Source organism: Rhododendron vialii, chromosome 6a (genome assembly GCF_030253575.1).
Source record: "Rhododendron vialii isolate Sample 1 chromosome 6a, ASM3025357v1".
NCBI lineage: Eukaryota > Viridiplantae > Streptophyta > Magnoliopsida > Ericales > Ericaceae > Rhododendron > Rhododendron vialii.
In genome coordinates this window covers 29,126,481-29,198,569 of record NC_080562.1, presented here as the reverse complement: position 1 = coordinate 29,198,569, position 72,089 = coordinate 29,126,481, and the positions used below count along the sequence as shown (strand labels likewise).

The 72,089-nt window shown below is 37.7% G+C and overlaps 2 protein-coding genes, 3 long non-coding RNA genes and 1 pseudogene across 6 annotated transcripts; 1 reads left to right on the top strand and 5 right to left on the bottom strand.

Annotated features, from left to right (window-relative positions):
• Positions 1 to 9,395: 9,395 nt before the first annotated feature.
• LOC131330119 (receptor kinase-like protein Xa21) lies at positions 9,396 to 12,826 on the bottom strand. The gene is made up of 2 exons (XM_058363606.1): positions 10,132 to 12,826; positions 9,396 to 10,014 (listed from the first exon to the last, which is right to left on the bottom strand). Exon 1 carries the CDS (start codon positions 12,799 to 12,801, stop codon positions 11,038 to 11,040), a length of 1,764 nt encoding a protein of 587 aa, XP_058219589.1. The 5' UTR covers positions 12,802 to 12,826; the 3' UTR covers positions 9,396 to 10,014; positions 10,132 to 11,037.
• On the bottom strand, positions 10,304 to 10,822 carry LOC131328597 (probable LRR receptor-like serine/threonine-protein kinase At3g47570). The gene has a single exon (XM_058361523.1). It carries the CDS (start codon positions 10,820 to 10,822, stop codon positions 10,304 to 10,306), a length of 519 nt encoding a protein of 172 aa, XP_058217506.1.
• Positions 12,827 to 15,333: 2,507 nt separating the features above from the next.
• On the bottom strand, positions 15,334 to 17,666 carry LOC131330127 (uncharacterized). Its single transcript, XR_009200974.1, has 2 exons — positions 17,186 to 17,666; positions 15,334 to 15,449 (listed from the first exon to the last, which is right to left on the bottom strand). It is a non-coding gene; the product is annotated as an uncharacterized LOC131330127 (long non-coding RNA).
• Positions 17,667 to 24,453: 6,787 nt separating this feature from the next.
• Positions 24,454 to 27,978, top strand: LOC131330125 (uncharacterized). The gene is made up of 2 exons (XR_009200973.1): positions 24,454 to 24,891; positions 27,686 to 27,978. It is a non-coding gene; the product is annotated as an uncharacterized LOC131330125 (long non-coding RNA).
• Positions 27,979 to 29,859: 1,881 nt separating this feature from the next.
• LOC131330128 (uncharacterized) lies at positions 29,860 to 36,391 on the bottom strand. Of its 2 annotated transcripts, none has more exons than XR_009200976.1 (4): positions 36,002 to 36,391; positions 32,055 to 34,177; positions 31,263 to 31,494; positions 29,860 to 30,891 (listed from the first exon to the last, which is right to left on the bottom strand). It is a non-coding gene; the product is annotated as an uncharacterized LOC131330128 (long non-coding RNA). The 2 variants fall into 2 exon arrangements; XR_009200975.1 differs by lacking the exon at positions 36,002 to 36,391 and having other exon boundaries at positions 32,055 to 32,204; positions 33,196 to 34,333.
• A 5,957-nt stretch (positions 36,392 to 42,348) lies between these two features.
• LOC131330124 (probable LRR receptor-like serine/threonine-protein kinase At3g47570) lies at positions 42,349 to 60,774 on the bottom strand (annotated as a pseudogene).
• Between the last annotated feature and the right edge of the window lie 11,315 nt (positions 60,775 to 72,089).

Sequence of the window (72,089 nt, the reverse complement as noted above, 5' to 3'; positions counted from 1 at the left end):
TTTGCGAAAGATATTTTGTTTGCGATTCTGTTTTATTAATCAATTTTCGCCAATTAGGGCAGGGGAACAGTTAATCGGGGTTAAAACTGTAACATTTTGCAGAATGTGATAGATAATAGCATGGATGGAGGAAATGACAAGAAATAAATGAGATAAAACCTAATACTGATATCGGATGCCAAAACAGTGCCTTGGCTTGAGTTTATCATGAACAACAGCCAACTTGCATGCATGGAGGTTCATACATGCAAGTTCGACCGTCGCGCGACACTCCCAATCCAACGCGCGAGTGTTGCCATCATACCAACATGTTAGATTTTATCTCCTTCTGGGCTCTGGAATGGACCAGTGCGCACCCAGGACAAACCAAGCAGTTTATGTGTGCTGAAAGTAGATGATTATTACAAACAGGACTTAACAGAAATAAGATGCAATCCCTAAACAGTGGGATGTTAAAGCGAAGGCCTGGATCTTAACTGTTGATGTAAGGGCAACCACTGGAAACAGGATGACCATCGCGCGATGGAGTTAGTGCATCGCGCTCGTGTCCTGACTGGACTTTCAGGAATTGCTTTGCATGCCTGAGCTCTGAAACATATTCAGAAACAACCCAGGGGCATTCCAAAGCAAGTAAAGGAATAAAGAAAAACAAGCTAACCTACAGATTTTAACATGCATAATAGTGAAACATCCTAAATATTCTTCATAGGAAAGCATAAGATTGCAAATGAACAAGGACAAAGATCCCATCTCCACGAGAACCATATCGTGCTGACTAGAACAGTCGCGCGATGCAGTGGGTACCTCGCGCGTGGGAGTGCTTGTCCACGGTAACTTGTAACTTTACTAGCTTTAGGACCAGAATTGGTATTGATTACTAGCCTTGGCCCTGCCAGCCCCCCTCAGGGGTCTAAACAGTAAACAGAAAGGTATTATACCTTTGCTTGAGTGTCTTGAAAATGGCTTGAATGAGGTGGTGTGGCTTGGACAGTGATTGTGTGAGGATGGGTGAAGTATGAAGTGCTTGGGCTTGTATTTCCTTCTTCTTCTTTGATAATTTTGGTAACCTCTTGAAAAATGGATCATGGGGGGGTACTTATAGAAAGAAGTGTTGGTTGGTGGCTAAGCAAGGCAATGCAACTAGCCAACAAGGTTAGTTGTAATTACTTGGTGGAGAAGTGGGGTGCCAAAGGTGATGGGAGAGTGGGGGGAGAGGTGGTGCAAGGGCAACCCTGCAGAACGCTGTTCAGTCGACGAAATGGGGTTACACAGGCCCATAGACCCCTGATCATCACGCAACCCAGCTGGAAAAAGGTGAAAATGACAGGTGTTGACCATCGCGCGAGGGACGGGTACCATCGCGCGAGTGTTCAACAAGCCCCGCGAAGGTCAACAGTCAAAACTTTGACTTTGACCACCACCTGGCAAGTAAAGCATCGCGCGAGGGATCTAGTGGGTCGTGCGATTGTCAAAACTGAGGTCAGGGTTTGATTTTAAGGGTCTTTAGGGTTAAAGATGGGTTTCACACACACCAAGCTCAAGCCATTTCATTCTCTCAAAACTGTTTTCGACCTGAATCATCATCGGGGAAACAAGCAACCGAAAAACGAAGTAAAACGATCAGGAAATCAGATTGGGGTGTCTATACACCGAATAGCATGGGGTATCGCCGCCTAGCATGAACCGTCTTACTAGTACGATCCGTCTCTATGTCATGGATCGCCTAATAGCATGACGCGTCTTACGGAATATAACCCATCTTACTCAGCTATCACAAAACAATAAAGAACTGTTGTATGAACGTGCATGAAAATCTAGAAAATCATACACAAGATTTGATAGAGAAAATTAATGCCGCAAATAAATCCTCAAGTCATACAACCACGATTTGAATAATAAGAACACTAAATGAAAACATAAAAATCGCTACTCAAAGTTCGAGTTTCATCTATACCCTAGAAACGAGTTTAGCCGGACATCGGAGAGGAGAACATCGGACTGATTTTCTATTGACTGCCGTACTGTTCTCTTTTTCTTCCGACTGCGTGTGAGTCTGCGCAGCTCTCCTTTTTCTCTGTACTGCGTAATTATCCCTCGCCCTCTGTTCTTGTTACCTGTATAAAAGCTGTAGCCGACCCTTTTTTAATTCCCTCCTCAGTGGGCTCCAAGCCTCTAGCAAAAATCTTTTCTCCAAATATGGTGGGCCATGCCCATAGCTGAGAATGGCTTAGGACTTCTTTTGCTTGGTCCAATTATAAATCAAAATAGGAAGTCTTTGGGCCCACCAAACATGAATTTGTACAAATAATTCATGGATTCTTCTGCATCCAATTCACTTTCAAGATTTATGTGCACAGGAGAGTGCACAGTAGGAGTATTCATAAGGTCCATTAAAATATTAAAGCCTTCGAGTACCTAAAACACAAAAATCAAGCATTAAATATTGACTAATAATATAAATGGACTTAGCAAGGATAAATTAAGGGGCGCTTATATGAACATTTACGCGCCTATCATATATTCTGGGCACAACATTCATTCCATTTCCTGGTTCACTCTCCCGGAGAGAAGCGCTGGGATTTCAGATAGCTTTGGTTATAGCTGCAAATAAAGGTTTTTCTAGAATTTTTGTTGAAGGTGCATTGAATCAAGCAGGGAAATCTTTCTCAGATTATAGCTCTATCCTTTCGAATTGTCTAGAACTTCTACCTCTATTTTTCTCTTGTCTTTTTAAATATTTTAATCGTTTTTTCAATAGGTTAGCCCATTCATTGGCTAAACAATCCCATTCGTTGGAAATCTTTAATAGGAGGAGAATGCAAGGGATCGAAGGAGAGAAACTGATCAGTAACTTGTTAACCAAAAGGCAACTTATAAATGAGGGGATTAATATTATTGCATCCCCAAATCCAACGTACTGCATATCTTATGTTTCGTGAAATTTCATGTCCGATAGATATTCAATGGCATGAAATTTGGGGTTGCCCATAGCCATGTTGCCATTAGTGTACAAATCCAAGTGGGAGGAATAGGGACCGATACCAATTGGATGGAGTAAGTCAAGTCTTCCTAAAGGACAATTAAACACGTACGGTTATACTAAGGGCAAAGCAATCAAATGGTCTGAGCTCTAACCTTTTATTTTCCCATACTGACCACTATAATGCTGGGCCCTAGAAATCAACTCCAACTCGCGAACTTGATCGAGCATCTCCGAAACGTGTTTCAAAATGTGTATTAGTACCATTAGTTAAGAATAGTGAATATTTATGTTTCTTTAGTGCTCCAATGGGAGTACTATCTTGTGTGTTAGTGTGTTAAGTTGGAAGTGTTTTAAAAAGTTTGCTAGTTTTAAGGAAGGTCTTAACTAACATGCAAGGGGAGAGAAAGGAGAGAATGAGAGAACGTGAGAGAGAGGCTGATAAATCGTGAGCAAAAGGCGGTGAGAGGAGGGGGAACACACTATTTAACTTATATAAAAAAAAAACACTACTTAATACATTCTTTAACAACATTGAACTTACATCGATCACAAGCTCACTAAATGAACAAATTCGTAACCCACATAATTAGGTCCCACTTTTTTTACTTTTTGACACTAGAACACATTAATTTTACCTAACATTCTTAACAAAATAATTGGAGATGCTCATTAAAAACTCCTGAAATGGAAACGGAATCTCGAGAAAGTTCAATACTAAATTGTGTAATATAATCAAATTACAAAGGCAAACTTTGATATGCTTTGGGGGAACTACCATTCTTGTGCCACATTGGCCTTGAATATTTTTTGAAGTTTCTAGAACTTCTCAGCAGCCCATAACGAGTCATCCATCCACATAGCAAGTCATTCATTGCTCATGCTTTGGAGACGCGTCATGAGGCATATATAACAAAGAGGAACCCTCTTCACATCCTTCATTTCAGGCTAGGAGACATCACTCTAAACCATAAATGAAGTAGATAACACATACAGAATTGTGCATGCCCGAGCCAAATGCCAGTTAGCTTGCGGCCCTTCTCTTGTACGTCCAGCTTAGGAGTAGGCCCAGAAATTACAAACTGTTGTTCGACGTGCTCGGTAAAAAAATGATTAATTTCACTACGATGGATCATGATCTAAGAGTTATCATTCACTTTTGCAGCAAAATTTCAGTTTCTTAAAATAGTCTAGTAACAGATTCATTGACATCAGAAAGAAGGAAGACATGAATAAAGATGTTTCAAGGATATATGTAAAGTAGTTTCTTCCAAGTATGCCCAACGAATTGTCCACGGATTGCATTAATTTGATTGCGAAGTACCTCTGGTGGTTGATCTTGAAGGCATAGGAAGCCCAATTAATTACCTAGGTGGTGTTGCCAGGTATATGTAAATGTTACATGCTCATATCTGTTAGTATTAGTGGAGTAGAGGCACACTTTGACAGTGTTAGAAAATGGACCTTGTGATGTTGAAGAGGACGCTGAAAGATTTATGAGTCACTAGGACTTGAAGAATTTGTATTTTGGAGCAGAATACAGTTTGAGGACATATCAAGGAGTAGTTCAATGCTCTATTTGGTCATGCTGCTCGCTTGAAAACAGAGGTCATACGAGAGGTTACTGCAATCAATTCTTTGATTTAGAGGTCATTATTTAGATTTGTTAGATCGTAGAAACACATTACTAGAAATTGCTTACATGCGATATCTCACGTGTGCATTTACTAGTTATATATATACACAACCTAACCATCTAATGAGGACGCCCTTTTCTTCCCAAAATGCGGACGCTGGCTGTAAACGGCTTAGATTTTGAAAGAGCAATTCGCGGGTTTAAAATGATATCGGTCGGGTAATATCCTTCCCGGGTCCCCACACACGGGTTAGAACCCCCCAAAATCTGATTCACGCCTCATTTTGAACGACGAACGAACAGAGAGAGAAGACGCCGAAGACAGACGACGAACGACGGCCCTTGTTCTTCTTCAGATCCGGTGAACGACGGCCCTTATCTCGCTCTCGCCGTCTTGCGAGCTCTCTCTCTCGCTTACTCTCTCTATCTCTTTAAAACTGGTCTTTCCTAGGGTTTTGTTTGGAACGACGAAGACCCACACCCACGACGAACAAGGACGACGAAGACTCTACTTTGTTAAGGTATCTCTTTCTCTTTCTCTCTTTCTCGGTCAATCTGTTCAACCCCCAATTTTTAGGGTTTTTTTGTTTTCAAAAATCTGGTTTTTTGTTTAGGGTTTTTGTTTATTTGAAAATTTGATTCTGCTCAAATCTCTCTCTCTCTCTCTCTCTCTCTCTCTCTCTCTCTCTCTCGGTTTATTTACTGCTAATTGTGTATTCAATTGGATAATCAACGGAGTTCGTTTCAGTTCATCTGTTTTGAGCCATAGAATTTTCCAAGCTGCATTCCTAAATGTGACAAAATCAAAAAACCCAAATGTTGCTCTTCTAAACTGATTAGGCTATGTTCGGGTAATATCCTTCCTGGGTTCCCAAACACGGGTTAGAACCCCCCAAAATCTGATTCACGCCTCATTTTGAACGACGAACAAACAGAGAGAGAAGAGAGAGAGAGAAGACGCCGAAGACAGACGACGAACGACGGTCCTTGTTCTTCTTCAGATCCGGTGAATGACGGCCCTTATCTCGCTATCGCCGTCTTGCGAGCTCTTTCTCTCTCGCTTACTCTCTCTATCTCTTTGGAACTGGACTTTCCTAGGATTTTGTTTGGAACGACGAAGACCCACACCCACGACGAACAAGGACGACGAAGACTCTACCTTCATGGAGGTATCTCTTTCTCTCTTTCTCTCTTTTTCGGTCAATCTGTTCAACCCCCAATTTTTAGGGTTTTTTTGTTTTCGAAAATCTGGTTTTTTGTTTAGGGTTTTTGTTTATTTGAAAATTTGATTCTGCTCAAATCTCTCTCTCTCTCTCTCTCTCTCTCTCTCTCTCTCTCTCGGTTTATTTACTGCTAATTGTGTATTCAATTAGATAATCAACGGAGTTCGTTTCAGTTCATCTGTTTTGAGCCATAGAATTTTCCAAGCTGCATTTCTAAATGTGACAAAATCAAAAAACCCAAATGTTGCTCTTCTAAACTGATTAGGCTATGTTCTAGGTTTTTGTTTTTGTTTTTGTATATATATGTGTTGTATTTTATTGTGTTGAATCAGTTTTGACCAAAGAATTTTCTGATTTATGTTATTTTTTGAAATTAGGGCTAACAGGGCAATCAGATTGAAAATCAATTTGTGGATTTTGTCATGGAGCGAGAGTTGCACAAAGAGGTTGCGATCGATGCTTGTTTTGATTCTTTCTTTAATTGGCATTGCTGGTTTTTTTATTTTTTTATTTTTTTATAGTACTAATTTCTCACTGATTGTGCTAGTATAAGTTCTTTTGCACAAAAACAATACATTGCTCTTCCCTGTCAAATTTATTAAGAAGCTTTTGAACTACCTGGGGCAAATTGGGTTACATATGGGGCACATTTTGTGTACGAAAAGGTATCTGTAGTAATTCTCATATTTTGTGTATGAAAAGGTATACATTTTCTGGAGTTTCACAAATCTGAGGTCGATCTAGCTAAAAGAATTATTTGTAGAAATGATTCTTATTGCACCCATGAACTTGTACAAATTGGATAAGTTTTGTTTTATGTGTTCAAAATGTATGCACTACTCTCACACGGAGCTATGAATTTGGAACATTGTTTTCTGTCACACTGTTGGAAAGCATTTGCATAGACCGGCCCGTTTAACCGTTCTATTGGAACTATGGTATCTATATATGAAGTACAAGAGAGAATTGTCATTGCAAGTCATCGCCTTCTGAAAGGACTTTTTATTTAACAAACATAAAGGACATTTATGGGAGATAAGATGCATATTTCACACACACACACAAAAAAAAAAAAAAAGTAAAAGAAAGGGAAAATAAATAGGACAGTATCCATAAGAAGCAGCCAAAGCAATTATACAACATCACTTGTAACGTAAAGATATTTTACGGCCAATCGCGCGCACCGCGATTACCTACGATTAGAAAAACAAAAATTATTAGAATTATTGAGGACAGTGCGATGCACTTAGATAATTATCTACTTTAACACATAGGTAAGAAGATGCAGAGCTAAAAACTTCAATTCCAAGAATCGAAAGATAGAGCAAAACAAATCACGTGCCCAAACTTAAACTTGTGAAATATAAGATTCCAGTATATTGAATAGGAATTTGGAAATTTTGGTTGGATAAAATAATGATTCTCTGGTATTTTCAAAATGTTTTGAAGGTAAATCGTAACATGAATATAGCTGATTTAGTTTTTCCTTAAGGTTGCTAATAAAATAGTGTTTTACTTTTAAATGGCTAATTGATTGCTGCAAGCCATAAATAGACTCCTTCCCTAAAGAATCTTAGAATGAACACACAATAGAACAAAAACGAAAGAAAAAATCAGTTACAGATCAAAATGAAATGCTCGTGCTGGACTGGGAGCATCGCTGAGTTTTGCAAACTGCAAAATGTTCTTTCTTTTTTGTTTTGTTTGTTTTGTTTTTGTGAATAGGTCAAACTTCAAAATTTTAATGTTTGGAGATGGGCTAACCAAGGTAAAGGAGGACTGCTCTAAGGCCTTATAAGTTATCTGCATCAGAGCACAGTGTTACCTAATTTTCTGGTTTCTATCCAATCGACGGGAAATCGACGGAAAAACTGTATTGTGATTTGCCGGAATGTGGATGTGAAAAATGAAGTTTGGTTCTGTTTACACCCGTTTTTGACACCCAGTCCTAGACTAGCGTTGAGCGGCCATTTAATTGAAGTTCAATTAAATCAGGCCAAGAAATATGTTTGTTGAAACCAAATTTAATGGGTCAAGGCAAGACTGAATGGGCCCAATTAATTTTAGTTTGATTCGGGTGCGAGCTTAAGAGTTGTTGGGCCTATTTGCAAGAAAGAATTAAATGGCCCATGACTTTCGTAGGTCTGTTATGTGATTTTGTGGGTTAAACATATTAAAAAGCCATTTAATTTAATTAAATGGCCCACTATCTGGAATTCCCATGTAATGTGGAAGGTGGGTGAATGCTTGCTGTCTTACAAAGAGCCATTTGACCAAGTCAAATGGTTAGCAGTTTTGATAGCCCACGGAAATAGGAAAAGGAGGAGAAATAGGCCCATTATCTCATTAACTACCCATGATTACAAATTAGCCTGTGGGTAAATATTGTTTACTCCTAAATAACCACCCATGATCCCACTAAATATGTTGGTGGGTAGTTACTTGAGACACTTGGCAATATTTGAGGCCTATTTCTGACACTTGTCAGCTCGTGATGAAGGCAGGAAACTTGGCTCAGATCTGGACCGGTGCAATATTTGCCTACAATTTTTTATAACTTTCAATAACTACACATTATCCCATGATCCCATGAATTGGAAGTTACAAAGGACACATGGCGTCAAGAGGAGAAGCCAACAAATCCGTTTGCATGTAGAATCGAAGACCCTTGGCCTATAAATACTAGAAGTCAAGAAGAAAAAAGGGTTCCCATACCAATCAAGTTCAACGCTTAAAACCAAAGCCTTCCTAGCAAAGCAATTATCTCATTTCTCTCTTATTTCTATCTCTCTTGTAGCCCAATTTTGTTATTACGACATAACAAAGTTATTCCTATCTCTCTTGTATCTCCAACTTTATTATTATGATATAATAAAGTTATTCTTACGTTGTTACTTTTTTTCCTACACAGTTAGGAAATTATTAAGTCCTCGCTCTTAGAGGCAAAACCACGGACCTTCACTGCAATCCAGCCCTTAGGTTGCAGCATTATCGCCCTCATGGATTCGAAGTCAGAAAAAGGGGCACTCAGTCCTTTACGTTGGACGCGACAAGTCCTGGCACGCTCGCTCAGTCCTTGAGCCATCTTGGAGCCGAAACAGGTTCCTTACCGTTTTTAGGACTTCTTTGGAAACAAACAATGAAGTGGATGGATTGTAGAAGAAGAATAATAAAATGGACTTTATTAATCTCCAAAGTAGAAGAACAATCGATTAAGATAATCGAGTGAACAATTACAAGTTATAACTACTCTTAGAAAAGAAAAGATAAAGGCCTGTTGGCGTTGTTTGTGTGTCCTTGCAATGATGCCTAAAAAGGCTATTTATAGAAAAACAAAGTTTCGTAGGAAATAACTTCCCAATTTCTTCATTCTACTTTGCTTCCACTTGTCCAAATAACTACCCACTAACAACAAAGTGTGTAAGAACATGCCAAGTGTTCTTTTCAACCTCCAAGTGTGTAGGGCAATGTCATGTGTCTTGTCAACCTCCAAGTAAATAGAGATACGCCACGTGTCTTGCACATGTTATTAAAATACAAATACCAATAGTAATAATAATAAAATAGAAAACACTCTCATAATTGCCACTTTTCGATCGATCATCGACAGGCGATGAAATATGGTACAAACACACAGGAAACTAAAGATTGCTGGTTTCGTACAGAGTTTAACCAAACTAAATATTGCTGGCTTAGTAAGAAATGTAGGCATTGAGACAATTGAAAACGTGAAGTAGGGTTCATACCTAGCTAGTCACGGTCACACTTTAACCCTGATCCATTTTCAATCTCCAAGAAGAGTCTTCTTGGATGCATGCAACCGAGTAAGAACGTCATGCATCGCCGGTCGATCTCTAGGAAGTTCTTCTGAGCAGGCAGTCCCAACATTAAGTATTGAAATCAAGATCTCCCGAACCTTGTGACTTCCAGCAAAACTTTGGCTACGACCATTGTTGATGCTTGAGCTTGCTGCCCTTGTTCTCTTTGTTGAAGCAGTGTTGGATCAAGAATGGTCTCCACTTGTTCAGGGAGAGTTATCTTAGCAAAGTTGTGGAGAGACATACCATCAATAAACATGATATCAGTAGGTCTCTTGGCTGTAAACATCTCCAATACAAGGATTCCATAACTATACACATCACCGGATGTTGACACTTCATTTCCCATGCCATACTCTACAATTTACGGGGTGAAAAAATGCAATTACGATTTCGAAGAATTCTGAATATGTGAATACCGTTTAGATTTTGGGAAGTAAAGGAAAGCCAAAAAGTGCTAAGAAGTACATTTACCTGGAGCAGCATAACCAATAGACCCCTTTATGCCAATGGAACTTGATTGATTCACAGACGAAGTACATGTAGTATCTCGAAAGAATCTTGCTAGCCCAAAATCAGCTACATGTGCAGTCATTTCTTCATTTAGAAGAACATTGTTGGGCTTCAAATCACAGTGAAGAATTGGTTATGAGATATGATGGTGGAGATAATCAAGTGCAGAAGCAACATCAATTGCAATGTTTAACCTCTGAAAAAGATTTAAACTTCTTGACTCATTACGCACCCCATGTCCATTCTCATTTGGATGCAACCACTCCTCGAGGCTTCCATTGACCATGAATTCATATACGAGAGCTTTGAAATCATTGCCTTGATAATCAACACTTGAACATGCTGTGAGCACCTTAACAAGATTTCGGTGTTTGATATTCTTCAAGGCTTTACACTCGGCTATGAAACTCTTGGAAGCTCCAGCGGCTTGAAGATTTAGTACCTTAATTGCAACAACTTTTTCTCCATGATCAATAGTTCCTCTATACACTGACCCAAAGCCACCGACGCCAATCAAATTGGCTGGAGAGAACCCATCAGTAGCTTTAAGTAGACTTCGGTACGACAATTCCAGAAACGAGTTCCCTAATAACCTGAAAGAAGATACATTTGTTTTCTTTCTAAACGAGCAGCGATAAAGGAAACACAACATTAGACATAGTCCTAGGAGCCCACAAGCTATCGAGATTATTAAAATCATGGTACGAGAAGATCTTTTCTTTGTAAACCCTTTGGAGTTGCAACTTTGTAGCTCCAATTCAACTATACCTCCACAGAGCTTATTATTTCGCTTGACAGAAATTGCAGTCACATTTCCATAGATGCCTCTTTGTGGTACCACTCCTTCAAAATCATTGAATGACAGATTCAATTTGTGCAAGAAGTGAAAGTCCTCGAAATAGTTGGGATTTGTCCTGAGAAATTGCTGTGAGAAATATCTATTTCCTCCATACCTCTCAAGTTACTTAAAGATGAAGGAAGCGCACCCGAGAATTTGTTACCCTCCATGTATAGCAATCTCAATTTTATGCAGCTACCAAGACTGCTTGGAATTTCACTAGATAACATGTTCTCAGAAACATATAGTTCCTCGAGATTTTTTAAAATTCCAATTTCCATTGGAAGAGAACCAGTCAAATTGTTTCGAGAAATGTGCAAATGGACTAGTGATGAGAGACTCATAACTTCTCTAGGTACGGTACCGATAAGATTGTTTTGATGAAGTCTTAGGTGCACCAACATTTGGCATTTGCCCACACTTGAAGGGATGCTTCCATGAAGATTGTTTTCATACAGTAGAAGTTTTGTTAATCGAGTTAAATTTCCGATGGACGACGGGATGTTCCCGTAGAATTTGTTACCGAAGAGACCCAAAAACTCTAAATTTTGAAGCTTACCAATATCAGAAGGAACTTGACCTGTCAAACGGTTGACAGATAGACAAAGAATTTGTAAATTGACCAGATTCGCTAGTCTAGTTGGGATGCTCCCAACTATTTTATTGTTATCTATGTGCAAAGTGACCATATTAGTTGAGAAATTGCTGATCGTGTTGGGTAATAACCCTCCGAAATTGTTTGTGGTCAGAAATAGATGGGTGAAATGCGTAGCATTGGTTAAAGAATTGGGAAAACTCAAGTCATCAGCTTCCCCATATCCGAAATGATTTTCAGCCAAGATTAACCGCCCAAGATTTTTCAACTTCTCCAAATAAGGCACTTTTCCGGTAAACTTGTTACCTGCGAAACCAATGTGGTATAGTTTGGTGGCATTTGATATGCAAATGGGAATTGATCCAGTGTATAAGTTCAAGCTAACTTCAATGAATCGAAGATTAGGAAGAGTATTTCCGAGTTCTGAGGGAAGCATACCTTGAAGTTGGTTAGACCCCACATTAAATTGTGTGAGAGAAGAGACATTAAAGATAGAGAAAGGAATGGTACCAACCAAAATATAATGTCCAAGTGCAAGAACTTCTAGCTTTTTCAATTTTCCCAGTGCATGAGGAATACTCCCACCAATACTATTAACTTGCACCGAGAAGCATCTCAGAGACGATAGATTACCTAACGATGAAGGAATTCCTCCAGTGAGATGGTTACTTGCAAATTCCAGCACCTGTAGCTTAGAGAGGGAATCAAGCTCCACGGGGATTTTCCCCAATAATATATTTCCACCAAGGGTAAGAGTAATGAGGTTAGAGCAAAAAGATATGTTGGCGGGAATTTCACCGGTAAATGAATTGTTAGTCATCTCTAGCAGTTGTAGCCTTTTCAAACGGCCAAGTTGTGGAGGGGTTTCATGGCTGAAGCTGTCGTTACTCAGCGATAGTTCCTTAAGAAAGCTCAGGTTTCCAATGTGAGGCGATATGGGTCCCTCCAATTTTTGATGATCCAAGTTCAACCCAATGACCCTCGTGCGGTGACGGCGGCCACATGTTACGCCAACCCATTGGCAGAAGTGGATGGATTCATTCCACGAGTCAAAAGTTCCAAAAGGATCGCCCGTGATTTGGGCCTTGAACAAGAGCAGGGCTAGTCGGTCAGTCTCGTTCCCGCCATGAACAGTCTCGGCAACTGAAGCCGAAAGCAAGAGTGTAAGGAATAATGACCATGAAAATAGCAGACCCATCTGGTGATGGAGAAGGTGTTAGAACAGTAGCACAAAAACTGTGGTTTCAATCGGTTAAATCTAACAGCATAAATCAAATTACTGTAGAAAGAAAAAGACAGAACACGCATATAAAACTAGATATTAAATTATTTACACCACCGGTGTAAACATTCATTTTCTCTAAATCAATTACGTTGCGCCATGTCGCCATGTTCTATTAATTGAGACTGTTGCTTTGACAACGTGGGCAATGTAATTGATTTGGAAGAAACAAATATTTACACCGCCGGTATATATAGTATATTCTCATGAAACTATTGGTTGAGTGATCTAAAATTGAGAGCATAGACTGATATCGACATATTGAGGAAAAGAGTGAAAGAAAAGCTGGCCTAAAACACAATCGAGAGGCGTGATACACTGTCTTAAGCATTTTTTTTCATGCCATTACAGGATGAAAAGGCGGAGGAGGAAAGCTGCTCCGCACTATCTCACTCTCATGCCGGAGGACCATTCCGGAGTTCCTCCGGTGTGGTTTGTTAGTCGTGTTTCACTGTGCAGGCTAGGCAAACCTAGTCGCTAACTAGGAGGCTCAGGCGAAGGGCTAGGGCAGAACCCATCCATCCAAACTAGAGGCTCAGGCGAGGTAACCAGATCTCGATCGAGAGCCCCATAGAATTAAAAAGGTAATATACGACTTCCAATTGGTAAAATTCCTTAAGAAATTATTCCTTTATAGGAGCCATTGGTAAAAGGGAGATGCTAGGGACATATCAATTTGTCATACCTCAACCACATCCCTCTCATATAAATGTGGGTCCCTAGCTCATGTCAATGGACCGGATCCGATCCGAAAAATTCGATCCGAATCCGATAACGTCGATTTAATAATCCGATAATCCAAATACGGATTGGATCGGATTAAATCCGTTATCAATCCGATCCGAACTTTATTTTTAAATTTTTAATAAAACTGCAAATTTTTTATTTTGAAATTTTTTTTTAAGAAGTTTTTTAATTTTTAAATTTTTAAAATTTGTATTTTTTTGAAGTAAAAAAGTTTTCGGATCAGATTCAGATTTTCGGATCGGATTCGGATTTGTCAGGTCCGGATCGGACCCGGCCAATTGACTGGCCTAGTTGGAACTAAGCTCTCAGCATCCATTATAACTGGAGAAAGGCATAATAATAAGTCTGGAATTAGTACCAGCAAAAAAATCTGGGATTAGTAAATTGGAGCAAGAATCCAACTGTAGTGCAAGTGGGGAGGCAAACTATGTGCATTCAAGGATAAATCAATTGAAAGGTAGCTGTAATTCCCTCCACGAATTAGTAAACACGGACCGACCATTTGATGCCGCAGTGGCCTGAGAATCACATTATTTTCATATTCATAATGTAATACAATAAATATTTTATACGTATATATTGCTACTTGTAAGATCCGAATAGAAAACGATATTGTGTATGTGCGTAGCCATGGTTTAATTTTATACACTCAACCTGAAAAATGATTGATAACAAATAAAACAAATTGGGATTTTCACCCCACACATGTAAAAAAATTAAGAATTTCCACTCAAATGACTTGTAGGTGTCAATCCCATAGAATTATTACGCGAGAATATTTGGAGTTGTGCAGGAGTCCGGGTCCCTACTTGCATCTCATTAGGACAGCCGGTGAATGAACAGATTAGTTTTTGGTGGACATAGGATAAGGGGAGATATGGAGAAGTTTTGGAGGAAATTACAGGGCCGAGGGCCCGAGAGGTAGGAAGACTGGAAGAGGACGAATACCAATAGTATGGCATAAGTCAAGTCTTCCTATGGGACAAAACACGGTGCAATTATTGAGGGCAAAGCTTTCGTTGATGAACTTTTTTCTTTTGTTTTTTAACCACGCTTACCACTATAATGTAGGGCCCTGGAATTCAACTCCAAGTCGTGGTGTTGCCTACTTAAGTGATAATGGTACCCTGAGCATCTCCAATAGGTGTTTTAAAATGTTTTTTTTTTGGTCATATAATATACATGTTAGAGGGTGTTAATATGTTAGTCAAATGGGGGGTTCAGAGTCTATCTATTGGCTTGAACCCCAAACTTGCGTCCCGTGGGACTCGAACTTAGGTCACCACTGGAAAGAGAAATGAGACAACCAACTTGACAAGCTTAATTAATACCATTAATTAGTTTGTTTGTTTTTATACCACACGATAGGACTTCAGTTCGTTAGTAAGTTAGATTACTACGAGGGGCTACTGTTGTTCCATATATCAACTCGAACTCACAATCTCACCCTCAGGATTCCAACCCAAGGGGAAAGATTATGAGCCAAGGCCAAAGGTCCACCATTAATTAGTTATGAGTAGTGAATATCTGAGTTTGTTTAGTGCTCCAATGGGAGTACGTACTATCTATTGTGTTAGTGTGTCACGACCCAACCCGGAATCTTGATCGGCAAGTGAAAAGAAAACACCAGAGGCCTAAAAACATCGTGTAATTTCTGTCGTTGCTTTACCAAAAAAAAATATGCAAATGAAGGTTGGCCCTAAAATCTCTAAATAATACAATTATTTCGTATACGGTCTAAAAATTCTCTTATACATCTTCAAATAAAAACAGTACAACTCTTTCAATTCTTTTTATCCGATCATCACGAACTTGCCCTGAAAGGGTTTCATAAACACAAAACGAATTCAGTGAGAATTACGATATACTAAGTTTCCACAATTTAGCATGCAAAGTCATTTTATGCATTTTCTTTCCACTTTACAAAAGAATGGGGATGAGAACAGACATATCTCTTTTCAACATCTTTCATGAACTGAACACCGGCAATGATTGGATAGCTAGCCCAAGATTTAGGTAATGATATCAAGACCCTGGAATACTCGGCAATACTCCTCATAATGGCCAAACTCAATGTTCAGATGTTATGATACCGATAACCTCGGTTTCCTTTATCTTTAAAGGAATTTCATCCCTTAACTTTAATTGCTTCTCTTTAAGCAATTCAATCACAACATCATATTCAATAGCTCAATTATCAACGATCAGAATTTCTTTTCAATTAAAAGTGACGCTTCCTTGCAAGCCGTCCAATTTTAATAAATTCATGCGAGGTTTGATGCTTTTAAACACACTAGTCGTTTTGCCACGTGCGTTGCACGTGGTTTGTTTGAAGCCCAAGTACCGTTGAATTTGTAGTTCTTTTTGGAGCGGGTATGTCATTGAGATCGAGCTCGTGAATATTATTGGTCATTCGGTATGAAAGGAACCACTGCTCGGTCTCGGGCTTTGATTAAAATAAATTGGGATAAGAGTTCTTTTCTTTTCTTTTTGGGCCAATCTTATTTTAACTTGGCCTGAATTTACTTCCATGGTTTGCACCCAAATCGAAGTGGTGCGTGGCTAATGTCTTCCTAACTAAACCAATGCATGGCTTTTCAAATATGGACCAGTGCAGTGCGTATTACAAACTGTGTATTACAACTAATTAGGCCAATGGAAAAACAGATTGAACAACAGCAGTAAACGGGATCGAAAAATACAAGGATCGAAAAATACAACTCACAAACTGTCGACTCCGAAAATATTAAGTAGATCAAGTCCAACGAATGGGTCACTGTGTCCTTAAAAGTAGATTTTGCCCTTGCCAAGGTGCTCACGATTTTGGACGTCCGCTTCCTAAGATGCAACGAACTTTATGCACGCAAACGCAACACTTGGAATGCATGCCCCACGGACGGAAACTATGCAGAGCTCTCTCGGACTATATATGCGGAAGTGTTTGTGTGCTCTCTGATTTTTGGAGGCATGAAATGGCCGTACACAATCTGTTTATATAGGCATGCAAATGACTGTCCGAAATTGTACCATCCAGTTCACAGAGGGTCACGATAGAAAAGTAGCAATGGTTCGAAACCAACTGATGCAATGTTCCAAACCTTGCACTGGTTCGGTTCATTACTGAAAAGCCACGCACTGGTCCATATTCGAAAAGCCATACATGCAGTGGTTTAGTTAGGAAGACATTAGCCACGCACCACTTCAATTTGGGTGCATCAGACTATTTATATAATTAGTTTTCCAAAATTATTATTTTGCTTGTTTGTTATGCAATTAGTTGTGTCTGTTGCAATTACTTTGTAACGGTTTTGTAAGTACTTTATTTATTTAAGAGGCACCCATTGGTGTTTTGTTTGTAACCGTTTTGTGTCGGTTGGGAAGAGGCGTATATAGGATGGGGCAAAGTATTAATTGCAAGTGATCGTGACATTTGTGAAAAACAAAAAGTAGAAAACACCTTCGTACATTTAAAAGAAGTAGTATAGATAATCACGTATGCAGCATTCTAAACCATATATAATTATGTAAACAGAGTATATTCGTAATTACTCACCTCTAATGCGTGAACCAAAAAGTATTGCGTGTAATCTTTATCGGCGGTAGTGGATGGTGTGGATTTTTGGCAGTGGGGTGGAGGGAATTCCTCCTGGCCAAATAAAAGAAAGAAGAAGAAGGAGAGAGAGAGAGAGAGGGATAGAGTTGTCTGGGAAAAGAAAGGAGAAAAATGAGGTATTTTATAGAAAAGAGAGAGAGACAGGTGTGTGGCTGGGGAGGGAGGCAGGTGAAGGAGAAATAAATGGAGTGGGAGCCTAGCCCATTTCCAGAAGCTCACCACAATGGACCGTTGGCAAGGAAAACCCCCACGCGGACGCGAAAACGAGTAATGTTTCGTCCGCGTAGTTCGGGTTTCTTTCTCAGAAAAATACTCAAAATTCATCATAGCCTTAAAATAATAATCTGAGATTAATTGTGAAGTCTGTTTTCCAAACAAAAATCTCTATTGAATTCCGAATTTTTAAAAGCTTAAAAACGGGTTGTCACATAGTGTGTCGTAGTTTGAAAGTGTTTTAGAAAGTTGCCTAGCTTTAAAGAAGGTAGTAACGAGCGATGCTAGGTACCTCCAAAGTATCCAAAATGAGTAATCAATGCTTCAGATTCACTTTGATCTGGACCATTGATTACTCATTTCAAGATATTTCCGGGGTATACTCTTTCGGGGTACATAGAGTTATTTTATACCCCGAAAATACATTGAAATGTGTAATTCAATTCACTTATGGTCCAAATTCAATTCAATTTAAAATTTGGACCATTGATTACTTATTTCGGGGTACATAGAATTATTGGGTCTTAAAAAACAAGGAAGGGGAGAGAACAAAAGAACATGAGAGAGAAGCTAGTAAATCATGAAGAGGAGGGAGAAGAAAGGATGAGACAAAAGAGAGGGGAACCGTAACACACTTTTTAGAGTGCAATTTTGTTCACCCTCCTTAAAAGGGGGTGAACATTACCCTCATTCCTATTAGTTGAAATAGTGTAGGTCTCACCCTTGCAATACACTTTTTGGTAAGCATGACATCACTTTGTGGTGAGATCCACATACTTTGTGGTGGGATTCACCCCACTTCAACCAATAGAAAGGAAGGTAAAGTTCACCATCTTAAGTGGAGGGTGAACAAAACTCAACTCATTGCTCATGCTTCTCAGACGTTGACGCCTCTTGAAGATAGCGATATGTAACTTGACAAACCAATGTTCCCAAGATGAATACTTGATATTGGCCTAAATGTCCCCATTAACGGTCCCTAATTTATCTTGTTACGCTTGTTTAGTGTATTACTTGGAGTTTATTACTTGTTTTTCTTGTTTCAGGACTTGTGTGGATAATAGTATACATTCCAACCGTTGGATTCAATAATTGCGAAGTCGATCTAAAAATGCAAGCTTACAGAACTCCATGACTTCGTAAATACGTAAGGACCATTTGTTGACCGTAGTGGTAGACACATGATTTGTGTCTAGTATGGACTTGAATTAGGTGTATTTTCATATTCATAATAATTATTTTATACATATACGTACACATTGCTACTTGGAAGGTCCGAATAAGAGACGATATTGTGTGTATATGCGTAGCCTTGGTTAAATTTTATGCACGCAACCTAAAAAAGGATTGATAAATAAATTTGTTAGGGATTTTTCTTCCATAGATGTAGAAACTTTAAGAATATTTTTTCGTTTTTTCGACGAACCACTCAAAGGACTTGTAGGAGTCAATCCCATAGAATTTATACAGGAGAATATTGGGAGTTATGCAGGGGTCGAGTCTCACTTGCATCCCCTTAGGACCGCCCCTGGATGACCAGATTAATTTTGGGTGGATATAGAATACGGAGAGATATAATTGAGTTTTGGAGGGAATGACACGGCCGAGAGGTAGGAAAACAGGAAGAGGACCAATAACAATAGGATGGCATAAGTCAAGTCTTCCTATGGGACAAAACAGGGTGCAATTATTGAGGGCAAAGCTTTTGTTGATAAGAAACCGAATGGTCTGAACTCTTCCCTTTCGTTTTTCCACTCTTACCGCTATAATGCAGGGCCCTGGAATTCAACCTAAATTTCATTTTAATCAAGTCTATAGTTTCTATTCTTTTCACGCAATCCTATTGTAAAAGTTTGTTTTGGTACATCAGTCACGGCATTTCCGAAAACACCCATTTGACTGCAAGAATTGAAGTTCAAGAGTTAGGATAGGGATGCATCATTTGGCTCAATTAAAAGGGAGATGCAGCCAATTTTTGCCCTTTTCCTTTCATTCTGTGTTCTCTCTCTCTTTCACAAAAGCCACCAGCACAAGGTGTAGGATCGAGATATCACCATCTCCTTCATTATGGTATCACCCCTTGTGCTAAATTCACTCTTTGTATAATAGAATATGAAGCCTTTTTCTAAATATATGGCCAAAGGTTTGAGCACATCTAGTGATGAAGTTAAAGTGGAACAACTTCTTGTCTACTGCCAGCATAAACTTGTTCAAATTACGTATAACGGTGATACTACCACATTTGTTTGAATAACTCAGGGTATCTGTGATAGCTTACATGCAACCTCGAATGGACTGGCTCTACAATATTTGATGACAATTACGAGAGAGGAAGCAAACCCCCAAGTCCCTACGCTTGACCACGAGGCAAACCCTTGAGGTTACATCATCCCTCACACTTGGCACTTGATATTACCTTCTAACCATTAGAAGTAACCACATCAACTAGTGAACTATACAGTATACTTATGAATCAAATGTAACAACAGATCCAACATCATCATTTCTTTGCATATTATTGTCACCTTAATCCTGTATTTTTTCAAGAAGATGTCCTCCTACTTACAATTAAGGGGAAATACATAAGTTCATTACTGAAGGTCAAGATCCAGCAGATGTTATTTAACTGTTCCCAGCAATAAATCATTTATATCAGATAGTCTAATCCAATCGCTGTGGTAACATTAAAGTCGTAACAAATATAATCACTGAATACGTATTTGTTTTCACCAGAGGAAGCATAGTCATCTGAAAAGGAAAAGCTTCAGGGAAGAGCAGCATAGATGTATGACCGGTAAATTCAAATAAATCCAATGATACACGAGTGACAGACTTGTCTTCTTCAGATATTTCAATGTCAATAGCTTTGTTTTTGTATACAAAGAACACATCCGCGTAGAAGAGAACTAAATATAAGCCATTACTTCACTTCGATATTGAGCAAAATCCTTCATGCCATAGGATTTAGCATGATCATGTAGAGATCCGTATTTTCGGAAAATGATTTGAAGGTTTTATAAATGCTAAAGTATTGAATAAATGAGAAATTGTGAGTTTATTTAATTTGGGGCTTAAATGAAAGGATTGTTACTTGAGGGAGTGGGTGTGTGATTAAAGAATATAGGAGTATAAAAGGGGGTGTGTGTGTGTGTTGTAGGAGATCAAAGTCTCCCACAACTCTTTCTCTCTCTCTCTGACTCTCTCTAGCCGACTCTCTCCCTCTCCTTCGGCTCTCTCTCTCTCTCCACTCCTCCACTTGCAAACCCACTTCCAAACTCAAAACCCACCAAGATCCTCCATCAAATTGACTTCCTCAAGTGTTTTAGGCCTCGGGTTGTGTTCGTTCAAGCTCGGAGGAGGTGTATTTCACTTGGTTTTAAAGTCCATGGAGCTAGGGCTTGCTCGACTCACGTGGGTCTCGATCTTGACTTCGAGATAGGGATTTCTTACTCTCTCTATGTATTTATGAGTTGATTATGTGCTTAGATCGTGCCTTGATTCATCGTTGTTGGAGTTTTACCTTTCGAAGTCTGAAAATTCGTTAAAAAACTCCGAGGTATTGATACCCCAAAACGGGGTATTGATACCCCAGCATTTTCTGGACAGCAGCCGTCCAAGTATCGATACCTCATTTTAGGGTATTGATACCCCCTTGTTTTCTAGACAATTTTGACACGTCTTGCTCTTCCCATGCTCGTTTGAACCTCGATCACTTTTAGCACTCTCTAAACACCTTTGAATCGCTTCTAAACTTGATTGTTCGTACCTCGAAAGATTTGTTGACCAATCAATCTCCTTGGGCTCTCGTCATAACTTAGAAAAGTGTAGAATTGAATGATTAGGATACTCGTGCATTATTTGTGCTCTTTGTCGATTGAAGTAGATTTTGTGGCATTTATTAATGATCGATATAGACTTGTTAAGCATTATAACATAATGTGACGAATGGTGAATTGAGAAATGTACTATGGAGTTGTTATTGAGTATCGTAGGCCATAAAGTATATCGTAGGGTGTATAGTTGGTCGATGGGGGTTTTCCTTGCGGCCCGGATGAGAATAGAGTAACCCGTATCCTCTTGCCTTGTCTCGTTGATCTTCCTAGATTCCCTTGACACCCGATCTATAAGATTCTCGTTTAGAACCCAGCGGATGGTGTGTTGTAGAGTCATTTTGGGTACGGTTCGTGACATGGGGCATTGTGATAAACTTCGAGAGATAACGTGAACCTAATGTATTTAATAATGTACAAAAGGACATGTTTGTGAGTTTATAATACATTGAATGATGTTGAATGAAAAACTGTGACCTTGGAATGTATTATGGGTGTATGGGGCACTAAGACTCGGAATGTGAAATGGATGTACGGGGTCACGAGTACCCGGAATGTATTATGGGTGTATGGGGCCCTAAGATCTAGAATGTGAAGTGGATGTATGGGGTCACGAGTACCCGGAATGTGTTGTGGGTATATAGGGCCTAAGACCCGAAAAATTCTTCTTAAATTCACTATTTGATGTGTTAATGGAGAATGAGCTACTTGGTTTTGGAAAAATAATTTTTATGAAAAATCTTCCGGTATTCAAGTGAATCAACAGAGCTTGACCCGTAGAGATCGAGAGTACTTTTTAAAAATTATTTTGAAAATCAAAAAGGAATGTTTTCATTAATGAAAAGAGGCTTGAGATAAAATGGTAAGAAACGAGGAGATACATGGTGACATTCTTTTTGAGGAGTCTTAAAAATGGTTTGAGAAACTGTCGTGGGTTACTTAGATTGATATATGCTTAATGCTGCTCTTAGTTGATGTACGAATGGTTAGGAATATCTAAGAGACGTATTGAGTTTCATAGTCATTATTCGTCGGTTCATTGTGGTGCCCCTTGTATACTAGATAATTCAGTGGAAATCATTCTTTTTTATAGTATGTTTCATCGCATTAACATATAGCTTGGGTATAGAATTTTCTCTGGGCTAGTGTAGCTCAACCTATCATTTTCAGGTACATTGCAGGTCATTGTCATGGAGTGCTTAGAGTGCATGCTGATGTCATTGTTTAAAGCTATTTTCGGAAGCACTTGTCTATCTTTGTAAACTAAACTGTATTGTATTGTATTTTCTATTGTAGAACTCAATAATATATTGGGCGAGTTTGTGAATTTGGGGATTGAACTATCTTTTGGGTTATAAATTGTAACTCCATTGATGATTTTAATTATCAAATGTTATTATTATTTATATTGAAAATTGAGGGCGTGACAATCAAGTGTAGACTGTGTAGTCGCAACTTCAGGCCAACTAAAACCTTCTAGATGAGACTAATAATTCAAGTTTTTTATAGACGTTATGTACCTCAATATTACTCACCGCTCGAATGTAGCCAACAAGCAAGATTTGCACCTCTTGATCACATATATGCTGATTGCTTACGTCAAGTTGATGTATGAGCTGCGAGAGAATGAGAATACCATGAGTATTTTCATACCCAGAGAGAGAGAGAGAGAGAGAGAGAGAGAACATTAAGCAGCATGTCCGTGACTCCATAAGAAGGGAGCATAGGTTGAGACGAGTTAATCGCATCCAAATGTTCTACATTGAATAGTAAACCTCAAAATGTCATCCTAATGGCACAAACTTTCTCTTCTTTCAGAAATGAATTATACCACATTTGGTCTCACAAAAAGATCAGAAGAAAGAAGGGAGAAAATAATCTTGTTAGATTCCTATGTTCTTAAAGTAGAGAGAAAGTTAAGGGGTGTCATTTGAGGTTATTGTGACAAGTGCAATCTGTTCTACGAACCTCACAAAAACTTCCCCTCCATAACCCTCTTATATGTGTTTAGCAGGAAAATGAAAGTTTTCCACCGAAAGAGGAGAAAAGATTTTGATCCTTTCCCTTTCCTTCTACTCCTAGCTTTCTAAAAGTAGGCGAAACCATGTTTTATTGGATCTTCCATGCCTTTAATCCATGTCAGTCTGTCAAGAAGGATGAGCCAATGAGGGGAAAGTATTTCAGATCCTAAAAGCTTTCAGAAAATTACGAGGCAACTCAATGGCGGAACCAGAAATCTAATCTCTCCTGGGCTAACACAAAATTTGTATACATGAACTAAGAAGAGTTTTATAATTAATGTCCATCAAACTTGTACATATATATAGATATGTAAATAAGAAAATAAGAAAATGCAAGTAAATTGCACAATATATAAGCATGACCTTCTCTCCTTTCCTTTCTTCTTCTTTCTAACAAGTTGGGTTTTAAACAAGTGAGTACTATACACAAGAAAACTAGCAAATTTAACAAGTCCAAAAGGAAACAACAAGTCACTACAACAAAAAACGCTTTTAATAGCATGCAAAAAACGCTATGGTAGGTAATAGATAGCGTTCCGGAGAACGCCTTATTAGCCCATGCAATTAAAAGTCTTAACTTTCTATAGCGTTCATTGTCCGCTGTTAAAAACTTTCTATAGCGTTCATTGCTCGCTGTTAAAAAACATTCTATAGCGTCCATTGCCTGCTGTTGTATTTTGTACCTTTGATAGCGTTTTTTGCCTGTTATCTTATTTCTTTTTACAGCATGTGATGAATGCTATTAAAGGTAAACAATACCATTTTCTGAACGTTATCTTAGCCAATTTTAGCTTCTTTTTTTTTAAAATACTACAAATGCCAATATACTAGCATTTTCATACAGAAAATCTATATACCATTCAACACCAAAGTACATCCAAACGCGATACAATTTCAATGTAAGATAAATAATTCAACCGAAGATTCATTACAATAGCTTGAAGAATAATTTTTCAGCACAAACTACATTTAAGAGTCAGACTAATTACACTCAGAAAAAAAACACTAATGTAATCTCTCTTTCCAGAAAATGTAATCCTAAACTAGGCAGCCATCTCATTCAAGTACCCCAATTCTTCGCCCACAGAGATGTTCTTTATTTGAAGCTTACTTTTTTGCCAAGTTTATACCATTTTGCTCCCAACAGCAATGTAGAGACCCATAATTATTTTCTCAAATTTTAAATGTTTAATATGTATTTGGATTATCAAAGTGTGTATAACAATGTGGATATGAGTTGGGTCAATGTGAGATGACTTGTAAGTTGTGGGAGTTGACGTGATACAATAGGAGTGAAAGGGTGAAAGTGTTATTTGTGCTATATAAGTCAAAAAAAAAAAAGGGGAGCAGGAGATTATTTTCTCTTTTCCTTTCCTTTCTTTTCTTCTTCTCCTGCGTCTCTCTCGGCTCTCACCTCTCTCACCTTCTCTCTTCGATTTCATCGACCACGAGTGAGACTTTTGAAAAATCCCAAGTACTAAAGTTGTTCTACGCGATGAGAGCTTCCTATCCATCGAAGAAAATTCACGATCGGAGCACTTCGAAGTTTCCTCCATGTTCGGGCTTGCTTCTAACCCTCGAGGTAGGGATTTCCTACCTTCTTTACATGTCTAAGTGTTAGTTTGATGTACAAGAATGAAGTTTGATCATCTATTTTGAGTCTTGAATAAATCTTGTATGCTGAAAATTTCGTGGGTTCTGGTAATCTGTCATTTTGGGGCTCTTCTGCTAGGAATCAATTTATGGTGTCTTCATAACTGTTAAAGTGTGTTTCAATACGAAGATTTCGGTACCAAGATCATGCAAAACCAATAATCACACAATTAGTTATGGATTTTTGAATACTGGCTGTTTGCTGGATGTGCGAATCTGTGCGTGGCTGTCTTCTTTTAACTTTCTGGGCATGATGAACATTTTGGGTGGCTTTGGGTCTTTTAGAGGAGCTGCATATTTAAGTTAAGAAGAGATTGGCGTTGGAATCAAGTAATTTGGTTAAGTATACGATTTTTGGTAAATTTCTAAAGCAGGGTTGGTTGACAGGTGCGAAAATGGTTGCGAATCGGTTTTACTTTTGATTGTTGGGTTAACCTCCTCTCGTTTCTGAACCTGGAATTTTTATTGACTGTAGGGCTTGTAGTGGTGCAACTTTTGGCATTGGTTTCAATATTTTTGGGTTTAAGATGAAAGAGTTATGATTTTTCAATCAATTTTACTTGTTCCCGCGTAGAATCTGACAGCACCAGCGGACTTTGATAAAATGGCCATAACTCCTAGCTCGGGACTCAAAATGACGCACCGTTTGTTTTGTTAGAAACTAGACACATAGAGCTTTCCAACGATACATGCCATGCATCATGGGTATGTCCGAGCGATAACAGATTTGCATCCAAAGTTGACCCAAATTTTGCCTTTGCACTGGTTTCATGGTTACGTTGAGCTATAATCATAAGACCGTAGTAAGGCTACCCGAACTCCGTTTCTTTTTGATGTATGACCTTCGGATCGAAGAAGAAGAAGCCTACTTTTCAATGGTTTAAATGTCGTTCTTAAATTTATGTTATTTGATCGGATATAGTCAGAACTTCAAGTGTGAATGATTAATTTCACCTATTGGATATGTGGGGATATGATGAGTTGATCTAGATGATTAATTATTGGGATATGAGAACTAGTGAGCATAAGGGTTAAAATACTTGTAAACGATTGGAATAGAAAATGGATTGGATGGATGATACGATCAATGATAAATTAAGTTGTAGAATGTTTGACGCGATGTGTAAATTATTCGATGTCTTTCCATGAGATTGAGTCTTTGGGCTTGCGGGATACTTGCAGTGAGTTAAACAGGATTTGGTGAATCACTTGGCATGAGTGCATGGTTGTTAAGCATTGATGGGTACTACAAAGATGAGGATCTTTATAAGTATTTGCAAATTAAACTCTTAATGGAGATGTCACAAAGGGGTACATTAGGTGTGATGCCGAAAATGGGACGTACAGGGGTCCTAAAAGCCCGGAATTGAATCAAAAAGATTTTAGTGGACGCACGGGGGTCCTAAAAGCCCGGAATTGAATCAAAAGGATTTTAGTGGACGCACGGGGGTCCTAAAAGCCCGGAATTGAATCAAAAGGATTTTAGTGGACGCACGGGGGTCCTAAAAGCCCGGAATTGAATCAAACGGATTTTAGTGGACACACGGGGGTCCTAAAAGCCCGGAATTGAATCAAAAGGATTTTAGTGGACGCACGGGGGTCCTTAAAGCCCGGAATTGAATCAAAAGGATTTTAGTGGACGCACGGGGGTCCTTAAAGCCCGGAATTGAATCAAAAGGATTTTAGTGGACGCACGGGGGTCCTAAAAGCCCGGAATTGAATGGAAGGACTTCAGTGGACGCACGGGGGTCCTAAAAGCCCGGAATTTAATGGAAGGACTTCAGTGGACGCACGGGGGTCCTAAAAGCCCGGAATTTAATGGAAGGATTTCAGTGGACGCACGGGGGTCCCTAATGCCCGGAAGTACACAAGAAAGCCACGGATCCTCTGAAAGGTGTGATGCCAGAACGAATATGGGACGCACAGGGTCCTTAATGCCCGGAAATAAAAATTGAAACGCATGACATGGTGAAACGGAGAATCTTGTTATTATTTATTATCATACTAAGATTGAAAATGTCAGTTTGAGTTGGTAACTTGGAACGTCTAATGTGTCAGTACATGTTTTCTTTTATTTTTCCCTTTAGACCGCCAAATCATTGTGGCTTGTTCTCCTGATGTGTGATAGGCAGTTCTGTGTGAACGTATAATTGGTACCTCGTGGTGTGATGCATTGTGAGAGTTTCATGTATGGTATTTGCTTGTCAGACTTATAAGGGAAATCTTAATGTGGAGGAGTTTTGCTAGATGTTGAGATTTGAAGTTTGATTTGGGATTGACGGGTGAGTTTCCTTGTTGTTGAGGTGCGGTATTGTTCGAATTGTCATTGCTTACCTTATGTTCTAGCTCTACATGCCTAGTGTGTATATTTTTGGTGAGAGGTTGGTTGGTTGTATGAGAAAAGGAAGTGAAAACATTTTGTTAAAGAACTCAGACTAATCTTTAGATCATTGAAATGGAAATGAAAAGCAGGGATTGGGTTGGGTAATGCCGTAGCGGTAAGCTGAGATTTTTAAGAATATTGGTGTGTGTGGGTGAGAGTGTTGGTGTTTGAGAAATGGAGTTAAATATTTTCCAGCGTGAGTATGACATTTTGAGCTTCACTTTTGACATAACAAGTATGCTTTTGGAAAATGTTTTCCCTTGTGATCTGTCTTCACTTCTGCATGTAATTTAGGTATGGATATCTCTACGAGCTAGTGTAGCTCATCCTATCCTTTCAGGTACTCGCCATGGCACTTAGCTTGGATTGCATGGAGTGCACATTGAGACGTCTCTTGAGAGCTTCATTGGAATCATTAAGGTGGTGTTTTATCATCTAGTCTAATTCAAGTTGTGTACTTTACTCACAATTGAAGGTCGTATCTTTTGGTTAGAACATATGTAAAGCTAGGTATAAACTCCTCTCTTTGATTATTGTGAAGGCCTTTTAATGGAATACGTTTGGGAGACTTTATGTAAAAAAAAAAAAAAAAAAAAAAATTTTAGAGAAGAAGAAGAAGAGACTTTGATTCTTTGTTTGGATTGGCATGACAGTTAAGGGTAAATATAGTTTGAGAGGAAGACTTTTGTTATGGAAAATATATTATTATTTTAGCTGAAAATCGAGGGCGTGACAGGCAAACACATACCTGTAAATATAGAATTATTCAAAGTAACCCAATAGATATAGTCAAAATTATTAACGAGAAAAACAACTTTAAAACAACATAATGTTTGCAGTTAGAAAAAGAAGAATATGATGGATAATTGTCAGCAAGAACCAAGAACAATCTCAGAAGCAGCCATACCATGACAAATTGGCGAACGACATATACCAATCTGTGCGTGATATATTGTGGAACATAACTATTAATGTGAGAAAACTATGTAAAAAGCTGGAATTTCAATCACATGCATTTAACTACCAGCCAAGCCACTTAGCTATTCAAACACATACATTATTGATCAATGGTGGCAGACAATGAGCATAGTGCTCTTGCAAAAGATAAATGACACCGGTATCACTAATCATCCCCATTAACCAAATGGGTTAGAATTTTGTGCGCGTGTCGACATACACACAATGGGCGAGAGCAGTTCACATTAACCTATTGGGCTATAGTCATCCACTATCATCAATGTTCAGATCCACATTACACCAGCACCCTCTAAGTTGCATTTGAACTACCAATTTATCAAAGGAATTTTCTTATCAATTAAGGTTTAGTAGAAAAATGGAAAGTGAATGAACTTATGACAAAACAAAGAAAAGGGATAATAGCTAGGCATAATAATAGTAGAGCATTCATAAGAATCTCCACTAAACCACTCATATCTCAAAGCTATCAAAAGTATAATTTGTTGTAGTGTTTAATGAACTAGCAAGAACCAGCAAAATATATGGTAGAGAAAGACACTGAAAGAACAAGGAAAAGAAATGTGATTGGGAATCAAAACTTGCAATCAATAGAAGCATCCCAATTGAGAAGACCAGATTCTCCCTACTGTATCAGATGATTTCATCATTCATAAGCACTCTCGTGATGACTTTATGAAATGGTCGTAACTAAGAAGCAAGTACACTAAACAAACCAAATCCTGGGTTTATTTAAAAAAGACAAATCATGAGGATAACTAAACTGAAACTCAAGCAGGAAATCGATCTTTGGCAAACTTAGTTTTTTTTTTTCTTGGCAAGTTTGATCCTACTTTCTATGCAAGAAAATCCTATTTCGATTTTGAAATGCAAAGAAATGCCAACTATCTTGTGCATTGGGGCGATATTCTGAGTTTATTTGGGTTACTAGCAGAATCTTCAATCTTATGCTTACTTATTAGAGCAACAAAGGAAAGGTGAAGCAGTGCGGTTGCCTAGACACTAGAACTTTTCTAGAATGTGAACCCCTAGATGGTATTAATCTAAATTGACTCTTTAATTTCTATCAACAAACAAAGTACATGTTAACAACACGTTTCATAAAGGTTAGACTATTTTAACAACCAACTGACCATGTGTTTTAGAATTTTCCTCTGTCAACAACACGTTACCCCAATGGTAAGGTTAGACTATTTTATTTTGTGTCATCCTTTTTTATGGTAACTTTTGTCATCCTATCTTAACAATTCGAGATTATGAAGGAGCTCAGAAGCTGCTTTCTAGTCTTTACTCCACTGTGGGATGAGATTAAGGCTTCTTTAATACGTGTTAGTACTTCTATTGATACATGTGGAGTTGTGGACACTAAAGCAAAATTTTTGTTTCTATTGGAAATTATATTCTTGAAAAACAGAAGAAAGGTTTCAAACTAAACATATACATAACTATAATGACTACTTATACCAGAATTAAGCACAATCATGATACAGTAAATATTACCTTTTTAGAGCATTTCTCAGGTGCAGGGCATTGACCAGGATGACATATCTCCGGGCATGGACATTTACAATAAGGTAATTTCCTGCATGCCAACACAAAAAAATAAATCAAAGAGTAACCTCATTATAATTTGACCATAAGAGTCTTCTATGCTTTCTATTCAGCTGGCTGTATCTACTTGATAAAATAAACTTTTCTGATTTATTAAGGATACCACAAGGCCGGAGATATGATATAATAAGCTTTCCTGCTTTGGTTGACGGTGGGGGATACCAAACGATCCGAAGAAAGAGAAAAAGGTGAGAAGACAAAAAAAAAAAAGAGCAGAAAAAGCATGGATACCGATGGCAAGGCCCTCCATAAGACAGACAGCAATCTGTTCTTTTTTGGGCAAGCTGTTGTAGTATAGGCACTCAAAAACATGAACCATGGAACCACAGTGACATGATCTTTTTATCAAAACTTTGCAAAGCGGACATTCACCAGGATGACATGATCTTTTTATCAAAACTTTGTTGCATTACTTAGTAAAGTACTTTCACCGCTTATGAACTATCAAAACTTCATTTTACATATCTTTCACCTAGCAATCATTATGCTAGAATAGAAAAGAGAAAGAAAGAAACATGTAGGTGTACACACACAAATATTATGCCAATAAGTTACTAGTCTAGAAAGCATAATGGATTTGGACAATATAGATTATAGACAGATATTTGTTAAGCGGAGTTCACTTGGTTGAACATATTAGTCATGGTACCCAGTACTTTTTCTCCATTGGTGAAAACTGAAAAAACATGCATATATCAAAACATATCAGAAGGCATCACATATCAAAACAGTTCAATTGTCTTAAACTATGTTCCAAGTTTTCCATAAAAGAATCAGTACCTGTGGTTCAACGATAGATTCTACACGTGACTGATGCTGACCACATCGAAATTTACCCGAACCTTCAGACTTTCGACCGAAGTACTGCTTTTGAAGTGCCTGAATATCACAATTAGGGTGAAGTCCAACAACCACAAAGCTCTCAAAAAGCCTTGATTGCTCTTTCAAAGGCCTATGATCCTGCAGAATTAAATAACATAATTTACCATAATGCACAAACAAAAATGGACACACCAATCATCCTTTCCAGGAAAGTGTGTATAAAGGGCATAGTCATACATAATTTCTGGATATCGGAATGCACCATATTCACATATATCTCAACACAAACAGGAAACGAAGGCGGCAGCTTTTATCTCAAACTGCAGGACTTATTCAGTCTAGTTGTGTTTTTGTGTTGGAGGAGGGGGACCGTGTCAGCTTTGCAAATTCAAATGAGATATGGGATGTAAGAAAGATAGGAACAAATTTGAGAGCAAAAATGGCATCTGACTGCTGAAGAGATGAGCAAATTGGACCCAAAGGGTCTTACATGAGACAAATAAGCATACCAGGGACTGCAACTGAAAGCGTGCCCATTGACGCTTTTGGCTAGCTAGTTAGTACTTCAGGGTTGTAAGTTCCATTTTGCACTTCAGGAGTTTGTGAGAAGCCTTTCAGCACTCTAGAAACATGGTGGCTGAAGTTTCTGCAGTGGACTGTTACCGTTATCATCTTTCGACGAGAATACCACAGATAGTCGTGGTGAACGAGCCGCAGTGGCAGCAGCTACAGCAGCAACAGCTCTTACAACATCTTCCATTGTTTGCATGAAGAATGAAGCACCCCAACTAGGGCTACTAGAATCTTCATTCTTCTCCATATTTAGAGTTTTGCCTGCAAGAACAAGCATGAATAAAAAGTATAAAAAGAACAGACCATTTGCAACAATACCGCAAGTAGCTTGTATCTGTTAATAAACAATCAAGACATGAAGAAAAACAATTGAGCTTTCATGGTTACACTTCATAGGGTGAGTGGCAGCTAAGATGAACAGTGAAATCCTCCACTTCATGTGCAAACTGCCACTAAATAATAAAATCGTCGAAACATTCACTCTTCTTGAGTTGATTGTATCTATCAAATTACACTGACCTCGCATCCTTTTTTTTATAAAGCTTCTCCTTCTTCCAATTATTTACCATACACAATTTTGAAATTAACTAAAAGAGGTTTATCGGCAATTCGCGCCTACTAATTTCTCTGTCATACGTTCTCAATAGTACTATAAGCCTGTAAGGGTCACAAGTCCAAGCATGGTATTAGAGTAAATGAATTGAAGGGTCACAAGTCCAAGCATGAACTTGTTTCCCCATAATCTGCGCCTTCATTTTGTCTGGCTCTTCATGTGAGAGCAATGGGCCACATGTAAGGAAGGGTACGGGAGCTTGACACACATTGTCTGTTCCGAATAGCTTAAGCTTATTACAGAAATTGGTTACCATAAGCCAAGCCTATGGAACAGAATGACAAAATAACAGAGCAAAATTAGGATCTTCTTTCATTTGAATTCATATAAATTAGCCAATCAGAACTTCATTAACAGGAAACTATGAAATCAACAATATACTAATATAGTTCATTGAGGCATATCTACAAACACAAGGAAGCACTTGTAACAAAAAAAAAAACCACATTAGCCGGACTATGATGGACACGGATAGCACTAATAACTCATCTTGTTATAGTTTATTAAATCCATGACTCGATTCCATTTCCTAATAATCCTAACCAATACACCTAAGACCCAATCGATTCCATTCCCTTTAGACGATAAGCAGCAGATATAAACTAAGAGAGAAATAGATATAAGTTGTTGCTCTCGTTCAAACAAAATCATCTCGAAATCTCGGCAGAAATGGTGAAGCTACTTCAAAATTATTAGCAACGCGATGTCAAAGTGCATATTACGATGTTCACCATCTAGCTCTGATGTGTTTTCTCTCCAAAACTTTTACTTTTTGTTTCAATAGAAGCCAATCAACTAAGTCATATGCAGAATACTTCTGATATTCACCAATACGAGGTCATTAGTCATAAATAGCAAGGGAATTTTTCAGAATTTCTCTTTGTTTTTGTTAAAAATTCCTTTTGCAAAAATCATTAGACCACCAAAAACCTAAACAAAAGCCCCAATACAGTATCAATTACAAATATAGAATTTCAAGAAAAATAGAGAATTGTTTGGAATGAGTCAACACAAAAGCTCCAATATTTTTTCGGAATGAAAACTGATACTTCGATAAATTAAATCCAAACCCTTTAAGTGCATTATCTGTGCAAATCCTTCGATGGTTATCACAAACTAATACATGCCGATTAAAACCCTAGCCTTGTATCTGTGAAAATCCTTAGATGGTTATCACTTATCACAAACTAATACATGCTGATTAAAACCCTAGCCTTGTATTTGGGCAACAACTGAATGAAAAAATCAAATCAAACCTGGTAAGGATTCTCCAAGCAATGAATATTTGCTTCAACTGGAGCAATATTACCGAATATTGCTTTGATTCTCCTCTGACTATGGAATGAGGAAGCAGAAGTATGAAGAAGATGAGGCGATTAATAAGAAACAGAGGTTAATCGATTGGAAATTAGGAGAAATAGAGAACAATGGACAAACCTGTTCCTCTTGATTAAAACCCTAGAATACCTAAAAGATCGATCCATTAGAAACCAGCACCAGTTTGCACAGAAATCTTGCGGCAACTCGCACGAAACAATTGGCAGATCTGGTGCCTATAGTTTTGGTGGAACCGATTGAAATTTTCAGGAAGGGCAGAGTGCGATTTTGGGGGCAACAATTGGCGCTTATAATTTTGGTGGAAGCGTGGAATGCAGTCTTTCATTTTGAAAAAGAGTGGAACGTTGTTGAAGACTTCTGGAACGCTATAATAAATTAGGGCGCGAGTGTTTCCTTTAGACTTAATGGTTCAACGCTATAATTTCCTCTCTACAATAGCATTTAAAAAAAACGCTATTAACTTATGCTATTAAAAGTAGTATTTGTTGTAGTGAGTGAAACATTCATATCTCAAGCCTCAAGCCCAAATCCAAGAAGTAGACAAAATAGACCAACACGACACAATTTCAAAATTCAAAATACCAGACCATAATCTAACCAAGCTTAAGCTTATCTCATCTAGTCCAAAATCATAAGAGTTGTAGGCCGACACACACCCCGGAAATCATTCCCAGATAGCAGTAGTCTCAATGTGAATCTCTTCCTGACCGGGCCAGGCCGAATTGGGCCACCACTTGGGATGGGAATGGCTTAACCCACATGCATCTCTCTTGCCCACGGTAGTACTGATCCCAGCGTAAAAGTGGGTAGCGAGAAAAAACCTCTGAGGAGAGAGCCTTGCTCTTGTCTTTCATTTATGGATCTCCCTCGCCTGCCATAGTGCCATGGTACCACGTTCTTCTGGAAAGGAATAGTGAAAAGCCATGTCACTTGGAACGGAACTGGTTGCTTACTTTTAGTCAGAACACATTGGTAAGCAAAATTCGATGACTCTAGGGGCCTATCATCATGATAGCAAATAGGCTATCCAATGCCGTGAATAAATATTCCCCCTTTAGAGCAAGAATCATTAGATTGAAATTCAAGTCCAGAATACAACGAATAAAGGGCGAATCATAGCCACGCTGCCGGGTTGCATTGAAAAAATAATAATGCAGTCATCATATGCTCTATATTATCCAACTCCCGAAAACGTCAAGACTCAGCTACTACGATGACGAGGGTGTAGTAAAAGCAAAAAATATCTACTTGAATAGAGTTCTTGAGCTGACCCACGTCACTTAGAAAGGGTTCAAGAGGCGCTTGTCACCCCGGTATCGTGTCACATTTCCAAGTTGACATGATTCACAAACAGAAACCGGATCTGGTTTTCATGGTTTTCTGATCCCCAGTTTGTGAGTCAATCCTCCCCGGACTTATGGGCACATGCTTCTCAGTACTGATTCGTATGGAATTAGCACGACCTGGCGATCAAATTCTTGGTGGGAATCATTCTTGGTGGGAATCATCAACTTTATAATATTTTAATAACGGCTCACGCTTTTTTAATGATCTTTTTTGTGGTTATGCCGGCGATGATAGGTGGACCTGGTAATTGGCATTTTCACGATTAAATAATATTTCATTCTGGTTGTTGCCACCAAGTCTCTTGCTCCTATTAAGCTCTGCCTTAGTAGAAGTGGGTAGCGGCACTGGGTGGACGGTCTATCCACCCTTAAGTGGTATTACCAGCCATTCTGGGGGAGCAGTTGATTTAGCCATTTTTAGTCTTCATCTATCTGGTGTTTCATCCATTTTAGGTTCTATCAATTTCATAACAACTATCTTCAACATGCGTGGACCTGGAATGCATAGGGTATACTAGAAATATGGCTGGAGGAACCCTAGGTATTAGGCCTATGGCTTAGCCTTCAACTTGTATTATGTCACTCCTATTGTATTAGGCAAACAAACTCCATAGAACTATCTTCAACAGGATTGATCAATGGCCCTCTAACTCTATCCAAGTTCCAAGGTAAGCAGAAATGTCAATCCTATATAAGATGCATTCCAAATCTCACAACCCATTTCTCGGGCTACTAACCCGAAGGCATAAGGACACTGGACACCTACCCCCGCAGGTTTCTGGACTTTCACCGACTGTGATCCTTACGGACCGCCACCATGCTCACAGTACTACAACTCCAAATCAATAAATCAAATGTACCAAACTCATTATCAAGTATCAAAACCAAATACTCTCTCCCGAAATTTCAAGAAGAGTTATCTAATTTAGTCATGGTCAAAATAAAAACATAATCTAGAATTCCGATTAGAAGTTACAAAACTATCATCAAGTCCCAATATGATAGAAATAAGAGAGCAAAACAAAAGCTCAATCATCATGCAGTGTTGTGACTAATTACAAGTATGGGTTTATCTTTCTTTCTTTTTTTCTCCCTGACATCATATCAAACATCTTATGGGCATGACATAATGAACCACATATTACTACATTATTTACGCAATCACACTATCATTGAAACAAGTCCAACAAACTAAAGACACAAAATAAGGTATATATCCATCAAATATCATAACCAATCGTGCTCATGAACAACACATAATATAAATTCATCACATGAATATGTTAGGGCTTGCTTAAACTTGGGGAAACAATTATAACACGGATTTATGGCATATTTCACTGTACATTTCCATATCAAAGCTTTTTAGCAAACCTACCTCAAAGAGCGAAATCTCCAAATGCTGGGAAACCCAAAATTGTCCGGATGCCACTTTGTTGGGAATTATATGCAGTGCTAAAAGGCGGCTGATTGGTCTCTGCCTCGGCGCTAGGCGGTGGTCCGATGCCTAAATTAGATAGCCAAGTAGCCTAGGCGTTAGTCGGCCAACTAGTCGGCGCCTAGGCGCCCCTCTCCCGCCTGTCTAACCTAGCGATTTTTAGTACATTGCTGATATGTAGCCTTCTCTGCGTAGGTTGTGCTTCTTCTTTGTGTTTCCGAGATTTGCGAGTATTGGACTTCAATTTTGGGTTGAAGTCTTGGGGGTTTTTAGGGTTGGAGAGAAGAGCGAGAGCAACGAAAAAAATGAGAGAGAGAGAAGAGAACTGGCAAGAGTACAATTTTGTTCACCCTCCTTAAAAGAAGGTGAACGTTACCCTCCTTCCTATTGGTTGAAATGATGTGGATTCCACCACAACTCCTTCCTATTGGTTGAAATAATGTGGATTCCACCACAAAGTGATGTCATACTTACCATGCAATACACTTTTTGGTAAGCATGACATCCCTTTTTTGGTAGGATACACATTATTTCAACAAATAAAAAAGAGGGTAATGTTCACCCTGTTAAATGGAGGGTGAACAAAACTCAACTGGCAGCATATAATTATTTATTAAAAATATTCTATCGCAATTGGACATTCCTAAGTACTATCAAGCTATCTAACTTTTTGTTACAAGACTATGGGTTGTTCCGGTTTCTAAAAAAATGAACTTTTAGAAAAAAAAGGTAATTTCAAGCTAAAAAATCATGTGTTTATGCAAATAATTTTCCTACCAATATGGATCTTATTTGATAGATCTCATTGAGATCTTTTAAACGGTGCAAAAAAAATTACAAAAATATTTCTCATTGTCATTATATTTGAGTTTGAAATTACCTTCTTTTTCTAGAAATCGGAACACCCATGTTATTGATAAAATATTTAAAAAATTAGAATAGACTAGTGTACTTTTTTCTCCTGGAATATTCTACAAGATTGTAAAAAAACTTTGTTATATGCCAAGATTGTAAAAAAAACTTTGTTATACGCTAGATTCGTGTGAAAAGTTCTGAAATATTTTAGAGGTGTGAAGAAGAAAATATGTTTTTTATAAAGATTCTAAAAGGAGAATGTGGGCTCTTAGATGAAAATAATTCTGACCATTCATTGAGAAGGTTGATAACTATAAAAGAAATTGTGTGCATTTACATAAAGTATTGTACAAGTATTTGTCCACCTAAGAGCATCTCCAACCCTTGACTTCAAATTGGGGATGTCAATTTTTTTTTGAAGACTGATGTGGCATTTTAGCATCTCCAATTTGACATCAAAACCTCATCTCCAACCCTTATGTCAAATTCTATTTATTTGACATCAAATTATTTCTTTCTAACCCTTATGTCAAAATACAAATAGTCATCTTTTGAAATTTGGCAGGCAAGGTGTAGGTAGTCAAAGTTGGCATGCTTCCTCCCCCCTTCATCATCACAAGCCACGTAGGATTTGGCCTAAAAAAGACATCTAGGTTGGTTTGTCAATTAGTGTCAAATATTACCGTTACAAGCTCCACATCAGATTTGACATTTCCCGTTGGAGATGCTCTAATATTAATTGGGAGAATTTGCACCTATTTTGAATTTTTTAAAATATACGAAAGTCGATAAGCGTACAAAATCTAGAAGGAAGAAAAGGAGATTGAGAGAGAGAGAGGAGCAACTTCACGAAGAAGTTAGAAGGAGCCAAGAAAACCATATTTCGGTAAAACTGTTTAAGTGATTCAACATTCTTGACATTAAAAGGACTAGTGTAGTATTATCGCTTGCCTCTGGTCTAATCTTCTAGTGGAGATGACATGGCATTCTCCTCTGTATGGGGGAGGGTTGGAGAATTTGTCTAATGAAAGATCGTGTGAGATATCCATAAAGAAAGGCTCCAACAATTAAATGCCCTCAAACAGCGAGGATGTCCACCAGCAAACCCCAATCCCCTTTCTGCCTCTAGCTGTTTGGACTCCGATGACCCTTCGCTTGGTTCGAGCTCCTCGGTTGGTAGTCTTATCGCCTACGTACGTTGTGTGTCGTGTTACTCAGCAACTGCCAAAGTGATGTAACTAATGCATTAGAGCAAATCCCTTTTTTTTTTGGTAAGATGGACACCTAATCAAAGATATATTGGTGGGCCCATGATGTAAGAGTCTATGCTTTTCTTGGGATAACAAGTGTTACTCAAATAGCGGGGTTTTATTCGGTTTGTGTCATGTATGTTGCTTCTGGTTATCAATTTAGAGGTGGTGTGCTTTGGAATCTGGTCATTCCCTTTCATTGTTTTTTTTTCATCCAGGCTGCATCAGTATTGCTTATCTACTGGTCCTACTACTGTTTTTGGGTGTTTCACTCTGATGCAATACTATTGATGACTACGTGAAGTGCTGCTAATCTACTTGGTGAAATGCTGGCCTAATCTACTTGGTGAAATGCGGTCACCAATCACCATGGGAAGGCTAGCTATTTTGGTCTAGTTAAGGAGCTAACAGTTTCACTTTTCCTTGTTTGTATCTCTTGGAACTTAGTCTACTTTTGCTGCTTGTTGCTTCTTATTCTCTGGTCGACTTGCATTGTGACGCTACCATGGTCTTACCCCCTTTTAATCTTTGTACCATTACTTTGGCTAATGAAATTGTTCTTCACCGTTCGGAAAAAAAAAAAGTGTTAGTTAAATATAATATTCTATTCTATTTGGGTAAATATAGGGTGTTTCATTTTTCTGTCGTATTTTCCTCGATCGATCGCTAGATTGCACAGGCAGAGGATGAACTCGTTATCAATAGGGATAAAAAGTGAAGGATGACCTGCGACTACTCCTACAATTGGGGTATGACAAGCAGGCGCGGCATGCCCCAACAGTTGAGAAAATCCTCCGTGATCTTACGATTGATCATGAAACAGATGCAACCTTCTTAGAGACTCTACATGATCACCTAACCTATCTGAGCAATCAGTATTCCAGCGGCCCATAAATCTGGACTCTATGTTGTTTCACTTTGAATTTTAAGGGAATATAATGGGGAAAAGTGTGAAAAAGCTTTGCAATCCACAACGGATTTTGTAATTTGCATCCCTTGATATTCCAAAGTCATCATAACAAGCCCTATATATAAAACGGAACACCGTTTGGGAGATAAATTACTTTAATGTCTCTGTACATGGTCTTTAATATCACACATGAAGAAGCAGGTGAAATGGAGTTATATAAAGGAATCTCAGTCTCTTCTATTTTCGCAGCAAAAGTAACAAGCCACAACAAACTTTGCATCATCCAAGCTTTGTCTTTCAACTAGTACACAAAAACTTAGTCAGCAATGCCAAAACACATAGCCTGAAAGGAAAGGAACTTATTATCCAAGTAGCTTATGGACAGGTATTCGGACAGAGGTCCAACATTGAAATAGGCATGAACCATTAGTATGACAACTAATATCGATCTGTCCTAGAAACAGCAACAACATTAATCGAAACTGGAAGAAATTTTTAAGTGTGTTTTAACGTCAAAATGGATAATACAAAAGAAAAAGCAAGTCCAATTTAGGCACATAAATATGGGATAAAGAAAGGAATAGGAAGATGAACATAATTATCATAATTTGGATAGATCAACCATTGCCCACTCAAAACTTTAGAGCAGATGGGGAGATTAACTACCAATCTTCAATTGGGTTATTCCTTTCAGGGCTGCAGAACCTGAAAAAAACCAACAACAATCCATAATATGTTGATATCAGATAAAGAGTTGGAAATTTTCACAAAAAGGATAAAGAGTTGGAAAAAAATCTACAGTGTATTTGCTTTTATTTAGTGGTGATTATACAATTCCTACTTAACACATTGGCCATTGTCCTCAACAAGTGTTAGTTGCCCTTTCTTCCTCCAATCGATGGATGGTAGATGGCATTGCCCTACTGTCACATTTTTATATTATATTTATAAAGGAAGACACTTCAGTGGACTAGACATGGCTCTTGTATCTATACACTATTTGAACTTTTCATTTGCGAGGTCGGCAAACTGATTGGCTCCTAGCTAAGGCTTGTTTAAGGCCTTTGTGTGTGTGTATTTTTTTATTGGAGATTCAATATCTTTCACGTTGGCCTTGAATATGTCGTAAAATCCTCCTTGTCACCCAGGACGAGTCATCTATTGCACGTGCCTCTCATAGATTGGAGAGTGAAATGCAGCTTGAGAAGCCAATGTTCCAATAATGAATAGCAAAGCTAGGCTGATGCAATGGAAACCGTTTTTGAAACCCTTTTTTTTTTGGTAAGAGCTAGGATTGTAAGCTGTGAGTGGGGTGGTACTCTGATTTCTTCGTAGGACCTGGGCTTTATATAGAACTTGAAACTTCTGTCAGAATACATACTAGTGCCTTAGTAAATTGATCTAATTCGGACTCAACAAAGTAATATTGCATGATAGAATTTCATTAGGCCACTCCTTTGAAATTGTGATAATATTAGTATCAGTCCTCATTAGTATACTTCCTGGGTGAAGTTCTGAATTAATCAAATACACCAATCGTTTTCTTGTTTTGTTGTTCGGATCTGAGTGCTTTCAACGTGCTGTTTCCCTTATCAATGAACAATACTAAACTGATCAAGAAAACTACTCGATTATTCGATAGTACTTAATTAGCTTTATCAACACATGCATGACAAAAATGTCATCAGAAGCATGGAAATAAGTGAAAACTGGCTTTGGATAGCTAATACTGAACATCAAGTGTAACACATGTTTATCTTCTTTTGATTGTTGGTACCAAATGAGGTCCATTAAAGGACAAGAAAATATGCCAAAAAGGTGATACAATAATATTCTGATAGTATTTACATACAAAAACTTTATGCATTCATGGGAAACAAAATGCCCATCATCCTGCATTTTATCATTACCATAAATAAGACCAGTACCTACATCGTTGAGGTTGAGTACAAGTTCTTAAGCACAATCAATACATTGTTATTCCATGTCAAATTTATTAACAAGCTTTTGAACTACCTGTGGCCACTAATTGTTTGTATATGCGAAAGGTATCTGTAACAATTCTGTACATCGCCAGTCATTACCTATTGGATGCATTTTCTAGAGTTTCAGAAATCTGAGTTAAGCTAAAAGTGTTATTCGTAGAAATGACTCTTCTTTCACCAATGAACTTGTTAAAATTGGATACATTCTGCGTTATGTGTTCAAAATGTATGCACTGCTCCCATATAGAGCTATGAATTTGGAACATTATCATCTGTCAAGCTGCTGGAAAGCGTTTGCGTAGACACATCTAACCATTCTATTAAGAGTCTAGGACTATGAAATCTATATGAAGTATAAGATAGAATTGTCATTGCAAGTCATTGCCTTCTGAAAGGACTTTTTATGTAGCAAATTGAAAGGACATTTACACGAAATAATTAAAATTTGATTCTATTATATAGGCATGGTTGCTTACATAACAAAAACAAAAAGACTTGAAAGAAAGGAAAAATTAATAGGACAGTATGAATATCTACAAGAAGCTGCCAAATGAATTATGCAGCATCAATTGAAACGAAAAATTTTAAGCCACGATATATTTTACGGCCAATCACCCCACAATTACCCACGATTAGAGAAACAAAAATGATTAGAATTGTTGAGACAGTATGATGCACTTAGATAAGTAACTACTTTAACAAATGGGTAAGAAGCTGTAGAGCTAAAAAATTTAGTTCCGAGAATCAGAAAATAGGACAAACAAAAATCACGTGCCTAAATCAGTGGCCGCAGACTTTATTGAAGAACTTTCCCACCTTAAGCTTGTGAAATCTAAGATTTCAGTATGTTGAATAAATTTGGAAAAAGAGGTTGGATAAAATCTTGATTCTATGATATTTTGTAAATTTTTAAAATTTAAAATTGTAACATGAATATAGCTGACTTAGTTTCTCCTTATGTTTGCTGAAGAAATAGGGTTTTACTTTCGAAAGGCTAATTGATTGCTGCAAGCCATGAATAGACTTCCTTCCCTCAAGAATCTTAGAATGATAGAACAAAAACAAAAGAAAATATCAGTCACATATAAAAATGAAACGTTCATGCTCGACCACGAACTTAGCTGAGTTTTGCGAACTTCAAAACGATAATGCATGTTTGGAGATGTGCCAACCTAGGTAAAGGTGGATTGCTTTACGCCCTTATAAGCTATCATCATCAGAGCTCAGGAAAATAAAGATTGGTGATCTAATACAGAGATTCAATGGCTTAGTAAGAAATGCTGGCATTGTCGACTCAACTAAAAAAGTTGATGGTTTATACCTAGTAATGATCACACTTCAAGTCTGATCAATTTTCCATCTGCAAGAAGAGACTTCTTGGACGCATGCAACTGAGTAAGAACCTCATTCATCGCCGGTCGATCCCTAACACGTTCTTCTGAGTAGGCAATCCCAACTTTAAGTATAGAAATCAAGATCTCTCGAATCTTGTGACTCCTAGCAAAACTTTGACTCCAACCATTGTTGATGCTTGTGCTTGCCTGCCCCTGTTCTCTTTGTTGAAGCAGTGTTGGATCAACAATGCTCTCTACTTGTTCAGGCAAAGCTATCTTAGCAAAGTTGCGGATAGTCATACCATTAGTAAATATGCTATCAGTAGGTCTCTTGGCTATAAACATCTCTAGAATGAGAATTCCGTAACTATACACATCACCGGATGTTGACACTTCATTTCCCATGCCATACTCTACAATTTACAAGGTGAAAAAATGCAATTATGATTTCGTAGAATTCTTGATATTTGAATATGGTCTAGATTTTGGGAAGTAAAGGAAAGCCAAAAAGAGCTAAGAAGTACATTTACCTGGAGCCACGTAGCCAACAGACCCCCTTATGCCAATGGAACTTGATTGATTTGCAGAAGAAGTACATGTAGTATCTCAAAAGAATCGTGCTAGCCCAAAATCAGCTACATGTGCAGCCATTTCTTCATCTAGAAGAATGTTGTTTGGCTTCAAATCACAGTGAACAATTGGTTCTGAGATATGATGGTGGAGATAATCAAGTGCAGAAGCGACATCAATTGCAATGTTTAACCTCTGAAGAAGATTTAAATTACTTGACTCTTTACACAACCCACGTCCATTCTCATTTGGATGCAACCACTCCTCTAGGCTTCCATTGACCATGAATTCATATACCAGAGCTTTGAAATCATTACCTTGATAGTCAACACTTGAACATGCTGTAAGCACCCTTGGAAGATTTCGGTGTTTGATTTTCTTCAAGGCCTTACACTCAGTTGTGAAACTCCCGGAAGCTCCAATAACTTGAAGATTTAGTACCTTAATTGCAACAACTTTCCCTCCCTGATCAAGAATTCCTCTATACACTGAACCAAAGCCACCGACGCCAATCAAATTGGCTGGAGAGAACCCATCAGTAGCTTTAAGTAGACTTTGGTAGGACAGATCCAAAAATGAGTTTCCTAATAATCTGAAAGATGATACATTTGTTCTCTTTCTAAACAAACAGTGGTAGAGGAAATAGAATATCAGACTTAGTCCTAAAAGCCCACAAACTATCGGGATTATTAAATTCATGGTAAGAGAAGATCCTTTCTTTCCAAACCCTCGAGAGCTGCAACTTTGCAGCTCCAATTCAGCTATACCTCCACAGAGCTTATCATTTCCCTTGACAGAAATTGCAGTTGCATTCCTATAGATGCCTCTCTCTGGTACCACACCTTCAAAATCATTGAATGAAAGATTTAATTTACGCAAGAAGACAAACCCATCTAAATAGTCAGGGATTTGTCCTAAGAAATTATTTTGAGAAATATCTAATTCCTCAACTCCTCTCAAATTACTTAAAGACAAAGGAAGGACTCCCGAGATTTTATTTCCCTTCATATATAGAAATCTCAGTTTTATGCAACTACCAAGACTGCTTGGAATTTGCCCAGACAACATGTTCTCAGAACAATATAGTTCCTCCAGATTTTTTAAATTTCCAATCTCCACGGGAAGAGAACCAGTCAAATTGTTTTGAGAAATGTCGAAATACAATAATGATGAGAGAGTCATAACTTAATTCTCTGGGTATGGTACCAATAAGATTGTTTAGATGAAGTCTCAGTTCCACCAACATTTGGCATTTCCCCAGATTTGAAGGGATGCTTCCATGAAGATCATTTCCAGACAGTCTAAGAGTTGTTAACCTAGTTAAATTTCCAACAAATGACGGGATGTCCCCATAGAATTGGTTACTAGGGAGACTCAATAACTCCAGATTTTGAAGCTTCCCAATATCAGCAGGAATTCGACCTGTCAAACGATTGACTTCTAGACGAATAACTTGTAAATTGATCAGATTCCCAATCCCAATTGGGATGCTCCCAAATATTCTATTGCCATATATAACCAACCGACGAAGATCAGTTGAGAAATTGCTGATTGTATTGGGCAATAATCCTCCAAAATTGTTTGAACCCAGAACTAGACGGGTCAGATTCGTATTATTGGTTAAAGAGTTGAGAAAACTCAAGTCATCAGCTTTCCCAAATCCGAGATGATTTTCAACCAAGATTAACCGCCCAAGATTATGCAACTTTTCCAAATGAGGCACTTTTCCGGTAAACTTATTAGCTGAAAAACCAATGTGATATAGTTTGGTGGCATTAGATATGGATGTTGGAATCGATCCAGTAAATAAGTTCCCACCAACTTCAATGAATTGAAGATTTGGAAGAGTATTTCCAAGTTCCGAGGGAAGCGTACCTTGAAGTTGGTTAACCGGCACTTCCAAGCCTGTGATGCAAGAGATATTAAAGATAGAGGAAGGAACGGTACCAACCAATCTATTGACTCCTAATTCAAGAGCATCTAGCTTTTTACATTTTCCCAGTGTATAAGGAATACTCCCACCAATCCTATTATCCGTCACCGAGAAAACAATCAGAGACGATAGATTACCAAAAGCAGAAGGGATTCCTCCGACTAGATGGTTATAAAAAATACTCAGTACCTGTAGCTTAGACAGGGAACCAAGCTCCTTGGGGATTTTCCCGATAAACTATTTCTATGAAGGGTAAGGATAATGAGGTTAGAGCAACGAGATATGTTGTTGGGAATTTCACCGGTAAGTGAATTGTTACCCATCCGTATCAGTCGTAGCCTTTTCAAATGGCCAAGTTGTGGTGGGATTTCATGGATGAAGCTGTTGTTACGCAGCGATAGTTCCTTAAGAAAACTCATGTTTCCAATGTGAGGCGAAACAGACCCCACCAATTTTCGATGATCCAGGTTCAGCACAGTGACCCTGGTGGGGTGGCGGCGTCCGCATCTTACGCCAAACCATTGGTAGAAGTGGATGGATTCGTTCCAGGAGTTGAGAGTTCCAAAAGGATCGCCCGTGATTCGGGCCTTGAACGAGAGCAGGGCTAGTCGGTCGGTCTCGTTCCCGCCATGCACAGAGTCGACTACTGAAGCCGAAAGCAAGAGTGTAAGGAATAATGACCATGAAAATAACAGACCCATCTGGTGACTGGAGAACGCCACAGAGCTCGGTTGTTGACGATAACAGACCGATCTAGTTGATGCCTATTTTAGAGAGCTGTAACACCAAAGTTTGGTCAATTTTAAACACCCAAGTTTCAACAAACGGCGCTCTTCAATGAAGAAAACTATGGGGTTGCACATACTAGTTATGTAGCCAAGGAGGAGGACGAGGACCGATACCAATTGGATGCCATATGTCAAGTCTTCCTATTGGACCAACGTGGTTAAATTATTGAGGGCAAAAGCATATGTTGATAAGCAATCGATTAATGGTCTGAACTCTTTGCCTTTTATTTCCACACTTCCCACAATAAAGCAAGATAGTAAGGAATAATGACCATGAAAATAGCAGAGCCATCTGGTGATTGGGAAAGGCCACTGAGGTGGTTGATTTCTGGGGCAAGCCAATTACTTTAGTGCGGTAATCGGAGCTGCATATTTTGTTCAAAATATTTTGTTTAGGATCCCCACATAAAAATCAGCTCCATCCAATATCGTTAAGGGCGTTTACGAAATGTCCATATTTGGTAGCCTAAATTCTAAAACAAAATTGGAAATTTCGTAAATTCCCCCTTAACGATATCAAATGGAGCTGATTTCATACGAAGACCCTAAGCAAAATATTTTAAACAAAATGAGCGGTTTTGATTATGTTAGACCTGAGATGGGCCCAAATGTGCGTTGTACGCACTGTCATTTTAACGGGAGGAGAATGCAAGGGAAGGAGAGAAGAGATAAACTTATTTACAGATCCTCCGTGAACCAAATATTTGTGGAAACCAATCACAAGTTGACAAGCCTGCAACTTTAACCCCCCCTCTCTCTCTTCTCTCGTTGATCCGAACCAGTTGCTTCACTTTCGCATGGAGTGATTGGAGAAATAGTATATTTGATTAAGTATATTTTAAATATATTTGAGACCTTATAGAGCAGATATATATAAAATAAGTATTTCAATTTTCAATCCGTTTGAACTAGTGCCAAAATTTTATTTTTTTGGTCATATAATCCTAAAAGGGTTAAAGTTAATTTTTGTCTCTAGAACTCTCAAATTAAGTATCTACTCTTTATTTATTATTTAACTGTAGTTCCTTGAGAAATGTAAAGTTTTCAATGTGAGGCGAAATGGACCATACCAATTTGGACCCAAATAAAGACCACCATTGTCTTGCTTTATGAATTTCAATACCATCATTGCACCTTTGATCTTCTTCCGATGTGTCACAGTCAACCAACTCTTCATTTGGGTTATATCCCTTTCGTGGCCGACAATCATTTATAATGTGGTGATATCAGAGAAAGAGGTTTTTTATTTTTTTTTTATCCTATATCAGATAAAGAGTTGGAACACACCAAAACCTATAGTGTGTTTGCTTTTATTTAATGGTAATGATACAATTGCTACTTTCCTCATTGGCCGTAGTCCTTGACAAGTATTACAACGCCTTTCTTCCTCCAATCCATGGTAGATGGCATGACACTACGGTTTTTCATATCTAAAGGAAGACACTTCAGTGAAGTAGACATGGCTCTTGTAGTCGCGTTGTTTGAACTTTTCATAAACTTGCGAGGTCTGCACAATTAATTGGCTCCTAGCTAAGTCTTGTTTCAGGCCTTTTTATTTTATTTTGAGATTCAATATCTTCCACGTTGGTCTTGAATATCAAGTAAAATTCTCCTTGTCAGAACTACCCTTGCTGACACACCCACAACAAGTCCTCCATTGCTCGTGCCTCTCATAGATCGCCACTTCCTGAAGGAAGTGGCATGCAGTTCGAGAAGCCAATTTTCCGAAAATGAATAGTGAAGCAAGGCTGATGCAATGGTAATGGTTTTTGGAATCCATTGGTTTTGGTAAGAGCTAGGACTGATAAGCTGTGAGTGGGTTGGTACTCTGATTCCTGCATTGGGCCTGGGCTTTATGTAGAGCTCGAAACTTTTGTCAGAATGCATTCAAGATTCCTGAGTGCCTTAGTAAACTGATCCGAACGAGACCACTCCTTCGAAATTGAGAAAAATATCAGTAATCAATCCTCATTAGTATATTTCATTGGTGAAGTTCTAAATCAACTACACCAATCGGTTACTGAGGGGTTCCATGTTTTATTGTTTGGATTTATTTGCTTTCAACATGCTGTTTTGCTTATCCATGAACATACTAAACTGATCAAGACAACTAGTCGATAATTAGATACTGAATTAGCGTTATCAGCACATGACAAAATTTTCATCGCAAGCTTGGAATTAAGTGAAAACTGGCTTTGGATGGATGATACTGAACATCAAGTGTAACACATATTTGTCTTCATTTGATTGTTGGAACATGATGAGGTAACCTCATTGAGGTTCAATAAGGGACAAGAAAATATTCTGGTAGAACTTACATACAAAAACTTTATGCATTCATGGGACACAAAATGCCAATCATCCTGCATTTAATCATTACCATAATACCAGTACTACATGGTTGGGTATAAGTTAATTTTTTTTTTTTGGATAAGCACATTCCTTTTATAAAGCGCAAACTCATTTACAACTCTAAAGGGCATACCCCCGAAAAAAAAACAACTCAAGGCACCTGACACAAATCTCAGGGAACCACTGGAGAAAATAAGAAACTAGATTAAAACACCGAAAGGAAAGCATATTTTTTTTTTTTAACAGATTTTGCCTATACTAAACAGATGGATAAAAAATCCTATTTGAGAGCCCCCAACTGCAACACAACTCCATGTTCTTTTGGGATTGTTTGACACCCCTCTTCGAGTGCACAAAGTCCCGAATAAAAGTTACATTCTTGAGGATAACTTGATCAAGAGGAGAAGGCTTGTGCTGAAAAATCCGCTAATTACGTTCTATCCACAAGTTGTAGACAAAAGCAGCTAGTACTATACACTCTTCAAAACCATTATGGATATACCATGCAATCACATCAGGTAATGAAGAAGGGGTTTGAGGAGCCAAACATCGTTGCCAAATAGCACCCCAAACTAATTGAGAACAAGCACATTGAAAAAACAGATGTCCAAAACAATATACTGCTATTCCATGTAAAAATCATTAACAAGCTTTGAACTATCAGTGGCCAAAAATTAGTTACCACGATATGGGCCATATTTAATTGTTCGCGGATCTCAAAGGTAACTGAAATAATTCTATACGTCACAATCATTACCTATCAGATACATCTGCTGAAGTTTTAAAAATTGGATTAGTTTTGTATTATGTGTTCAAATTGTATGCACTGCTTCCACAGAGCTATGAATTTGGAACATTATATCATCTCTCACGCTGTAGTATAAGAGAGAATTGTCATTGCAACTCAGTGCCTTCTGAAAGGACTTTTTTTCTTAGCAAACTGAAAGACCATTCATATTAATGTTCATATTATGTAATTAATTAGATACTCAAATGAAAGCATATGTTGTAAGTCATTTTACTCGTCAGTACCAATGACGGACGAATGCTGGTTTTCTGCTTCAGAAGCCATTTTCTAACAGAGAGGAAACCTCTTCACATCCTTCTCTTCAGGCTACGAGACATCATTCTAAACCATAAATGAAGTAGGTAACAGATGCAGAATTGTGCATATATATATATGCCCAAATTTGACCCAGTAAAGTTGATTTTTTACCAACGGCTTGCAGCCCGCACATATGACACCTTTCCGGGTTTGCCTACTTATGCCGGTTAGCGGCCCTTCCCTCGTCCACCTTATAAGGAGTAGGCCCAGAAACTGCAAACCGTTGTTCGACGTACTCGGCAAAATAAAAATTGATTAATTGCACCATGATGGATCATGATCTAGGAGTTATCATTCACTTTAATTTGCAGCTAATTAAATTTCAGTTACCTCCCTGTTTCCCACTTTTCCGCTGCGTAGGCGTATGCGGAAAATCAATGGCGTGTGCGGTATGAGCGCGGGCATGTCAAGACTTGTCGGCGTCCAACGTATGGAAGGCGTGAGCGCCTCGATCTGATTTCGTATGTAATGCGATTACGTGTGACCCAATGGGTTAGGCCACATAGAGGTTCGTGGTTTGCCACAACGAAGTGGACTTAGAATTTCCCAACTGTGTGAGAAAAAAAAAACAAACATAAAAAAAACTTTATTATATCGAAATAATAAAGTTGGCGTATAACGAAAAAATAAAAACTCGAACTACTTGGTGAAGTAATTGAGTTGGGTATACCAAAAAATAAAATAGGTGCTTTGTTGGGAAGACTTTAATTTAAGCACTAGGCTTTGAGGTGTTGAACCCTTTTTTCTTCCCGAGTTCTTCTATGTATAGGCCAAAAACTTCCATGGTTTTGCATGTGTATTTTCCAGTCTTGCTCTTGTGGTGCCAAGTGTCCCATGATGTAGTCTTGCATTCATGCACCTTGAGAACGTGGGAAGTTATTAACTGTTACGAGGAGTTGCCAGAAGGTTATTTGTCATCAAGGGTCATTTTTTATTGGAAAAATGACGGCTAAGGACGTGTTTTGTAATTAATACTCACCCAGGACGTTTTCAGCATTAACAAATGTTTTTAACTTGTTCTTGGCGGGTATTAATTATTAAAATACATCATGGGCCATCATTTTCCCTTTTTTATTCCCTTGATTCATGCCCACTAACGGATCATGGGTTCAAATGGCCTTTACAAAGAATAACCACCACCAAATTTTCCTTTTCGTGAGAATACTCCAAATATAATATAATCATGGGCTATAGGCTCTTTAAATCAAGTTTAAACAATAAGGCCCGAATAACCTAAGCCCATGATCAAACAGCATTAAAATTAATTGGGCCTAATTAGCCTTGGTTTGGCCCATTAATTTTTAGCCCGAGAAAGTCATAAATTTCGGCCCGATTTAATTAATATCTAATTAAATGACCCTCTAGCGCTGACCCAATATTTGGTGCCAAAAACGGGTGTAAATGCAAACACTCCCCAAATTCCTTAGGATAGAATAGATTAGTTTTAACAAATGACAACAAAAACAAAAAAATAAAAAAAAACAATATGGGACAAGAAAATAGAAGAAATTAATTAGTCATTCTCTTTACCCAACTTATTTAGATGTCCATCATATATGTTTTAAATACTTATGTTTCTATCCTCAAAATTCATTATTACCCACTATACCCATATGTGTGTGTGTTTATATTACCCACACTACGGATCAAGTGAGGGATCCCTCACTTTGTTAAAATGCGGGACTTTCATTTCTCGATCAAATTTTGAAAATCCGAACCGTTCAATATGTGCAGAACGTGATTTTAAGGGTTCTCAAGAGAAATCAGCAAAAAAAATGACCGGGAAGGGCTTCATCCGAGCAGTTTTTTTTTAACAGTTCAATGAAAACTGCTCGGATGAAGCCCTTTCCGGTCATTGTTTTGCTAATTTCTCGCGAGAACCCTTAAAATCACATTCTGATCGCTTTGAGCGGCTCGGATCATCGAAATTCAATCGGAAAGGAGAGTCCCGCATTTTAATAAAATGCGGGATCCCTCACCAGAACCTAACTGTATGTATATATGTGTGTGTGTGTGTGTGTATATATATAGTGTATTCCTATTATTTTGATTTCCCTATATTTTACGTTTCTCATCCCCACCTTTTCAAACAAGATTAGTCCTACAATTTCTCCATTTCAAACAGAATCAACAATAAAGAATAGCAAACATCATTCAATTGAATAGCAAACAACCATATATTCTCCCAATCTTCATTTTGACTCGCAAAGGGACTGTAAATCGAAATCATGAAAAAAATTGAAGAAATCAAAACACACATATCGAAATCATAAAAAAATTTGGAGATTCCAAAACACACATACCGAAATTATGACAAAATTTTCTGAAATGACCATATTGATGAAAACATGACAAAATTTGGCTAAATTGAAACACATACCAAAATCATGTCAAAATCTGGTGAAATCAAAACACACCCGCAAGTCATGACAAAAATCGCAAGAACAACATAAAACAGAAAAAAACCATCAATGTGGTTTAAAGATTGCAGAAAACATGACAAAATCTAGTAAAATCAAAACACATATACCGAAATCATGTCAAAAAATGGTGAAATCAAAACACACCCGCAAGTCATGACCAAAATCGCAAGAACATAAAATTGAAAATAAACCATGACTGTTGTTTAGAGATTGCAGAAAACATGACAAAATCTGGTGAAATCGAAACACATATACCGAAATCATGTCAAAAAATGGTGAAATTGAAACATAGCCACAAGTCATAACAAAAATCACGAGAACAACATAAAAAAGAAAAAAAACCATGAATGTGGTTTAGAGATTGCATAAAACATGACAAATTTAGAGAAATCGAAACACATATATTGAAATTATGTCAAAAAATGGTAAAATCGAAACACAGCCGTAAATCATGACGAAAATCGTGAGAACAACATAAAACAAAAAAATTCGGATTTGCGTCTAGGTTTTCCTTCACTTCCCCGGAACGGGTTGTAATTTGTAAACGCTGGCGAGATGGCTGAACAGAGATTGCCGGAATGGCTTTTCCTTCGCAACCCTTTTTCCGTTTCCCCTTTCCGTTTCCCCTTTCCGTTCCTTTTCTTCGTCATATTCTCCGTTCCTCTCTCCTATACTCCTCTCCGTTCCTCTCTCCTCCTTTTTGGGGTTTTACAGAATGGAGATAGTGGAAAGTAAGGGAAGTAATTGGGATGGTGGGACCTATACCAAACAAATTTACCGTCTATATAAAGGATAATAATTATCTACATCCAACTTCAAATGAAAACAGGACCTTCACCAAACATTTATTTCCAGATAATAATGGTATATTATCTATTCAAATTTGTTTGAAGAAAAATTGGAAAAATCATATTATAAGGGTAAGAGCAAGGTTAGCGGTTGTTAGGTAAAAATGTTAGTAAACAGTGCACTTTTTTTATTTTACATACTTATATCTCTTTCAATACTACATCAATACTCTCTACTTTCCTATCATTTATTAAAATACTATTTCTTTTTTGGAGAGAGAGAAGAGAGAGAGAGAGAGGGAGGAGGAGGAGGAGAAACTTATTATTTAAGAATGACACATGAAGGGTACATAGGTATTAATAGCTCCACATTTCTTCAAATCTATTTTACCTTCTCCTTTAGCTCTACAGATGACTTTTTTGTGTTTTTGTTAGGTAAAATAGCTAAAAAATGCATTATGCCTCATCAGGTAAACTTGCTCTAATATGCACTACAAGAAAAATCACATTGGGTGACGAATGAAAATCGTCACAAATTGCTTGTTTTTCGTCACAAATAATATAGGTGAAAAAAAATTTGTCGACTAAAGGTTGTCGAGGATTGCTATCTGCTGACGAAATCTATTTTTGGTCACCTATAGTGTCTTTTGATGACAAAATACTTCGTCATCAAAAAGTGAATAATTGGTGACGAAATTTTTTTCCTCGCTTATTGTGCTTTTTGATGACAAAATTTTTTGTCATAAATTATTCTTTTTGGCGACGAAAAAATTCGTCACTGATGAGTCTCATCGGTGACGAAAATTTTCCTTGCAAAAGACGTTTTCATATGGGAAAAAAATCCTTCTTTCTTGCTCCTGCTAGGTTTCGAACCCGAGTCTCTTGAGTTTTTCGCGCAAGCTCTAACCAACTGCACCACACACACTTTTTAATAAATATTTGAAATATCTAATATATAACATATATGTTTAACATTAAAATATATTTTGAATGCAATTTTGAACCTTTAAACATTAAAATTAGTAATTTTGATAAACATGAAAGTTGTAGGCAATTGAGTTATTGTTCAAATACAATTTGAATTATCTCAATCGGAGTTTTTAGTAAAGAGTTATGTCCGAAATACATTTAGTGACAAAGCGCAATTAATAAATTTCGTCACAAAAAGTACCCATTTGATGACGAAATATATTTTTTCGTCCCTGAAAGAGTTAAAATGGTGACGAAATTATTTTTCGTCACCAAAGTTAAGCATTTGGTGACAAAAAAAATATTTCGTTACTAAATTGGTCTCATTTAGCGACGAAATATATTTTTTGTCACCAAATGATTATCTTTGGCGACAAAAAATAATTTCGTCACCTTTTTTAAGCTTTTGGTGACAAAAAATGTATTTCATCGCCAAATGGGTACTTTTGGTGACGAAAATATTTTTTTCGTCGCTAAACAGGTATAATTGGTGACAAAATTATTTCGTCACGGAAGTTGTCAAAACGGTGACGAATTTAATTTTTCGTCACCAAATATACTCATTTAGAGACAAAATTAAATTTCGTCGCCACTTTTTCGTCACCAATTTTTATTTTTCTTGTAGTGATGGGTATTTTTTAAATTTCAAGATGACAACATAAGTTTTCAAACCCTTTAAAACTAGCTAGGACATAAGTAACTATATAGTGAAGGATCCCTATTTAAGTACCCCAAGAAAATATTACAAAAGGGTGATTACCTTCTGATAGAACTAACATACGAAAAATGCTCATGGGAAACAAAAGTCCCATCAGCCTGTAGTTTGTCATTACACTAGAGGCCGGGGCACACGCAATATGTGTGCAAATCAAATTGATAAAATATGCATAATATCTCTCCGCTTATTGTTTGTTTCATCGAATTTTGACAAAACATGTAAAATTTGACTTGCACCCTTATCGACATTGCGTGTGCCCCAGCCTCTAATCAGCTATAATTTAGGTACATCATCAAGTTCGAAACTATTCGAAACCACTACCAATCTCTAAAAAAGAAAATTAAAATCAACATTCTTAAGCTAAACTTAACTAAAGGAAAGAATAACTTACAAAATAATTAACTTCTCTTTATTTCTTAGCTCATCCAGCAATATTTCTCCAAGAACGTAGAAAAATTAGAATTCACATACTAAAATTAATTAAAGAAACGAATTCGTTAGAATAAGGAAACATACCATGGCATGCACCAACTTGTAATCATAAATGAAGTGCGATTAGTTTTTATCTTTGGTTGTTATTTCCTTTCCTACGAGCGCGGTTAGGAAATAGTTAAGTCCATCCCGTTGTCGCAACTCACGAACCAACTTGGGGCTTTCCCTTTTAAGCCACCCACAATCACTCTACGCTTTGAAGTTAGATTCACGGCATCCATCCATTCAACGTTAGCCGCGACAAGCCTTGGCACGTCCGCACTCGCTCAACAAATGCCTACAAGCGTGCTCGTGCTTTGCTCAGTGTACCCATGTCGAAAACAGGACTTTTCAGATACATTTTCACAAATCCGAGGTCAAGCTAAAAGTGCAATTTGTAGAAATGACTTCACCGATGAACTAGTCGAAATTTCAAAATGTATGCACTGCTGCCACACAGAGTTATGAAATTTCGAACATATCATCTGTCCCGCTGCTGGGAAGCGTTCGCGCAGACGGGTCTAACCATTCCATTGGAACTATGAAATCGATATGAATTAAGTGTAAGAGAGAATTGTCATTGAAAGTCATTGCCTTCTGAAAGGACTTCTTATTCAGAAAAGCTATGTGCACAGCAGCTTGTACACAGCAGCTGTGCACAGATCCCATTTTCTCCCGGCTCGGGTCGCACAAAGATGATCGGAGCCGCTCATGTTGTTCTAAATATGTCGTTTAAATTCTGAAGTGATTTTGGGTGTTTTGTTAACGCCTCTAACGATATCGAACGAAGCTCATTTTTTACAGAGATCTTAAACGACATATTTAGAACAACATGAGCGGCTCCGATCATCTTTGTGCGACCCGAGCCGGGAGAAAATGGGATCTGTGCACAGCTGCTGTGTACAAGCTGCTGTTCACGTAGCACAGCTCCTTCTTATTTAGCAAATTGAAGGGAAATTTATATGAGATATAAATTGCATTCTTCACAAATAGAAACGCAAAAGAAAGGAACATTAAATAGGACACTATATATAAGAAGCAGCCAGAGCAATTAGTCAGCATCACTTGAAACGAAATTCTTAAAGCGACGATATATTTTATGGCCAATCACACCGCAATTACCTACAATCAGAGAAACAAAAATGATTAGAATTGTTGAGACAGTTCGATGCAGTTAGAGCATCCACAATGGCCTAACCAAAATTGGATAATCAAAAGTTATCACATCACCTTTTTTTATTCATTTAAGAAATTGCTAATGTTAGTAATATATAGGTCCACAATGGAATAACCAAAATTGGATAAGCCAAAACATGTCACATATCTTTTCAAATTACAAAAAACTAAAAACAATAAACATATAAAACAGTTTTTTTTTTCAAATTAGTATTCAAATTAATAAAAATTGTTTAAAATTAGTTTTTCAAAATCAGTTTTTGAAAAAATTTGTTTTCATATTCGAAGAATTTTTTTTTTAAGTTTTGAAAAAAAAGTTAGTATTAAAATAATTATTTGAAAAAACCATTTTTTTAAAAAATAAACAATTCTTGAAAAAAACTTTTTCAAATGTAGTTTTTGAAAAATAATTAACAATTTTTAAAAATAATTTTTTCAAAACATTGTTGAAAAAGAAAGAAAGAAAGAGAGAAAAGGTTTTGTATAATGATGGGCAGACTTGATTGAAAAAATGTAAGGTCCACTAAATTTTGTTATTAGCAAAATGTTGCTAGTTTTGGTAATTCAATGGTCAAAATTTGATTAGTTGCTAAGAGGTTGTTAAGTTAGGTTATTCAAATGTGAGCACTTTTTTAAGCAAATATTGTTAACCTTTAACAACTTTTTGGTTTTAATTACGCCATAGTAGATGCTCTTAAATAAATAATTAATTACTTTAAAACAAAGGTAAGAAGCTGCATAGCTAAAAAAATCAGTTCCAAAAATAAAATAAAATAAATAGGGCAAACACAAATAACATGCCCAGATCAGTAGCTGTAGACATTATCAAAGAACTTTCCCACCTTAAAAATTGAAATCTAGATTTCAGTATGTTGTATAGGAATTTGGCAAAAGAGGTTGGCTAAGATCTTGATTCTACGGTATTTTCTAAACATTTGAAGGTAAAAACACGACTATGGCTAAGTTTGCTGATGAAACAGGGTTTTACTTTCCAAAGTCTAATAGATCGCTTCAAGGCCTTAAATATAATTATTAAGAAATGCAGGCATTTTGTAAGATTGCTGGCCTAGTAAAGAGTTTCAATGGCTTAGAAAGAATTAATGCAGGCATCTTGACGAGTTAACTAAAAAAAGTGAACGGTTCATATACCTACTCATTGTCACACTTCATCTGATTCACCTTCCATGTCGAAGAAGAGTCTTCTTGCACATATGCAACCGAGTAAGAACCTCATTCATCGCCGGTCGATCTCTAGGAAGTTCTTCTGAGCACACAATCCCAACATTAAGTATCGAAATCAAGATCTCCAGAATCTTGAGACTTCTAGCAAAACTTTGGCTCTGACTGCTGTTGATGCTCGAGCTTGCCTCCCCCTGTTCTGTTTGTTGAAGCAGTGTTGGATCAACAATGCTCTCTACTTGTTCAGCCAGAGCTGTCTTGGCAAAGTTGTGGAGGGTCATACCATCAATAAACATGCTATCAGTAGGTCTCTTGGCTGTGAACATCTCTAGTACTAAGATTCCGTAGCTATACACATCACCCGATGTTGACACTTCATTTCCCATGCCATATTCTACAACAAAAGTGAAAAAAAAAATGCAATTAGATTTCGAAGAACTCTAGATATAAGAATACAATCTTGATTTTGGAAAGTAAAAGAGAGCAAAAAATTGCTAAAGGAGTACATTTACCTGGAGCTGCATAACCAACAGACCCCCTTATGCCAATGGAACTTGATTGATTTATAGAAGAAGTAGAAGTAACATCTCGTAAGAATCTTGCTAGCCCAAAATCAGCAACATGTCCTACCATTTCTTTATCCAGAAGAACATTGTTTGGCTTCAAATCACAGTGGACTATTGGTTCTGAGCTATGATGGTGGAGATAATCCAGTGCAGAAGCGACATCAATTGCGATGTTTAACCTCTGAACAAGATTTAAACTTCTTGATTCATTACGCACGCCATGTTCATTCTCATTCCGATGCAACCATTCCTCTAGGCTTCCATTGACCATGAACTCATATACCAGAGCTTTGAAATCATTGCCTTGATAGTCAATACTTGAACATACCGTGAGGACTTTTACAAGATTTCGGTGTTTGATGTTTTTCAAGGCTTTACACTCCGCTATGAAACTCTTGGAAGCTTCAGCATAGTCTAGATTTAGTACCTTAATTGCGACAACTTTACCTCCACGATCAAGAATGCCTCTATACACTGAACCAAAGCCACCGACGCCAATCAAATTGGCTGGCGAGAACCCATCAGTAGCTTTAAGTAGACTTTGGTAGGACAGTTTTAGAAACGGGTTACCTAATAATCTGAAAGAAGACATATTTGTCCTCTTTCTAAACAAATAGCGATAGAGGAAACACAACATTAGACTTAGTCCTAGAACCCCACAAAGTGTCGAGATTACTAGATTCATGGTAAGAGAAGATCTTTTCTTTCTATACCCTTTGGAGTTGCAACTTTGCAGCTCCAATTCAGCTATACCTCCACATAGCTTATTGTTTCCCTTGACAGAAATCGCAGTCGTATTTCCATATATGCCTCTTTCCGGTACCACTCCTTCAAAATCATTGAATGACAAATTCAATACGTGCAAGAAGACAAAGTTCTCGAAATAGTCGGGGATTTTTCCAGAGAAATTGTTATGAGAAATATCTATTTCCTCCATACCTCTCAATTTACTTAAAGAGAATGGAAGGGTTCCAGAAAACTTGTTACCCTCCATGTATAGTAGTCTCAATTTTACGCAGCTGCCAAGACTGCTTGGTATTTCACCGGATAACATGTTCTCAGAAACATATAGTTCCTCTAGGTTTTTTAAACTTCCAATTTCGATCGGAAGAGAACCAGTCAAATTGTTTTGAGAAATGCTCAAACGCAATAACGATGAGAGACTCATAACTTCTTTGGGTATGTTACCAATAAAATTATTCCGACGAAGTCCTAGTTCCACCAACATTTGACATTTGCCCAGACTTGAAGGGATACTTCCATGAAGATTGTTTTGAGTCAAGTAAATAGCTGTTGACCGAGTTAAATTTCCAAGAGAGGATGGGATGTCACCGTAAAATTTATTACTGAAGAGACCCAAAAACTCCAGATTTTGAAGCTTACCAATATCAGAAGGAATTCGACCTGTCAAATGGTTAATGGACAGACTAAGTCCTTGTAAATTGACCAGATTCCCCATCGCAGTTGGGATGCTCCCAACTATTTTATTGTCACCGATATTCAAAAAATGAAGATCGGTTGAAAAATTGCTGATCGTATCGAGTAATAACCCTCCGAAATTATTTGAGCTCAGAGCTAGATAGGTCAAATGCGTAGCATTGGTTAAAGTATTGAGAAAACTCAAGTCATCATCTTCCCCAGATCCGAAATGATTTTCAGCCAAGTTTAACCACACAAGATTATTCAACTTTTCCAAATGAGGCACTTTTCCGATAAAATTATTAGATGAAAAACCAATCTTGTATAGTTTGGTGGCATTAGATATGGATATTGGAATAGATCCAGTAAATAAGTTCAAACCAACTTGAATGTATTCAAGATTAGGAAGAGTATTTCCAAGTTCCGAGGGAAGCAAACCTTCAAGTTGGTTAGACACCGCACTAAACTCTGTGAGGGAAGAGACATTAAAGATTGAGGAAGGAATGGTACCAACCAATCTGTTGACTCCAAATTGAAGAATTTCTAGCTTTTTCAATTTTCCCAGTGCATGAGGAATACTTCCACCAATCCTATTATCTTGCACCGAGAAGCCAATCAGAGACGATAGATTACCAAAAGCAGATGGAATTCCTCCAACTAGATTGTTCTCATAAATACCCAGCATCTGTAGCTTAGAGAGGGAACCTAGCTCCACGGGAATTTTTCCGGATAATATATTTCCACCAAGGTTAAGGTCAATGAGATTAGAGCAACCAGATATATTGGTGGGAATTTCACCGGTAAATGAATTGTTAATCATCTCTAGCAGTCGTAGCCTTTTCAAACGGCCAAGTTGTGATGGGATTTCATGGCTGAAGCTGTTGTTATTCAGTAATAGTTCCTTAAGAAAGCTCAGGTTTCCAATGTGAGGCGATACAGGCCCCACCAATTTTCGATGATCCAGGTTCAATCCAGTGACCCTCGTGGGGTGGCGGCGGCCACATGTTACACCAACCCATTGGCAGAAGTGGATGGATTCGTTCCACGAGTTGAGAGTTCCAAAAGGATCCTCCGTGATTTGGGCCTTGAACGAGAGCAGAGCTAGTTGGTCGGTCTCGTTCCCGCCATGAACAGAGTCGGCAACTGATGCCGAAAGCAAGAGAGTAAGGAATAAGGACCATGAAAATAGCAGACCCATCTGGTGATGGAGAAGGTGTTAGAACACTAGCACAAAATACGTACTGCGGTTTCAATTAGTTAAATCTAATTACAGCAGTAAGAAAAAGACAGAACAAGCATATAATTAAAACTAGAGATTAAATTATTTAGATCGCCGGTGTAAATATTTATTTTCTCTAAATCAATTACGTTGCGCTACGTCACCATATTCTATTAATTGAGACCACTGTTTTAACGACGTGGGGCAATGTAATTAATTTGGAGGAAACAAATATTTACACCACCGGTGTATGTAATTTATTCTCATAAAACTATTGGCAAAGTAATCTAAAATTGAGAGCATATATAGACTGATAGCGAAATATTGAGGAAATGAGTGAAAGAAAATCTGGCCTGAAACACAATTGGGACAGATTATAATGGCTATTGTAGTCCTCCCCTATGTGAAGGTGATGACGGATTATAATGGCTCCAAGATTCAAACTAAAATGCTGTCAAGCTTCCTCTTCCAATGGTCACGCCCAGAGGATTATGTGAACAAAGCCACGTACCATTTTTGAATGAAAACTTGACTGTGAGAAGGTGAGATAGTGCTGAAATTTTAGCCAAGTGGAAAAGAAAGAATGAGAGAAGTGGGTTTTCTCGGCGAGAGAAAAATGAGAACATGTGGCACTATATATGGAGCTTTGGCCAAACATTTCAACGGCTAACGACATAAAATAAAATAAAAAAGGTGATTTGTTTTCTAATGAGCCAAACGGCTAAATGGGAGTAACTAGCATTATCTATATCTATACTTCTATCTATTTATCTAAACTATCTATTAAAGCAAAGTGGTCATTAATAAGGAGGGCTCTCATCGCGACAAATGACAAAATTTGAATAGATGGAAAGATAATTAAAGTTAAATAAATATTTTCCAATAGGTTAGTATAAATAAATTCTGCAAAGAAAAGGAAAAAAGTAAGAGGAAAGGAAAGTAACATGATAATGATTGAACTTTATCAAGAATGTATAGAATTAAAAAGGTAATATACGACTTCCAATTGGTAAACCTCCTTAAGAAATTATTCCTTTATAGGAGCCATTGGTAAAATTCCTATGGAAGGGATAAACTTTTTTTTTATCAATCGATAGAAGAGATTGTGGAGGCTTCGGTTATGGCCTCGGTAACCTGGCCAGACCATCGTTAACCGAGGTCTCATGTTGGTACGATCCATAAGACAGTACAGGTGGGCCATGGCATATATCCTTCGGTTATTCGCTCGGTGTCAGATCTCCTGTTAATACTTCGGTAAATTACCGAAGTAAGCATTCCGTTAAGGCCTCTTGAAAGAATGTAGCATAACAAGAGGGGACTAAGAGCGATACGTGGCAGATAGGATCATCTAGGCCAAGTCTGGCCATGTGCTCCGTAACCGCCTTATCCGATGCGTCACCTATGATGCCATCCGGGACAGTTACCCGAGCGTATCCTTCACGCGCTAGCTTGGAGGCCAAGCAAACCTAGGTCTATAAATACAAAGGGACTCTAACCTAAAGAGGTATGTCATCTTTCCCTAACCCTAGATCTATATCCTCCCCTGAGATCTAACTTGATCGTTGGAGGGTCACTGGGCTATTCCAGCCCTAGTGACTTGTTGCAGGTTCAGAGGCGGGGGAACGGAGCAGCGGAAGAGGAATACTAACTCAGGTCAAGGTCCCTCCAAATCGAACCCCCACAGAGATCATTTTACATCAAATATATAGTATAAGTACAAACTCGGGACACTATATCAATTATGAGAGTCCATGAAACAACTAAGAAAGGAAAAACCCTCTAAGGGCTCTAAGGGAAGAACATCGACACGTAGGTGGGAAGACTCGAACTCTTGACCTTTTAGTGAGATGTAAGAGTCTTGGCCAACTAAGCTAGCCCCAATTGGTTGAAAAAGACATACTTATCTCATTCAAATCGTAAAATTCAAAATTTGCCATGGTTTATGGAAAGCAAGCAAATTTTGTAAAAAGAAGATTTAATTTACAGCTAATTATTCTGTCCTTGAATTATGGGATTTTGATATCCTTTTCCAAAATGAATGGAGTACAAATGATGGTTGGACTAGGTCGTTAGAGAAAGAGTAATTGCTTTCTCCATCATTTATTGAAAACCAAGAGGTTTAAAATTGATCAGATATGACTTCAGGAGAACAATACAAACAATATCTAATGAACAATATTAATCTTCGGAGGATTTTGATTTTACGCATAATTTCTAGTTTCTACTGTTTTGTCCAATGTGTACGTGATTCGTTTAATTTGAATGATATTTGTACATATGCAATAAAGTACTACCATACCATTTTTCTTATCTTACGTTCAATTTTTTTGAATTTAGATTTAGAAGGCTGCTACACACAGACAAAAGCGCACATACTGTACACATATTTTTGTGGGGTCCAACACGGGTCCCATACAAATGAACCGAGCCACTCAATAAATGTAAAACACTTTTTTAAGGGTTCCCCTTGAATAATTAGTTCAATCTGATACCTATAGGTTCTCGATCCAATTATCGAACTTTTCATTGAGATTTTTGGATAATGAAAAGTTAAATGATTGGATTGACTACCTATAGGTATCGAATTGAGCTAATGTTTTACAGATACCCTTGAAAAAGTATTTTACATTTACTGAACGGCTCAATGGGTCCCAAAAAAAAACTGTGCACAATCTGTGCAACAAGTGTCCGTGTGGAAAGACTTTCTGATAGAACAAATATTACAAGATCAAAGTTCAATACTCCAATAGGATTGGTCTTGAATATATACCACCGATCAAAGCATATACTCCCTCCGTTCCTAAAAGAGAGTCCCTCTTTGAAATTCTAACTTTTTTAGAGGACATGTAATCATTACACCTATTTTCCACCATTATCCATATATTCTACCTATTTTGCACCATTTGTATTCAAATAAGAGGGACACTTTTGGAATTTTATCAAATTTCCACTTCTATTTTTGGAATAGGACAATCATTTTGGATCATGCCAAAATGGAATAAAGGACTCTCATTTTGGAACGGAGGAAGTAAGACACAATGGTTAGGCTAGAAGCATTATCGGATGAGTTCTTTAATCAAAAGTGATACACACACAACAGTTGTGTAAACACAACACACAACCTGTAGAGACCCGGATAAATTTTTATTTCTTTTATTATTGAAATATTTATTCAATGACTAAATGGGAAAAGTAGGAATTATTTAGTGGTTATTTGAATTGAGGGTTGAAGTGAAAGAATAGAGACTTGAGGGAGTGTGAGTGTGATATAAAGATATGAGAGTATAAATAGAGTGGATGTGTGTGTAGGAGATTATATATCTCCATATATCTCTCTCTCTCTCTCATCTGTTCTCTCCCTCTCTCTCCACCGATCTTCTCTCTCTCTTATCCTCTCACTCAAAAACTCCTCAAATACCTTAAGAACCTTAAGGATCAACCTCCCTCCGGCCTTCTAATCGCGTGCTCGAGCTCAAAATTTCGTGGGTCAAGCTTGGAGGGAAGCTCTCGTCGATTTCGGAGTTCGGGGAGGCTAGGGCTCAACCAAATCGTTTGAATCTCGGCCATTGTTGCGAGGTAGGGACTTCTTTACCTCTTCTATGTGTATATATGTTGATTTGGTGTGTGGATCGTGCTTGGATCGTTCCCCTTTGGTACTTCGAAATTCTGTCAAAACTGCAGAAAATCGCCTTGAATCTGCGTGGTATTGATACCCAAATAAGGGGTATTGATACCCCTTTCTTTTCTGGAAATTCAGCAGCCGGGTATTGATACCCACATTAGGGGTATCAATACCCCTCCCTTTTCTGGACAGCTTGTGTTGTTTTGGTGTCTCGTTGATCGTATTGAGCTCTAATTGTCCCTAAGCCCCTTTAGAACATCTTTTAACCTTTCTCACATGCTCAATTGACCTTCTATGATTAATCATTGCTAACCATGATTCATTGGACTCCGTTAGTAAAGATCGAAGAAAGATTGTTGTGATAAAAACTTTGTTAAAATACGTTATGTTGGTTAATCGATTACTTGATGATGTTTGTGGCATGATTATGGCATTGTTGGCATATCATATGACGTTTCATGTGAACGTGTGACTAGAGTAATGTCTTAACTTGCTTGTTGAGTACAAAGGTAGGTATGTGAGTCGGAAGTTGGATTAGGAAGTCTCGTAACGCAATGGGTGGTAATACGAAGACTTAGAAGGTCTCGTAACGCAAGGGGTGGTAATACGGTGACCAGAGTTGTTAGGGATCACCGTGACGCAAGGGGTGGTAACACGGTAATCCTCGTGGTGTTATACGGTAACGCAAGGGGTGGAAATACCGATGGAGGTGATTGGCAATAGTGAGTTGTGTCGAGGTTACTTGAGTTGTTTAACTTTGTGTGAACTTGGTGGTACATTGAGCTATGGGCATGCGTTAGGATGATCTTATTGAACATTGGAAAGCCTTTGAATCAATTGTTATCTATTGATTAAGCCGTACTTCCTGTCTTCATTTCATCTGCACATTTCATCGTGTTTACATATAGAATCGGTAAAGATTTTCCTACTGGGCTAGTGGAGCTCAACCTAATCTTTCTTTCAAGACAAAATGCTGGACGATAGACTATATGCATTCATGTGCTTAGGTATGAAGACCTTTGGGAGCTAATTCCGTTTTAGTTACTTAAACATCTTGTATTGGCTTTCTTTTGACAAAGATGAGTTTGTAACTTATTGTACTTAAATTCCTCTTGATTATAACGTATGTAATATCTTAAACAGGTTCGTACTTGTATTTAAGTTGATTTGGGCCGTAGTGCCAAAGTTGTAATTACTTAAATTTGGGGACTCGTTTGTAAAGTTAAACTGTTGGGAAATCTTTTGGGTAATATTTATGTTAAACAAGGATCTTTTATTCAAATGGATTATTTATTTATGTTGAAAATTGAGGGCGTGACACAACCAATCTCTAGCCGTCAATTGCTATAATAAATTACCAGAATTCACTCAAACTCTTTCTCGGAAAAGTTAAACTTTTCTATGGAAGATATTTTTTTAAAATCTAGACCTTCCAAATACATTTAGACGGTCAGAATTACGCACACAACCAACTCAACGGTTGTGCGTGTAGCATTTTTGTTCTTTATTTACATGTCTACGATTACTCCTTCGTGTTATGAGTTAATAAAACTTTCTTTTCGCCATTTCAAAAAAAGAAAAGAAGAAACAATGGCCAACGCTAGATCTTTATCAATTGGAGCACTGAGTAAGGTACACCTTTCGGGGACTTGCAAAATTGAATAAATACCTATAGCCGCCTTACAACACAATCGAAAAAGTAGACCTACGACACATGCAAGTGGACCTTACAATACAATTGCATAAGTAGGATTGCAAATTCAAATGTTAAATTATTATTGTCACTTCATGTTGTGTACTTATTAATTACGTTGGAAATAATAATGCAAAACAAGTTGGTATGATTTTCTATGTTCGCTAATTGAATAGCCGGAGTTGGAGATCTATGTTGATAGATGATGATGGTGATGATTTTTTTTTCATTTGCTTGTTGGATTGCGATCCTTTGCTTATTCTTCTCTCTTTTGTGGGGGTTTTCTCTCTATTTTCTTGCTGTGAGTTTTTCTCCTGACTGGATTTCTCCCAGTTGGATTGTTTTGGGTTGTTTATTGTTTCTGCAGGAAAAAGTTTAGTTAGTTTGGGATATAATCCGTGGGATGAATCACTGCTGTCGTTATTACTTGATTCTTTGTCTAAAAACGAGTTTTCATCTTGATGTACTCTTTGATTGGAATTATAATATCATCTGTAATTTTTTTTATCCATTACTAGTATTTGTCAAGGATTTCTATGATTTTATTCTTTTACATGTTCAATTTTATCCATGGATTTTTATGGTTTTAATCTTTTACAGATTTGGTGGAATTTTTTTTGAGCAGGCTGTACATCAACAGAAGGTACGTAACGGTTTAAAAAGAATCAGCTGTAATATTTTTCATTTCAAGATTTTCTTTATTTGGTACCAATTAATGGTTCTTATTCGTGCATAGCACATGAGTATTACGCTAGTTAAAACAAATCAAACTCCAACGGCTAAATGGAATAAGACATGTGCCTAATTCTATTTCAATCATTTTTCTTAACTGAAGAGTAAAATAGTAAATTTATATGATAAGTTTTGAAACTTACTCAAAATAATTATATTTCAACAGAAGGCCGGCCACCAAGGTTGTTGATTTCGATCTGGGGCAAGCCGGTTATTGTAGTGCTGTATTTCTTTTGGTTAGTACGTACTTGTATATTTCTAGACTAGTTGATGCTTATTTGAAACTTTTGATTCTACTTGGCCGCTTGACTTCAAGTCTTGGACAGATTTAGACACGATTTTGAGAGAATTGCTATGGGTACTACACATTTGTACCGAAGGTGTACAAAACGCTGAGCTGGAAGGGGGCCACACAAAATTTCAAAATGAACTTAGAACAAAATCCGGAAAGTTAGAGAGAGAAAAGGAACACGTCTTTTTTCCGAATCCTGACTTTGAAAACCCACCCCAAACTCCATTGACGTTTGTCGACGACGACGTATCCCCCAAATTGCCATAAACGGCGACCGGCACCTCCAGGGTCGACGACAAAATTGGTGCGTTTGTCTCTCTCTCTCTCTCTCTCATGAGGTTTGGGATGCGAAAGGGGGGCTACTAGTTGAGGAGAGGTTGGAGGCTGTTTTTGGGAGAGTCGATGTGCTGTGTAAGGAGGAGAACGCGACGAGCCGGAGTGGAAAGTTGCGGCTGTGGAGGGGGAGGAGATGGTGGTGGGTTTGATCTTAAAATGAAAACCCTACAACTCAAATTTTTTTGCTCTGTAAAATCCGAACTCTCTCAATTTTTTGTCTTGATTTGGGTTTCGACCATAAATTTTTCTTGTTTAGACGGTCCATTTTTTTTTATCTCAACTTTATAGGACCCCAACGATAATAACTGGTGTATGTTTCGGGAGAATCCTTCCTCTGAATCAAGCTTTGAGGTGAAGGGGATTCTGGTTGCTGATCAATGTCCGCTATGCGTGACGGAGGTGGAAACTTTAGAGAACTTTTGTTTCAATTGTGAGTTCTCCCATGGACTGTGGAGTTTGGGCTGTATCGGACTTGGCTCTGGATTTTGGGCTCATCCACTCATCCAGCCAAGTACTTTCTTAGATTGTTTTCTTGATTGAGTGCTAGCAGCACCTGATGAACTATCATATTGTGAAGGGTATTCTTATTTGTGGGGTTTGTGGCTTCATCGGAACAAAGCTCATTTCGACGGCAAATAACAGTCTGTTACTCAAACGACAGAGATGATCAAGCAAATCTCAGCCTCTGTGAAGCATTCAATGGAGAATCTGGACTATGTGTGGTTGCGGACAATGTTTGTATAGCTTGGTTGAGTACTTTAATGACTTGTCAAAATGAATGGGATTGTATGTTTGCCAGGCACACGCCAATTTTTTGCTCGACCTTTGAAGCGCCGATCGCCGTTAATGGCGCTTTGGGGGATTTGTTGGCGTCAATGGAGTTTGGGATGGGTTTTCAGTAGGATTTTGGAAAAAGTCTGGGTCCCTTTTTCTCTCTCTAATTTTTACCACGTTTTGTTTTGAGTTTTTTGAAAATTTTGGGTGAGCCCCCTTCCACCTCAGCGTGTTGTACGCCTTTACAAATGTGTAGTACCCATAGCAATTCTCTGATTGATGGGGGAGTTCCTTGCGCGTGTTTGGCTGTGCAAAGACTACTAGTCTTCTGCGGCGATTTTCTTCGTTCTATACATGCATTTCCTTTGGGTAACAAAAGATGAGTGAAAACTAGCTAGGTAACTCTTATTTGGGTAATATACTATATATAAGAGTGAAAACAAGAATTGTATTCTAGCTCTTGATTAATAGGTAGGAAATCATCTATTCTAATATATAAAGGGAGAGCATCCCTTTGGTGTCATGTATTTTTCTTTTTCCTAAGTAACCTCTTAAAACAAAAACACACAAAATAAAATAGTTAATTATAAGGATATTTTGGACATTTAAGCGCAAAAAAAAAAAACCACCTAAAACAGTTATTACTCCTTCACAACCTGTTTTTTCTAAAAAAAAAAAAAAAAAAACCCCTTCTCACGCTACGTTCCGGCTTCCATCTCTCTCTCTCCCCCCTCAACCGCCACTCCCCCACGTCTCTCTCTCTCAACCGCTTCCCATGCTACAACATAAATTCCGTACATTTAAGAGTCGGTATAATATTGATTGAATATTGATTCTCAGGCCGGAAAAGAAATGGATAATATTGATTAAATATTGATTCTACGGTCATTGTTTTGCTCTTGGGCACATGCGTGTACAATCTTCATTAAATATTGATTCTCTCTCTCAAGGAAAGTCATACTTCTTGCAGGTACTTCGTAGTAGCTAGATCTGATTCCCCAAAGCGAGTCTCTCTTCACCTTCCCAATTTTTAAACTTTATTTACGATGGTGAAGTTTAATAAAGTGTTCTTGATGTCTATGTCTTTCTTTTGTTTCTGATTTTTTCTTCTCTGCTGAAAGTTATTGCGGGGGACAGAAATTGGTTCGTAATTCTCCCCGAAATCCCGGCTGAAGTCACCTTTGCTACTTTCGTTGCTGCTGATTTCAGTTTTCGTGTCACCACCCCAAATCACCATCGTTGCCTCAATTGCATGGTAAGCACCCCTATTGTTCGATTCAATGTTTGAACCATCAATTTCATGTCTTACTGTCTTCCTACAGATTGTGCATATTTTGAGCATGGGTTTTGCATATGTTTTTATTCTACTTAGACCTTCAGGATGTTCTTATTTCCTATTTTAGATTCGGTTTCAGTATGGATTTTGCAGATTTTTTTGTTCTACTTAGACCTTCAGGGTGTTCTTATTTCCTATTTCAGATTTGGAAGTTCATACCTGCGGTGAAGAGAGTTTTGAAAAATAAGGGTACTCTCTTTCTCCTTTTATGTATTTTCCCCAGTTTGAGGATGCAAATTTATGTTCAATCTTGACAGTAATGACTTGGGAAAATTGGGCACACAGTCAAGCTGGGAAAAAACCCAATAGAAGCCAAAATGGTTGTGGATCATAGTGTATATGTGTTAATAAATTTAATCAAAGACAAACGTGTTTACAATCGACATGTGATGCCAAAAATGGTGGTATGCTTCAGTTTATATAGTCAAAGGCATTCAGCTTATTTTCTCAAGGAATGTTGAGCAATATTTCGTTGATATCCTATTTGGTGCGTTGGTACAGGTTAATGATATTCACCAAGCAGATGCATGCAAAGTAAAGAAAACCAATTTCATAGTCTATGGAAAAAAGGCTGCAAGGCAAACATTGAGGATTTGGTTCAGGCTATAGTTCCGTCCACATGGCCTAAGGCAACAATTTTCAAAAACTTGAAACTAAATTTCATGGATATGAGAACATTGGGAGCTATGCTTGAGGAGATCGAGACTGATATCATATGTTCGGAAGCTTTGGACGAAGTGGAGCAACAATTTACAGAACAAGAGGAGAAGCAGGGAAAAATACATTGGCAAAAGGTAATAATATATATTTTTTAAGAAAAAATTGTTTGTTATCCATTCATTTAATTTTTACTTCAATACAAATCATACACTAACAAACGGTTAAATGTTCTTATGTGTTCCTTTTGCAGGTAGCGAAGCGAAGATTGGACTTTGATGAACTATAGCTCTACAACATTTGGAGTGGCATGCTATCCAATTATTTGAACTAGAGGCCGGGGCACACGCGATGTGTGTGCAAGTCGGATTTTCACAGCATTTTTAAAAAAATGCTTCCCACTTATTGTTTAATCAAATTTTCAAAAATGTTGTGAAAATCCGACTTGCACACGCGAATTTACTTAACGGCCGGGAGGCCTGAGAATGAAAGGGAGGAGAAACTCAGAAACTTGTTATCCAAAAGGACAGCTTAGCTTACAGAAAAGAGGAGATTAATAGTATTATTGCATCCCAAATCCAACGTATTGCATATCTTTATGTTTCATGAAATTTCACTAATTTCTTATACTCCTAGTCCTAGATATATTTATTTAGAAGATATTTATTTAGTACTAAACCCAAAAGTTTCAACCAACGGTTCCTCCTAGTCCTAGATATATTCTAGTCCCATGCCTAAATTCACGTAAATAAACAGGATGTGAAATTTGGGGTTGTAAGATTGTGTTCGCTTTCGGTCTAAAAAACTAACAAGTCTCTCTGCAGACGGTCCCCAATAAGTTTTCTCCCTATTTATTAATCTCATTTCTTTTTCTCTCTCTCTTCACCACATTACCCTAAAAAACTCTCTCAAAACGCAAACCAAACAAATTGACGTGAAATTCGGGCTGGAAATTTAGGAATAGAACCAATACCAATTACATTGTGCCACGTCATCGTATTTTATTAATTGGGAATACTGTTTTGATGACAAGAATAAATTCTATCCCTCGCTGCTGTAATACTTTTTCACCACGGCCTAGTATGGGCTCCACCGAGTGTCTAATGTTGTGATATGAACTGTACATACTTTAAGACCCGCAATAGTATTGCCATGCAAAAAATCAATTTGATCGGAAGTTGGTAGGTATATCAAAATTTAAATTTTGGTTTATAAAACGGATCATCTGATTTCTGTCAGTAATAATAACAATAAATTATCCATTTTATAAAGCAAAATTCAATTTTTGATACTCCAATCGATGTCCGATCAAGTTTATTTTTTGCTTGGATATGAATTGTTCAGATGAATAATAAACACAAGGTAGGACCGAAAAAGGTAGTGGTGGAAAAGTGAGATTTTCCACCGCATGTGGAAATAATTTAATCTCTTTGACGACTTGGGCAATGTAATTGATTTGGAGAAAATAAATATTTATACCGCTGGTGTATATAATTTAGTCTCATAAAACTATTAGCAGAGTAATCTAAAATTGAGAGCATAGACTGATAGGGAAATATTGAGGAAAAGAGTGAAAGAAAAGCTAGCCTGAAACACAATCGGAAGGCGTGATACACTATCTTAAGTCCAATAGTCCTCCCCTATGTGAAGGTGATGATGGCCGGATTATAATGGTTCCAAGATTCAAGCCGAAATGCTCTCAAGCTTCCTCTTCCAGAATTGCCCAGTAGGAAGATGTGAACAAAGCCACAAACCAGAGTTGCCCAAATATTTTAGAACTACACAACATTTTTGGAAGAAAAATTGACTGTGAAAAGGTGAGATAGAGCTGAAATTTTAGCCAAGTGGAAGCCAAAGAATGAGAGAAGTGGGTTTTCTAGGTGATAGAAAAATGAGAGCATGAGGCACTATATATAGAGCTTTGGCCAAACATTTCAACGGCTAACGACATAAAACAAAATAAAAAAGGTGATTAATGGGAATAACTAGCATTTTCCTATCTATATCTATACTTCTATCTATCTATCTATCTATCTATGTATACAATATATTAAAGCAAAGTGGTCGTTAATAAGGAGGACTCTCATCGCGACAAATGGCGAGATTTAATTGGATGGAAAGATAATTAAAGTTGAATAAATATTTTCCAATAGGTTAGTATAAATAAATTCTCCGAAGAAAAGGAAAAAAGTAAGAAGAAAGGAAAGTAACATGATAATGATTGAACTTTATCAAGAATGTACAGAATTGAAAAGGTAATATATATACGACTTCCAATTGGTAAAATTCCTATGAAAGGGATAAACTTATCTCATTCAGATCGTAAAATTCAAAATTTGCCGTGATTTATGGAAAGCAAGCAAGTTTTGTATTGATCCTATAATCTCCCCATTAGAGTATCCACAATGGCATAACCAGAAGTACGAGGTTTTTAAAGTTAAAAATATTGGTACAAAATATGGCTCACTGCTCACAATGCTATAACCAAAAGTACTGGGTTTTTGGGGCAAGCAGATTACTTTAGTGCTGTATTTTTGGTTAGTATTTTTCTAGACTGGACTGGCTGATACCTATTT

Coding starts and splice junctions, on each gene's coding strand:
- LOC131328597 (XM_058361523.1), bottom strand. CDS start 10,822: ATGTTGTGTTTCCTTTATCGCTGCTCGTTTAGAAAGAAAACAAATGTA.
- LOC131330119 (XM_058363606.1), bottom strand. CDS start 12,801: ATGGGTCTGCTATTTTCATGGTCATTATTCCTTACACTCTTGCTTTCG.